The 60,948-nt window shown below is 41.4% G+C and overlaps 2 protein-coding genes across 2 annotated transcripts; both read left to right on the forward strand.

Moving 5' to 3' along the window:
• The first annotated feature begins 33,193 nt into the window (after window positions 1-33,193).
• LOC143279743 (dynein light chain Tctex-type protein 2B-like) lies at window positions 33,194-39,566 on the forward strand. The gene is made up of 2 exons (XM_076584301.1): window positions 33,194-33,258; window positions 39,143-39,566. Exons 1-2 carry the CDS (start codon window positions 33,194-33,196, stop codon window positions 39,564-39,566), a joined length of 489 nt encoding a protein of 162 aa, XP_076440416.1.
• Window positions 39,567-46,403: 6,837 nt separating this feature from the next.
• LOC143280484 (uncharacterized) lies at window positions 46,404-54,375 on the forward strand. The gene is made up of 4 exons (XM_076585146.1): window positions 46,404-46,721; window positions 50,386-50,531; window positions 52,132-52,262; window positions 53,371-54,375. The coding sequence occupies exons 1-4, from the start codon at window positions 46,516-46,518 to the stop codon at window positions 53,536-53,538; spliced, it is 651 nt and encodes a 216-aa protein (XP_076441261.1). The 5' UTR covers window positions 46,404-46,515; the 3' UTR covers window positions 53,539-54,375.
• The last annotated feature ends 6,573 nt before the right edge of the window (window positions 54,376-60,948 follow it).

The following is a 60,948-nucleotide window of genomic DNA, read 5'->3' on the forward strand; positions in this document are numbered from 1 at the left end:
GTGTGGTGGACAGCCTGATGAAGCCAAAGTATAGGGCGAAACCTTGAGGATGGGAAATAAACTCCATCAGTCCGTGGGAACTGTTTGTTGCTGCAAATATATTGGAATCCTTCTACCCGTGTTAACCGCTGAATTGTCGCATCCGCTGAAATGTCGCCGGCGATAATTTGGCGTAGCTCAATTAACCGCTGAACTGTCGCCAAAAGGCGACGATTTACCTTCTCGACGACAAATCAATGGTTACTTAGTGAACGTCATATTGTTCCGTAGTGAACGTCATATTGTCACCGTTTGTTTTGCTGTGTGTTGATGATGTTGAAAACGAAAGGAAGTCAAGAATAAATAAGAAAGAAAGAAACGAAGAAGCAGACAACGAAAGAAAAAAGAAAGCAATGAAATAAGAAACTGGGGAAGTAAGTAGGAACAGAAAGAAAAAAAAATAAATAAAGGGAATTAAGCAAGAAAAAAATGACAGGAAAAGAAGAGTTTAAAAGAGACGAAAGAAGAAATGTATGATTTTTTTTTAAGATGGGAAAAATTGAAGGAAGAAAGATAGTGCATGTTTGTGTGTTTGTGTACAAGAGCTTAGCGGGGTCTATATTCCAAGTCTGTGTTCCCCCAGTTCTATGTTTCCCCCACATTTACTTTTTCTGGCTATTGTTTCCCCAGTTATATATTTCCCCGGGTTTATGTTCTGCCAGGTCTATATTCCTGTTCGTGCTGGCAAAGGAAGTGACCTTGAAGGCCTCAATGAAGGGAACGGATCCAGCCGACCTCAGTAACGGATACCAGATACCTCCTTTAAAAGCCTTCATGGATGACACAACAGTCCTTTCAACAAAACAGGATGACACCCGTGAAATACTGAAGCGGTTGAACGAGCTAGTTGCCTAAGCCAGGATGAATAAGACATCTCATTGTGCTTACCACACTAAAAAATCACAGATAATCAGGAAAAGGGAAATTTCTAGAACTACGACGTTCGATCAATATCACTTGCGGAAGCACAGGTGTGTGTGTGTGTGTGTGTGTGTGTGTGTGTGTGTGTGTGTGAGAGAGAGAGAGAGAGAGTGCGCGCGTGCATGCGTGCGTACGTGCACGTATCAATGAACACATGCGTGCGTGCATATGTGCTTTCACTTACGCATTGAGCAGATGCCCCCAGCTGTTGCTGTGTCCTTCGAAGCTATAAATGCCAAACCTAAAACGTTGTCCTTAAAGGGATAACTGGTTAAGAGATGTCCAAGGCAAAATCGTTGGAGTTGAGGAAGTTCGCTGAAAGCCTAAATTAAAAAGAAACAAAAACATGATATAAATAAAACTACGGATGTAAGTACTCTCTCGCCAGCTTCCCCTACCCGCCCTCAAACTAAATTTGTAACGAACGCAGCTTTGACTTGAAGTTGGTACGTTTTAAATGCTTCTCTTTACTACTGTTTCATACTTTACTCTCCTAGTCTCATCGTTCTTTCATTTCTATATAAATTCTAAGTCTCTAAAAACTCAATTCTTCCATTCCGCTTATCTTAGTCATTAACGTGCTTTTGACTCATTTGTGAAAACAAAGTGAGTCTGTTTGGTAACCCGGTGTTCGGTTGTGTGTGTGTGTGTGTGTGTGTGTGTGTGTGTGTGTGTGTGTGTGTGTGTGTGTGTGTGTGTGTGTGTGTGTGTGTTTGCGTGTCCGTGATAAACTTTAACACATTCATTTTCGCTGGAAATACTTTGTCTGCAAATATCAAATTCGGATTCAACATAGTAAGGAAAAAGTCTTCACAGTCATACCAATAATAGGTTGTAAGTCTTCCGAATGAAGCCGTATTTCTGGATCATTAACGTTTATTTCGCCGAGGCTCCATCCGGATCCAATAGAACCATCATCCCACTTCCCAGCTGCCGGAACGTGGACTATGGTTAAAAGATGGCATGACATGGTTTTTCATGTTTGTAGTTAAATAAAAGAAAAGAAATACAAGCTCTTGACAATACATTATTGGTATGACTGTGAATATTTTTTCCTACTGTGTTTAATCCAAATTTGGTATTGGCATACAAAGTTTTTCCAGAGAAAATGAATTTGTGAAAGTTTACCACGGACACAGACACAGACACAGACACACATGGACACACAGACAACCGAACATTGGGTTATAATGTAGACTCACTTCGTTTATACAAGTAAGCAAAAAATAAAGTATAAAAAAACAAAAAACAAAAACCACGAAAGGCAAAGACAACATCACATAAACTCATAAAGCACGTCATGTACTTTCTATGATGAACAATTCCTGCAAAAATGCAGCACTATCCAGTTCTCTATTCTGATTTTTCCGCAGGCATGCATGCAAGCACACATACCCATGCAAGTGCATACACTCACGCAAGCACACGCACACACACACACACACACACACACACACACACACACACACATCCTCAAACTAACAATTAGCCTTTCGTTGTAGTCCCAGTCCTTGTCTGCATTGTAGTGACCAGGAGGAAATCTGGTAAACTTAGTATGGATTATCAGCTGCAAAAAAAGGAAACAGGTGGTTTTTTGTCAGTTTATGTGACCGAAAGTAAAACAAACAGGATATTGACAAATGTAGGTTGCATGGGAAGGAAAATCTAGCCTCCTTCCGGTAAAATCATTCCATTTCTTTCAATAATGTTATAACTATCGATACTATCTACATCTATAATCTTGTCATGGATTACATGTAATGGGGTGTGCAGGGGTTGACTTTCGATCGTTCGTAGTTTAGGTTAAAATGTGACAGTCTTTATGATTTTAACACAGACATGCAATTGAAAAATATCGACATATTTGTGTGGTTCGTCCGTCGGGATCGACGAGGACCATCTAGTACTCCTGGGGGTGGGTGGGTTGGGCTCTGTGGGTGCACAGATGACTGGTCAGGCCAATCTGCGCCTGGAAGGTTCTGACGCAGTGTGGACAGGGGATGGTGGCGGCTGTCGGGGACTGGCTGGCACTGCTTTTCCTGGCCTGTCTGCGTTGCTCTGCTGCAGCGATTCTGTTGGCCTCACAGGATTTGGCGCCTTTGTGGACAGCTGAACCCCACTTTGGTCTGTCCATTGCATTCAGCTCCTATGTGTCGTGGCTGATGTTGAAGGCCTTCAGGAAAGCTTTGAGAGTGTCTTTGAAGCGCTTCTTTTGGCCTTCATGGCAGCGCTTGCCATGCTGGAGTTCGCCGTACAGCAGTTTCCTGGGGAGCCGGTGGTCTGGCATGCGAACTACGTGGCCTGCCCAGCGCAGCTGGGCCTGCATTAAGATGGTGTAGATGCTGGGCAAGTTTGCACGCGTGAGCACCTCTGTGTCAGGGATCTTCTCTTGCCACTTTATGCCGAGAAGTTTTCTGAGGCTGGTGGTGTGGAAGTGGTTCAGCTTTTTGGCGTGGCGTTTGTAGACCGTCCATGATTCACATCCATAGAGCAGTGTGGTGAGAACTATGGCCTTGTATACTTTGAGCTTCGTCTCCAGGGTGATGCCTCTCGTGTTCCAAACGTTCTTATGGAGTCTGCCGAAGGCAGCGCTGGCTTTGGCGAGTCTGGCATTCACCTCGTCGTCGATGACAACTGTGCGAGAGCGTGTACTGCCCAGGTATGTGAACTTGTCCACCGCATTCAGTCGTTGCCCGTTGATGAAGATGTTTGGTTCAACGTAAGGCTTTCCTGGAGCTGGCTGGTGCATCACTTCAGTCTTCTTTGTGCTGATTGTGAGGCCAAAGTTGTCACAGGCAGCAGAGAACTTGTCGACACTGTGTTGCATGTCAGCTTCGGAGGCAGCATTGAGAGCGCAATCATCAGCAAACAGGAAGTCCTTGACGGTGTCTGTACTCACCTTGGTTTTTGCTTGAAGCCTCCTGAGGTTGAAGAGTGAGCCATCTGTGCGGTACTTGATACCAATGCCTACGTCAGCGTCTCTGAAGGCATCTGTCAGCATGGCTGAAAACATGAGACTGAACAGGGTGGGGGCAAGAACACACCCTTGTTTGACTCCGTTGGAAACAGGGAATGGTTCTGAAGTCTCTCCGTTGTCTTGGACTCGGGCCAGCATCCCATCGTGTAGTTGCCGTATGATGGTGATGAACTTTCTGGGACATCCGTACTTCGCCATGATTCTCCAAAGGCCATCTCTGCTAACAGTATCGAAGGCCTTGGTCAGATCGACATAGGTGGAGTAAAGGTCGGCGTTCTGTTCCTGACACTTTTCCTGGAGCTGCCTGCAGCAAACACCATGTCGATAGTCCCGCGTTCTTTCCGGTAGCCACAATGGCTCTCTGGTAGGAGACCTTGCTCCAGGTGCGCTATGAGACGGTTGAGTAGCACTCTGGCCAGAGTCTTGCCTGCGACGGACAGCAGGGATATTCCACGATGGTTGTCACAGGCCTGACGATTTCCTTTGCGCTTGTACAGGTGTATGATGGAAGCGTCTTTTGAAGTCCTGTGGAACTGCCTCATGCTGCCAGATGAGCTGGAACAGCTGATGAAGCTTCTCAGTCAGCGCCATACCACCTACTTTGTAGACCTCAGCTGGAATGGAGTCTGAGCCAGGGGCTTTGCCATTGGATAGCAGACGGATAGCTTTCTGGGTCTCCTCCACAGTTGGAATGGCATCCAACGACTCACTGACTGGCACCTGGGGGAGTCGGTCGATGGCTTCATCATTGATGGTGGAAGAACGGTTCAGTACGCTGTCAAAGTGTTCAGCCCATCTCTCAAGGATCCCGTCCTTGTCAGTGATTAGGGTAGAACCATCAGCACTGAGGAGTGAAGCAGATCCGGAGGTGGTGGGACCGTAGACTTCTTTCAGGCCGTTATAGAAGTTCTTCATGTCGTTCCTGTCTGCAAAGCCCTGGATCTCATCAGCTTTGTTGCTCAACCAGGAATCCTGCATCCGCCGCAGCTTCAGCTGGATGGTGCTGCATGCGCTCTTCAGTGTGTCTTTCTTGGACTGTGACTTGGGATCTTCAATGTGGGCTCTGTAGACTTGGCGTTTGTCTTCCAGCAGCTGCTTGATCTCAGTGCAGTTCTCATCAAACCAGTCTTTGTGCTTCCTGGCAGAAGGCCCAAGGCACTCCATGGCAGTGTTGTACACCGTCTCATGCAGTGCGCCTCATGCTGCCTCCACATTCTGGTTGTCCAGCACGGTGGACGCAAGGCGTTCCTCCAGGGTGTCAGCAAAGCTCTGCTTGATGTTGCCTAGCTCCAGCTTGTTGACATTCAGGCGTTTGGGTGCTTTCATGCCCTGAGGCCGTCTCTTGGGCTGGATGCGGAGGTTGAGTTTGGAGACGATAAGGCGGTGGTCTGTCCAGCACTCGGCGCCGCACATGGCCCTCGTGACTCGTACGTCCTGCCTGTCCCTCTTCCTGACAATGACAAAGTTGATGAGATGCCAATGCCCAGAGCGAGGATGAATCCATGACGTCCTGTTACGGGTAGGGAGGCAGAAGATGGTGTTTGTGATAAGAAGGTCGTGCTCAGCACATGTCTGGAGAAGTAGTTGACCATTGCTGTTACAGTTACCAACCCCATGCTTCCCAATCACGCCTTCCCAGGAGGTGCTGTCACAACCAACTCTCGCGTTAAAGTCACCAAGAATGATGAGCTTGTCTGCGTTGGAACAGTGGTGATGACAGCGTTCAGGTCCTCATAGAACTTGTCCTTGATCTCATCCGGGTTGGTCATGGTGGGCGCGTAGGCGCTGACAATGGTGGTAAACTTCTTCCCGTTGCATAAAGGGAGTTTCATCGTCATCAGGCGATCGTTCACTCCTTTCGGGGGGCCAGCCAGCTTGCCAACAAGGGTTGTCTTCACTGCAAAGCCAACTCCAGCCTCACGTCTCCCTTCAGGTCCGCGAGCACTCCAAAAGAAGGTGTAGCCTGCGCCTCGCTCACAGAGTTCGCCTTCTTCTGCCAGTCTGGTCTCACTTAATGCAGCGATGTCGATGTTGTACCTGGCTAGTTCATTCGCAATGAGTGCTGTGCGTCTCTGTGGTCTGTCTGAGTCGCCTCTGTCCAGAAGCGTACGCACGTTCCATGTGGCAATGGTCAATGGGGTGCTCCTTGTTTTCTTCTTTCTTTCCTTTATGTGTCGACCGCTTGAGTCGGGTCCCTGTCAGCCGCGGTATGCTGACTAGGGTGGTGTGGAGCAGGCAATGTTTAGGGCACCTTTTCTAGCCCCTTCCTCATGCCATGGAGGTGAACAGTGCTGTCCTGAAGAGGACTGTTCAGTCGCTCAGGGGGCTGCCGACCTCCACCGCTGCTCCAGTCGGTGAAAAACGACCCTATGGCCTGAGCCGCTTGTGTGCAGGTCCGCGGCTACGACTGCCAGTGTACCCACACCTGTCGCTTCGTCGCTCGCCTGTCGCCACAGGGCTTGGGGAAAATGATGGTATGGGATGAAGGATGACTGATGACTTGCGCGATGACTTTGTTTATAGTGAGGAGGAGTTGCGCACCATCGATCTCACTCTCTTGTCCGAGACCGTCTGTATCCAGTGGCAAGACGAGGTCAAGACGACTGGAGATGGAAACGGATGCAGTGGATGACCAGGATGTATTATGTGCCTCATCCTGCCCTCAGCACTCCACAGTGCTCTGCTGCAACCGCCTTCCTCTCCGTTGAACCATGAAGGTTTCTTCCGCAGTCTGCCGGATCCAGTCTTCACATGCTTGGGTAGACAAGCCCTAACTCACCGAGGGTTTGAGACCTGTCGGCTAACCTTACCTAGTTTATCCAGCCTGTCAAAGCCGTTCCCCGGGGGTTGGGCGCTGCCGCATGCTAGCAGCTTCTAGGACCCATAAGTGAGAGCTGGGTGCCGGTGGGGACCAACAGAGGACGAAACACTCCCGGAAGAGCGTGACAACCCCCCCCCCCCCTCCAGAGGTACTACCCCTCCCGTGCACCCCCTAACCCCCATCGACATATTTATGTTAAGTAGGAAACCAGAGCATAACATCTTTCAATGAAAATGTTACCGATTATACTCCCTTTTTGATTCCTGATACAATTACTATGTAACGACTTTGTCTTTTTGTATGAGTGAGGACTGTATTCATGTTTTCGATTCAAGCTGATATACTGAAAATATTTGCATCCTAGTATAACACATCTATCTAAAATATGAGTATCGTGAACTCATTTGGTGCGTGATGATATATTCAAAGACTGAGAACGTCTCTGCTCAGTGAGTATTAATCTTTATGTCTTGTTATATGATAAATATATGGAAATGAGTGTCAAAAATAAATAAAAAGACCGGGTGGTACATTGGTGGGTCAGTGGGGAAGATGTCTTGACAGTGTTGGAAAAAACCATTGCAATATCACATTTTATTGGGAAGGAAGAGGCCTATCACACCATATGCGCAAAAGGGATTCATAAACAAGAAGGATAACGGTTACTTAGCACGCTGCTCTTACCAACAAAATTATCCGTGGCGCTAATGTAAACTGAGTAAAGCATTCAAATCAAAACACAGCAGCCTTGATATTGCTTGAGTCGTTTTTTTTTTGTTTTTTTTAAACAATCTATTGGATGAGTGAGATTCATTAAAAACGTTGTTTTCCCCCCATATTTAGACTGATGTTCCACGTCCTGCAATCTAATACGGGGATTTGCGTATTCGAAGTATTTATTTAGCCACTGGCGATCACATGCTGGTGTCTTCATAACAATATTGATGTGCCTTGATATCTGTTACCTGCGATAAATATGAATAAGTTGGACGTTTGTGTTGTGTCCCGTTGTCATTCGAATTGTTTTAGTTGGGAGCAAGTACATTATACGCAAAAAATGCACAAACAAATAAGGAAACTGTCGCCATATATACTTTTTTCCCCCGACAATACGACCTGTTGGGCTGATATTAATAGTGTAAGGTTTTCACACTGGGTATAGACCACAACCACCATTAAATGCATGGAGGCATATTTTATAATTTCAAGTCTTGGATGAGTGAAATGTGTTTAAAACTATTTACCAAAGTATATATATATCTACACTCGTTTTGATGTCCAGTTCCATGGCGATGGTTCATATTTCAAATTAGAAATGAAAAAATGGACTACTGTTAACGATGTCAATATCTACCGTAAAACTGCTAAAATGTTGCCAAAAAAGAATACAGATTTAACAGTCAAATGATCGTGAAAACACTTTTTGCTTCCTCACAATGTGTGTACCCTTTCTAGCAGTGCTCTGTCATAATAACTAGAATGTGTATAAAGAACCTTCTGTTTCTAATTTCAAGCCAAATCTGGTGTCGATTGAAAAGGCGTTTCTAGAGAAAGGAATTTGGGAAGGTTTACCACGGACATACATACATACATATACAGAGACGACCGAATAAAGAGTATACGTTTTTTTTTTTATACATAACAGAGAGAGAGAGAGAGAGAGAGAGAGAGAGAGAGAGAGAGAGAAATTCAATTCTAAAGAGAGACAGACAGACAGACAGAGACAGACAAACAGACAGAGATATTAGAGAGCTCAACTAAATGACATTTTTTTTTAAAGTTTGTTGAACATGAAACACACTTACCTCTTCAATTTTAAATCCCATATCAAAAAACCCTTTCTCTGAATCCCAGACAGTTCGTTTAAAATAGCGATTGACAGACTGCATTGTTGAGATCTGCACACACACACACACACACACACACACACACACACACACACACACACACACACACACACACGCACGCACGCACGCACGCACGCACGCACGCACGCACGAGCACACACGATTTTAAGATTTTGATGAACCTGCAACCCCTCTTGGGGCATGGATGATTTTTGAAAACAACATAATTGAAAACATAATTAGGCTTATCGGAATGTTTGCTTCAAAGGTAAAATAAGTGTTGACATTCGTTTATCTAAGTGAAAGGGTCCCACGTAATTTTGCACGTTTTATTGAATTTGCTAAGTCATAACAGAACCCGTCTGCCTGCAGAAAACAAGTTACAAAATGACAATACATATTTTGGACACAAATATTTGATGGAGAATACTCTTCAACGAATATCAGAAAATGGGGTACTTCTTGAACTAATGAAATTCATCAAACGACTCAAGACCTGACTTGCGCATTGGACTATGCTGACGTCAGACATCTGCCTATCAGGTGTGGTGTAGTGTATATGGGTTCGTCCGAACGCCTCCTCGAGATTCTAAAACTGAAACTAAGCACCAACAGTAGTCATGTCACATTTCCTGCAGATACAGTAGGAATTCCATTCATCCGCCTAGTTTGAATTGGTATACAGTGATTATCAAATTTGAATTTGAATGATGACGTTATATTTGCACTAGACAATTCATCAATATATTTTTTCTCTTTCAAATTAATTTCTAAAGTAATCTATGCCTAAAAGCGTCTTTGATTACCAAACAGAATCCAACCCCGTTGGTGATCATTACACATCCATTCTAATCTATACAACCCTTTTGTACACAAACAAATACCACATGCATGGGAAGTTTGTGTTTGGTTAAGTTTACTTACCATGTCAAACTGGTGGAAACTAGGCTTATCGGTTTGCACTGTTGTTCCGCGGCAAATGCAGCATTAACCGCCTCCATCAGACCCGTCGCCTACACCGACAATTATCGTAATTCCCGGACTTCAGCACTGAATATCTATGGATAGCAATTTATAACCCATGTGAACTATGGCAAGAAACAGCGGGAAAGGACGGGCGAGCTTTTACGGCGACGAACTCCAGCCCACAATGCAAATAGTTCTGTTTATTTAGACGGTCGTTTGTGAACATTAAAAATCAATTGATGAGGCATTTGCATAAAGCAGTATCGGAATACAATTCAGCGGCCTCCTTCGCGTTCTTTCAATAATAACACATGTTCTGGAAAACTGTCAATGTGATCAGTATCCTTATTCTCGGTTGAGGCTTGAAAAAAAAGAAGTAAATTAAGATGTAGTTTTAATATCATAACTTTAAACAAACGGTTATGAATGTACGATGTATTCTCCACCGGTGCATGACCTGTGGTTACCGGAATTTAAATAACGTGTAATCACATAATTTTACCAAACTTGCCATTCTAAAATTAAAAATTGTAAATGGTCTACACTAAATTTCGCATTGGTCATTCACCACGGTGCCTCTGTGGATTCACAGCCAGACAACAGAACATCTGTTGCAGTCCTGGCACCTCCATGAGGTGTTAAGGAAGAGGTACTGGCCCGACCCTACTCCACTGACCCGGAAGCTCAACGGCTGTGTGGAGGACCTGCAGTGTACTGCTGCCTTCATCGCGGAGATTGTAGTGTCTATCTGACGAACGAGACTGGGGTGTCCATCTGACGAACGAGAAGAAAAATTGTTTTCACAGTTTAACAGTGATCTGCAGCCAGAATGGTATCTGCCGTTAGTGACAAGGAAATGGCACAGGAATTCAATGGTTCATTTCCGAACGAGGACGTCAGGTCTCTCTGCCAGTCACCATTGGAATGACAGAACCTACCCGAGTGCAACAGTGAATTACTTGCCCAATATGTAAAAAAGAAAAAAAATAATAATAAAGTTCACTTTTCATTTCGTCGTGAAGAATATCAAAACAATCGTACAGTTAAATCTTTTCAAATCATTACTGTCAGAAAGAAGTTATCTGGTTGGTCTGTCACAAACAGACACATTGGATTAAATTATATCACTCGCAAAATTTGTTGTGGAAGCAAACGAAGAACAAAAACGAAAACTCCAGGAGCTAGATAAAACTGGACATGGAATATGCAAATGATCGGTGCGCTGGATATTGTTTATTCAGAAATGATTTCTATGTTTGACATGTTTTGTTTAGATTTCTTTTTAAATTGTTTTGTTTCTTTTCCTCAGAATGCTGTCTTTTCATACAAAAACGAATAAGCCGTGTATCCCCTTGTCAAAGACCACGTTCACAACTGATAACATTAAAATCAACATTGTCAGAAAACAAGAAAAAAGAAAACTTACAACTCACTGGCCAAACAACAACAAAAACTCACGACGAACACTGCCGTTGTACCGCGCTTTTCCTTTCCCATGTCCCTGAAGAACATGAAATCTGCCACAGTGATGAGATGGCAAGTGTTTAAGCGCACTGCTCTTTTGTGCCTGGACTTTCCTGTGACATACATGGTTCATATTTCAATAAATGACCAAACATGACAGCACTGGACTCTGCTTTGTGACCAATGCAACATCATTTATGCTGTCATTCACACACACACACACACACACACACACACACACACAAGGGTTAGCCTAAAGGCAAACATGAAAACTTGGCTCTTTTTTCATATCGCATGTGCATTCTTGAATTGAGACTGTTCATGCGTTCATTTCCATGTTTTTTTTTCCCCATCGGAAACTGATACGTGCAAAAGTAACTGGATGAAAAGTCATATCAAATTGTGCTTACAATTTCAAGTAGACTTGCAGACACAACAATATCCACTATTTAAAATGCAAATACATATACTGTTAAAAATAAAAGTAAATAAAAGGTAAAAAAAGAAGTTACGCATAACCAAAACAGCCGTTAATTTGCAGACCCAAACACTCACACAGATCATAGCAACAGAATATAATACCAAGCACACCTTGTAATAAAACAACCATCTCTCTCTGAAGATAACGTATCTAATAGGTTACATGAACATTTTCCCCTGTTTTTCAACTCACTATTTTTGTCGTCAAGAAATAAACAACTGGTGATAACATGCTGGGACTTACAATGCATCATTTTCTATTAACCAATTCTCATAATTATTGCTATGCATTTTACTTTGTTTTTATCATTTTCTTTAAATATGTAATCAGTTCTTTGCGTTACATTTCCATTAGTGCCTTGGTATAACTGGGAGTAGATACGGTATGCTATGAAGATACAGACTGTGAATGAGGAATTCAGTATGCGTTTCAAAGGGAAACTGAACTGACGCATATACTACCCATGTCATGGCACAGAGATGAGAACGCCCACAATGATGGAATAGGAAAAGGCTGATCTAGTCTCTTCAAACTAAAAAAGCGGTCGTAAAGCAAATCTTGAATTAAGCCTTGGATGAACAGTATCCAGAAATAACATTAAAAGCGCGAGTGCTAAAGCGTGTGTGTGAAACTTACCGGAACATTTAACATCACTCACTCACCATTCTTCACTTTGGAGCAACAAGAATCATTTGTTCCTTCAGTGAATGCAGGGTTTACTTGAGATAGTCGAATTCCTTCCTTCATCCTTGTTCTAAAATCACACACACACACACACCACACACACACACACACACACTTTTTCTATGTGGGCCTCATTTCAAGGTACAAATCGACAATAAAATTCCATCATCTTTCATTTCATGTCAAAAGTTCTCTGACTTTGTCACAGGCTAAAATATAACGTAGATGTAGCCAAGCACATAGCTGACTACAGATGACCGTGGCTCAACACAAAGCGCAAACTAAAAGCTGAGCTATCGCAGACGCCATTTTTGTCACAGCATGCCTGCTGCCTTTCAATGACTCGGGTATAAGGAACGACGCAATTCCAAATTCGAATAATTGGTGCCCTGTCTAAACTGCTCCTAAACATTTATTAAATCAAGTCTCTGCATCGTTTGCTGCGATATTATATCTGTTGTGCTTATACACACACACATTAATCAGTTAGAAGCATATTTGATTTTAGTTTAATCATTGGTCAGTGTAATGATTTCAACTGACGCTAAATTTACGTCATTTTGTCCTTCTCGTTTAATGACAACCACTCCACAACTAGTGTTGCTGTACGCCATTGGGTGAGCTGTAAATCTGTGCTACTGATGCACTGTATTTAATTATATATCTCTTTTGTCAGATCAGTAAACTGCAAGTATTAAATTCTGGCAGAATCATCGCAGTTCCATCTTTAAATCTATACCATTTGTGTTTGCCTACGTTCAACTGATTTAATGCAGCTTGTAATTTTCAGCGACAATCTCGCTAAAACTGACCCTTTTCAGATGACTTAAATCAAGATGATAAATTCATCTTAATTAATCAACACTTCATTTTATATTCATTAGAAAGTAGGTGTTGAGCTGTGTTTTTTTGTTTTTTGGGGGGACCTATCCGACATAAATCAGTTCAGGAATCATTTAGAAATCTATCACTGAACACCTCGTAACAAACACAATGCTAATCACATTTAGGTGGATTTGAGCCGATCTGGTTTGCAGCACACGCGGGTGTCAGTGCAGTTAGCTTAACTTGCATAAATAGATGGAGTGGGTGTTCACTGATCACTTTCCACCTGGCCAGTCACTGGCTAGAGCCTGCTCTCTGTCTCTCGCTTGCTGTGTCATGCACAGAGTGTGAGCTGTGTGCGTTGTCCCAGAGGCCAACATCTCACTACGTATTGCTGTAAGTACTGTTTGTCAAATGTGCTGATGATTTGTAAATTGTATTCCTCGACATACTACTTGTGTTCATATGAGTATGTTGATATTACTTTGTTTAGTTATTGCTTTGACATGTAGTCACAGCTTGGCTATGATTGATCTTGATAATCGCCATGTCGTCATATCCTTGTAGCAGTATTCCACTGCATTCTTAACGTCACAGTCAGTGACGTCTCTGGACACCAATAATTTGTTGAGAATGTTCTAGTGAATGAGCGCATGAGCTATCTTTCTCATTTGCTGTCACTGATGAAAGTTAGGTTACTTATCCCACTTGGCAGAGGAGATTTAAATGTTGAGCACAAGCTTAGCTATGTTGATATTTGACTTTGATGCAACAGATTACCTGTGTAATTTAATTCACCACTTAATGGTTAAGCCATGACAGTTCTTCCAATCTTTGTGTTGTGCACTTACTTGCTATTTGGTCTCTCAGTTTGCCAGTATTTTATCAGAGCCACTTATTCTATTGTTTATTATTCATGTATTATTTTACATGCTGATATCAGTTGTACTGCTACAATGTGTTCAGGACTCTAAGATGTGTGTAGTATTCTGTTGTGATGATTACAAGATAGTGTTAGATAAATATCAGTTATTGGTTAAAACCATCTGATATATTTCACAGTCTGTTAATTGTAATTTAGTGATTATGCTCTCTCCTATATGGCTTACTCCAGTATAGTGCTACATAATAACTGATTCATTTGAGTTACTTTGACACAGTATGAGCTTTACTTAAATCTTACTGTCAATGTACTTTCACTAAATCAGCATAGTTTCAATCACTTTAACTGCACTATTCAAATGTATTAGAAATGTCATTTGATGTCAGTGTTTGGTCTTCACACATATGCATTATCTTATCTTATGTTGTTGTTTATCCCAAACCGAGCGGTAGTCTTTCCATGTAATATATATATACATGTGCTTTGCTATTCACTTGCATTCCTGACATGTACCTAATGATTTTTGTTTACTTGTGTCTTATCAGTGCACTGTTTTCTTTTTATCTCCTCATCTTCTTTTCTTTATCTCCTTATAACTATTGTAAATAAAACAATAGAAAAACCCTTATGTAACTGGCCTGCTATATGTCCTTGGGCCAGTGCATGGAACTTTTCTATCCTTTAATACAGTAACTCATTATTAATTCTTTTGTACCATCCCCTTTATAATAATAATAATACCACTCGGGACCACGGCTACATAAATATTGCTATTCACGGAAACAGGATGAAAATCGGATCGTATAAAACGAATAAAATCCCAACAGCAGTTAAAACAAACTTACACAGAACAACAACAAAACGATGAACACATTACATGTTGCTCAACTTTGTTGAACATAGTAACTACTCTAGTTCTCAATAAATGAAAATACATTAACAATATATGTATATGAAAATAACATGCCGTCTGTCTGTCTGTGTACAACAGTTTCTTAGAAATCAATGTACACAGTTTCTCGAAAATCAATCGACTGGTTTCAATGCGGCTGGGACCAATTGGTGTACAATTCTGGATATCATCAAAATAAAAATCATTTTGATTTTTGACCCCATTTCAAATTCACAAAGCCAAGGAAACCGTTTTTACATCCATGCTTGTTTTTCAGAAACCGTTTGGTTTCGTTAATAATGAAACCCCAATCCACTGGTAAGAGCTCTGAATAATCAATCTTTGCTTAACATCCTTGCCTTAATGTCAATGGTACTGGGAGCACGGTTTCGTTTGTCCACATGGAAGGCAGGTTCTTACACTTTTTGGCGGAGGGTATATCAAGCTGTACTAAGAAAAGATTCAACAAGAATGACAAACCCTCTTGGCTCGCGTGTGGCTCCTATTGCTTAAACAAGGAAATACCGATCTTGCAAAAATATCAAAACGATTGACTTCCTAATTTCCTCCAAGGATTCGTGCAGTCCTGGTGTTAATTTAACAACAACTGATAACGATTTTAAATGATGTTAAATTACTTGTTTGCTGCATGTTTGTGTTCTGTGGTGATGTCGTTTAAATTAATTCTACTGATTGGAACAAGTGTGGATGAGTTCACTCTGCGGTTCCTGTCTTCCCCTTTCAACCAGTGACGCACGCAACTGAGTGTAGGAGCCAGCTTGGGTCGAAAAATCTGGCACTCAAGTCAAGCAACTGATGATTAAAAACATAAACCTTTCATCCATAAATTTTCAATTGCGATCATCAGGTATCAGTAAATGACAAAAACCTGTTCCCCGTCTTAGGATCAATAGGGAAGACTTCATCCCAGTTCACGTCTGAACGTCGGTAGGTAATCATGGTGGCGTTCGTTGAGGTTAAACGATGTCGCCACGCAGGCTGCAATGGGGAAAAACAAGTATTTTTTCTCTGATGTTCCCCAGTGTGTGTGTGTGTGTGTGTGTGTGTGTGTGTGTGTGTGTGTGTGTGTGTGTGTGTGTGACAGAGAGAGAGTGTGTATGTTTCTCTGTGTGTGTGTGTGTGTGTGTGTGTGTGTGTGTGTGTGTGTGTGTGTGTGTGTGCCTGCGTGTATGTCTGTGTGCGCGTGTGTGCTTAGGGATGTATATTGGGGCATGCAAATATACCGACAGATAGATTGTTGGACAGATAGATGTATGGATGGTTGAATGGATGAACGGATAGATAGATAAGTAGATAGACAGATAGATAAATAAACAGACAGACCGACAGACAGACAGACCGACAGACAGACATATTTATCATCTGAAGATTCCTGTAGAAATGCTTGTCGATATAGGTTTTGGTTTTAAAATGGAAAGGAAGCAGAAGCCTTAAAAATGCAAAGGAAACAGCTAGATGTAATCATTTCTATTTCAGTATTTGAGCGTAGATCTAGAACTAGTGGAAACAAATCACGGGACTAAACCATCCGTACGTTTTTTTGTGTAAATATGACAGGAAAGGATCAAATTTACAAATGTTTATAGGTATTTTCTTCAGCATTATATGCGCTGCTGATTCTACGACAATAATTATGGAATGCGGGAAATGGGGAACCACAGAGAGAAAGGAGACTGGATGACTATAAGATAAGGGAGTCACTGAGAATCAGGTTTTCAATGGAAAAAAAAAACCCACATGAATGTTGTGTGAGATATGGATGAGAAGAGGACTGAAGTGTGAGTTTAGGTTTCAAGGTATCCACATCGTCGGCAAATAATAAAATGATGCTTAATAGTTAAATATTGATTATTCAAATATATTGAAGTCACGCACAAAACGAGGATTTACAAATCTAAATCAGTTTAGTAATAAGAAAAAATAAAATAAAAAGACAGAATCAGACGGTGATTAATTTTTGATGCTCTCTTTCAAGCGCTTGTCTTTTGTAATATCAAAACTTACATCATTACACACACACACACAAACACGCACGCACACGCACACACACACACACACACACACACTGCGGGAGACAAAGAAAAATAATGAGAAAAAGAAACGAACAAAGGAAACGAGCCGTGTGCATTTTTAGTGTAATACCTGTCTGCAACATAACACCATGTCCAAACAATGACAGATAGACAGACAGAAGCACGAAGGGAGAGAGACAGAGAGAGAGAGAGAAGCAGTGAGTTCAGTTACACTTGTCACCAATTGAGAGAGGGGGAGAGAGAGACAGGGAGAGAGGGAGGGGGACTTTGACTCAGAGACAGAAGCAGTACACTTTTGTGTGTGTGTGTGTGTGTGTGTGTGTGTGTGTGTGTGTGTGTGTGTGTGTGATATATATATAATATATATATATATATTATATATATATATATATATATATATATAGAGAGAGAGAGAGAGAGAGAGAGAGGGGGGGGGGGGAAGAGAGCAATGTCTAAAACAAATGCAGTACGCCCCTTATCCAAACATATCTGGATTATCACGATACACACTAATAAAGTATTTGAAGATTACATAAGTTGAAATATCTGAAGACTGAAAAAAAACCAAAAAAACAACGTCTTCCGTCTTTCTCACCTCAACTACGTACGTCTCATGTGGAAAATATATGCTTGAGAAGAGGATTCCATCCTCATAATGAGCATCAATTTCGACAGTTCTGTCATCTGTCATGAATTACCACATCAGGGGTATTAATACACACACATTACAATATATCTTTAAAGCTTTCATGTAATATCAATTCAAAAGTGCTCGCAGTCACTGAGTGTGTGTCAGATCATCTTCAATCGGTAAAAAGACCAAGTCTAGCATTATGAACAAAATCGCAAGAGCACAATGATCGATCATGCTATCATCTGAAATGAACTTCTGAGCTTGTGATCAAATGCTGTACTATACAGAGGCACCATGCTACTTCTTTCAACATGTTATGTATGCCCATATAAAGCAATAAGCTAACCCAGTTTTTTTTAAAGTTTAAAACATTAAATAATGCACGCATGACACGAAGAAGTATACATGCATTTTTTTTTTTATACCAATGGCACCCCAATCATCATTCCACAACCATCTCCCTGAACCGAACGAAAATAAAAAGAAAGAAATAGAAATGCCTGCCTTTGCAGTAAATCCACTACTGAACAGTGGAACATTAAAACACACACACACACACACACATACAGACACACCCACACCCACACACATACACACACACACGCGCGCACACATACACACAGACCTTCAAGAAAGCCCGTGTAGAAGTTATTTGTATCAATATCAAAAGTTTCTGTTTTCCCGTCCCCATCGACTGTTCTTGCCCTAAAGTTCGGACCGATAGCATTGCTGCCTGGGAACAGTACCATGTTGAATTTCCTGTTGGAAATAAATTTGACAAAAAGTACACTTTAACATTGCTTAACATTACTAATTTCACTAACTTTTCTTACCAGTCAGAAAAAAATAATTTCCAGGCTTGTGGTGTGGGTAAATTTTCAAAGATGAACAACATTATTTACACACAAAAAAATCAATACAAATTATCTTGAAAAAATCATTAAAATTAACAATCACATTATTCAAAACATAACACAAATTCTAAAACTTTTTTAAAGGGGGGTACGGGGGTGGAGGGGGGGGGGGGATCCGGGCGGAGGAGCGAGGGGGAGGGAAGGGGAGGGGGACTGGGGGGGGGGGGAGGGGGGCACATCAGGCTGTCAGTCCATAATATTGCTGCCCTGATCAACATATAGAACAATGCAACTGGAAGATTTTATTCGGATATCTATCTTTGCCATGAGTGTCCGCACTGTATGCCGTCACTGACAGCTCAGCTCCAGCTCAAGCCGCGACTGACGCATACTTTGATCACACCGTGTGCCTGTATCATCTGCGGGCCTCTTGGAAGTGCACTTATTTTGCTGCTGAGTGTATCATATGAAATTCGTTCTAGATTGTGTAACAAAACAAGAAACCATCCCGTGTTCCCGATATTGCATTTGTCATGTTTTTGAATATAACAAATCCTTTTTTTTTTCTTTTCTTTTCTTTTTCTTTTTGCAAAACGATATCAAAACAAAGCATCCCGCGTTACTGATATCACGTTTACCGTGTTGTTGGAGGATACAGTATTATCGCAAACCAAGAGAAGAAAAGAGATTGTTATTTGTATTTGTATTTCTTTTTATCACAACAGATTTCTCTATATGAAATTCGGGCTACTCTCCCCAGGGAGAGTGCGTCGCTACACTACAGAACCACTCATTTTTTTTGTACTTTTTCCTGCGTGCATTTTTTTTTGTTTTTGTTTTTCCTAACGAAGTGAGTTTTTCTACAGAATTTTGCCAGGAACAACCCTTTTGTTGCCGTGCGTTCTTTTACGTGCGCTAAGTGCATGCTGCACACGGCATCTCGGTTTATCGTCTCATCCGAACGACTAGCGTCCAGACCACCACTCAAGGTCTAGTGGAAGGGGAGAAAACATCGGCGGCTGAGCCGTGATTCGAACCAGCGCGCTCAGATTCTCTCGCTTCCGAAGCGAACGCGTTACCTCTAGGCCATCACTCCACATAACTGTTATGATGTCGAGAGCTGGTTTAAGTCCTCTGTCTAACGGATTTATGCATGCATCTGGGATTCAAATGTTTACTGGAAATACCGCCAGAATCTTATTTTGGAGCCGAATTCTGTGTTGGATGAAGTGAAGAAATGGTATCACGGCAGCTGGCCGAAATGCTGATGTAACCGGGCTAAACGATAGATTTTCGGAGAGTATGGCAAAGGTATTTACAAAACAATATGTGCATTGACGCAACATATGTGTATAAAATATTGTATCTATTTACCTGAGGTATATTTTTCAGTTATTAAACTTGTAAACTATATTACAATAATGATGATGATAAGAATAAGAATACGAATCTCATCATCATTAATTTTATATGAGCTATGTACTTGATTCAGAGACAGACTTTTTTCCACCCTGCTCGAAATTCACGAGATATTGGATGTTACATACATACATACACACACACACAGACACACACACACACACACACACACATATATATATATATATATACATACATACATGTGTGTGTGTGTGTGTGTGTGTGTGTGTGTGTGTGTGTGTGTGTGTGTGTGTGTTTCTCAATACTTCTGTATGACAATACAGGTTGATTCCACAACACTAGTCGTTTACAGAAATGAATAAAGATGGTGAAGGTCAGTTCTGATATGATCTTCATGGTCGGTTGGGTTTTTGTAACCCATTTATGAAAAAATGCATCTTGGGAATAAATCATAATTTCTGCACACACACACACACACACACACACACACACACACACACACACACACACACACACACACACACAAACAAACAGACAAGCACACACACAATACACGCGCGCTGATGCGAAATAGAACAATACGCCTGCATACAGCGTTATGTACAACGGTTGCACGACTCGAGGCAAACGACATCCGAGAACATACCGTTTTTCCACATTTCACGCGTGTAGCGGTAATTAACAATCCAAGTTGTAAATTATATCATACAAACGAACTTGTGGCCATACCTTCCTAAAGTCTGAAAGCTGATGTGCTTGGACTTCAATAGAATCCCATCTGCATTCCTCCTTTTCCTTGTGGCCACTTGTAGATTAACCGAATCCAATGTTTCAAAGTAACGTACCAGCTGATGAAGATCAGCTGCAACAAGAACGAATGAAGCGCTAAAGAAGAAATTCAACATTGAGATTCCGTTCATGATTGCACAAACCGAGTCGCGACATGCAACAAAACACGGCTGCAAAGGCATATCACCGATCACAATATTCAAACTCCTTTGCACAGTTACGACAAAATGACAATGACTATAGAATAGGTATATGATCATAAAAATACGTAGCTCATCTGCATCTTCATTTTGTTCTTAAAACGATTCAGACTATTACTCTTGTATAAACTGCAGTGTCTTTTACTATTCTCCATGAGCGTCGTTAGTGAGATTCAAAACGAATCACAAATAAAACATTTAAGAAAACCATTCTCTCTCTCTCTCTCTCTCTCTCTCTCTGTGGAAGGCATTTACCTTTTTGAATTTTCGATTCATGTGTTTGCATGCCCTGTTTTACAAAATCGAATCTGCGCGCGCGCAAGTGTGTGTGTGTGTGTGTGTGGGGGGGGGGAGATGTGGGAAGGGGTGTGGAGGTGTGGGATGGGGTGTGTGTGTGTGCTCAACATTGTAATGGGTCAGAAGGCCTTCTACAATAAAGCATTTCTGAGTTCTGAGTTCTGAGTTCTCTCTCTCTCTATCTCCTCTATTGTCTCCAAAAACCCCAAAGCCTTGATGTCTGCAATATCACACACAGGAATCTGAGAAAAAGGAAATAAGTAAATGCCCATTTCAAGTATGCATATTTGAAAGGCAACGTCTTGTGATAGTGCCTTTGATCTCTGACCTACAGTACTTACCGTCGCCGTGCGAAGTTTTATGACATTCAGCAAAGACACAAGTTGACCTTTGACACCTGACCTTGGATTTCAAAATAATTCGTGTTCCCATGCTGGACATTTTTTTGCACACACACACACACACACACACACACAACACATGCACGCACACACAACCCCTACACATGCACACACACACACACACACACACACACACGCTCTGACACGCGCGCGCACACGCACACGTAGACCTACACACAGAGAAAGAGAGTGGGGGGTGGAGGGCATGGGGGTTGGGAGGGTGGGGGGTGGGGCCTGTGTCTTTTCCCAGTCCTTCAAGGCGTCAACAACGAAAGTAGTTAAACAATACACAGTCATTTATTACCCAGTTGTATACAGCTTTCCTTGTGGATATATACAATTGAATTGAAGAGAGAGAGAGAGAGAGAGAGAGAGAGAGAGAGAACGAAATCTTATCTTAAGAGGGTAAAGGATGAAGAGAAAGAAGGAAAAAGAGTGAGAGTCAAATTCACAACAGCAACATCAAAATTACACACACATGTACATAGACATAGTAGAGAGAGAGGGGGGATGGGGGCGAGAGAGAGAGAGAGAGAGAGAGAGCTAATCGGTGTTTTCATGGCCAATTTGGCTGTAGCAGTCCATTGAAAAATTCCGAATCGACACCCAACGAAGTCGAATTTTGCAGATCTGCCTCTCGACGTTAAGCAGACAATTTGTGGTATGGTCCCCTTACCTTAAAAAAACATATTGACTTGATTGAAAATGTACAGACAAGATTTACCAAACAAGTTATAGGGATAGGTAGTATGTCCTATGAAGAGACAAACCAATTTGAAACTCCCAAGCCTGAAATATCGGAGGTTAAGGGGTGATATGACTGAGACAAATAAGATTCTACATGGATATTAATTATTATGATAAGAGCACTACACAAAACCTCTTCACTCTAAAGGACAGTAATCATACTAGGGGACACCCACTTAAACTAATGAAGACATTCACCAAATGAAACCTTTTTTCATTTTTTTATTTTTTTTTTTACTGGGTTGTTAACTTCTGGAATAATCTGCCCAGTAATATTGTCATTGCAGGAACACTTAACAGTTTTAAGAATTTATCAGATAAACACTGGAAGGATTATGGATTCCAAGTTAATTGCGCACTCTTATATAAAGTATATATATATATATATATATATATATATATATATATATATATATAAGTCCTAATTGATTAGACAAAAGGCTGATAAAGCCTAAAAGCCGTGACACTTGATATGATATGATGTGAATATTCGACATCAGGACAGAACATAAACATTTCACAGGGACTTACCCGAGCAAACAACCACCAACAAAAATAGCAGAAAAAGTTTGCCAGGCCTCATGGTAAAGAAAGTGTTGACTGCATCTAATCACTTGTCAGTAATTTAGATCCAGATCTAGCATTTTTTTGTCTGCGCATCACTGTCTCCACAAAGGTTGGGAAATGCCGCGGTTGACCACTTGAGACAGCGCCACCCAGTGGCTGTTGCACGCAGCTTTATTTCCCCTGACCAGAACTCCAAGAAAAAGAAAAAAAAGAGTTTTGCTTTGCTTTCAATCAAAGAGAGAGGGGAGTGATGGGATGGAGGAGAAGGGTGTGGTGTTAACTGATCACATTAAGTCACGTCACAGATAATATTGCTCACACCAATCCTTTTGGTGATGCTTTTAATCAATCATTAGCATTTTACTGTGTGCTGTGTGCAGACATGCACTTTTCAGAATTGTTCAACATAATTCTGTCACTTAAATTGATGCATCCTTTACACACACACACACACACACACACACATGTAATATTCGAATGTCAGAATCTAAAATGTTTTTTGCCAGACTTCACCAAAAATTCTTTTGAATGTGTTATTAACAATTCCAATATGTTATTTGTTATTACAGAAGGTTTTCTGTGTAGTCCTATAGGACATTTGTTATAGTTGTTATAGTTGTTTGATGTTGGCGTTTATAACGTTTCCATTTTCCCTGGCGTTGTCTCTCCCTATTCACCCTCCACACATACACACACTTTTCCCCCCACTCTCCCTCCCACAACCCCTACCCCCACGGTTTTTTCCCCCCGTCTAATATCACTTCAAGTGGAAAGACGTTAAACTGAAGACAACAACAACACACACACATGTAACGTTGTCGATTTCTAATTAATAATAACAATCATCATTATGATAGAAATGATAATAATCCAAATGATAATAATAATATCATTTATTTTTAGTCTAATATCATCATTTTAGATGAACAGACTATAAATAAATAAACTAACACATGTAACTTTTTACGTGTATGATCCTTTGTTCATTATCTCGCCATGGAGGAAGCCATATGTTCTTGTTTCCATAACCCACCAAATGCTGACATGGACTGCGTGGGTTTTTATTTGGTCTTGAGCGTGCGTATACACGCGAAGGGAGTTCAGTCACTAGCAGGTCTGCACATATGTTGATCTGGGAGATCTGTAAAATATCCACCATTAACCCACCAGGTGCGCTGGGGATCGAACTCGGGAGCTCGGGCGAGAATCCAGCGCTCTAACAGTTCGACCACAGCACCCGTCATGGTCTTTGAATAAACATTCATTGATACAGTACCGTTTATGTAATTTGGTATCAGTTACCCATTTCTTTGCTCCTCTTTTACCACCCCCAGCCCCTCCTTCCCGGACACAGACATACACCGTCTGCTGTCATAACCGTTCTCGTTGTGTTCGGAGGCTGAACAGAAATAACGGTTAATCCTGTCAGTCAGGTATAACGAAATTAGCACCTGCAAAGCGTGCGGTTTTTGTGCAAGGAGGCTGACTGATAACAACAACAGCAAAAACAAAAAAAGAAGAAAAAAAAGAAAAAAAAAAAAGAAGGTTTAATGACCACATCTTCAGGAGAAGAAAAGTTGAATCAGCTTGATCAGGGTCATGCTAAACCGGTGTATCAGCCCCACACTACCCCCTGTTAGATTTTTTTTTCCCTTTTTTCTGTTTATCACAACAGATTTCTCTGTGTGAAATTCGGGCTGCTCTCCCCAGGGAGAGCGCGTCGCTGTACTACAGCGCCACCCGTTTGTGTGTGTGTGTGTGTGTGTGTGTGTGTGTGTGTGTGTGTGTGTGTGTGTGTGTGTGTGTGTGTGTGTTTTCCTGCGTGTAGTTTTATTTGTTTTCCCTATCGAAGTGGATTTTTTCTACAGAATTTTGCCAGGAACAACCCTTTTGTTGCCGTGGGTTCTTTTACGTGCGCTGAGTGCATGCTGCACACGGGACCTCGGTTTATCGTCTCATCCGAATGACTAGCGTCCAGACCACCACTCAAGATCTAGTGGAGGGGGAGAAAATATCGGCGGCTGAGCCGTGATTCGAACCAGCGCGCTCAGATTCTCTCGCTTCCTAGGCGGACGCGTTACCTCTAGGCCATCACTCCACCCATGGTCATCTGGGCACAGCGTCACAAACGTGGCGGAAGTAAGGGGAGGGGTAATAACTGACCCTCCCTTACTCCCACTTTACTTTGTGGGGGAAAAAAAACAAAAACTAAGGGGGCAGGGGGTTGAGGCTGGGTGATGGGTACCTTAAGATCAGCTTGTATTGCCACCCTCCATAGCGACGAAGGGAGCAATGGACTTTCGCCGTCTGGGCTTTCGCTGCCTGGATTCTCATTGCTAATTTCACCCCACATTGCTACATTTTTAAGGGGGTCAGCTTTCCATATGGTAGGTATACAGGCTTGAGGTTTCTGCACTGAAGGCCTAGAGTGAACATAATAATGTGAAAATTTGTAATACTGGATGTTGGAGGTGATCCGTTAGAACTTACTTAAAATATTGAAAAAAAAAAAAAAAAAGAAAAGAAAAAAAAGGCAATGGCTGTGATGCACAAGACGTTAGAAACTAGAAGCTTTATTTCGTACTTTTCGTTACAGAGAGGCGCATGGTGTGGCGACGCGGAAAGGAATATAAGTGTAACAAGCTTAACATACTAATCTCTCAACGCGCCCGTTTCCACTAAGATACCTAACATATTCTCAGCTGACGGCAAGCAACTGGGTGATTTCCCAAATGCCGACAGACAGACAGACAGACAGACACACACACACACACACACACACACACACACACACACACACACACACACACACACACACACACACACACCAATAAAACCATAGCTCATTCAAGCCAACTAAACCGAGAAAAGTAGCTTTGATAAACTGCAATTATTTTTCTGATCATTATCTGCATTCTCCGTCGTACACGATACTTGCAATAATGGAGAAAAACAACAACAAAAACCCCCAAAGCAATCAGATAAAAAAAAAAAGTATAAAAAGGTAGGCCTATATTTCACTGATAAAAAGGGAGTGCGGTGAAAGGCCCAGTTAGACAAGCACCAAATTACACACCCAACCTACCCAATTCCTAGTCAGAGCATGGGAAGAGACAGAGAGAGAGAAGGGGGTGCATGCTGTAAAGGTTTAGCCCACCACTGGCTTTCGTTGAGACAAACTGGGAGACGAGGGGGTGCATTCTGTTAAGGTTAAAACCTCCCCCGGGTTTATTTGAGACAAGTAGCGAGAGGAGGGGCGCATTCTGTTAAGGTGTTTTATATACATATAGATATATAAAGACAGTAGACACACACACAGGCACACACACACACACACACACACACACACACAACGCACGCACACGCACACGCACACACACACACACACACACACACACGCAAACACAGACACACACAGACACATGCGCGCATACGCACGCACGCACACGCACGCACACAAACACACACACACTCACACACACCAACACACACACACACACACACACACACACACACACACACCCCAACACACACACCCTGCGCACTCTCGCGCGAAATCAGAGACCCTAGAAAATGCTGGGGATTCAAAAGGTAAATGACGTGAACCATTCGCAATCTGGAGATTCGATTTGATCCGGAATCAGATGCATCCCTGTAATTGGTATATTTCGAAAGAATCACTGTTCATTTACCTTTATTCAAACTTATTACCAGAGAAAATGGTTTTATTTAAGTTTAACACGGATACACGCACGCACACACACACACACACACACACACACACACACACACACACACACACACACACACACACACACATACATACATACATACATACATACACACACAGACAACCGAATCTAGGTTATTACAGACACTAGTTTTGTTTACGCAAGTCATCTTTTTTTCTTTTTTTTTAAAGTGATTTCTCAAACATCTCTTTAGTTTGACATTCCTGGCACCTGCGCACATAGTTTATGTCGCACGACCGTGCGGTCAGTATCATATATCACGTTTTTCAGCGAACACAATCTTCGCCGATGCCTTCAGCAACACACATTACTAAAAAGCTCTGACGATCAACTGCCGTGGTAAAGTGGTTAGCGCCGAAGACTGACGACTGTGTGGACGTGGGTTCGAAACCCTTCGTTCTGTTTCGTTTCGGCTTTATTTCTCACTGCGTTTATATTCATATTCACAACACCACATCTGATAGGTAGATGCCTGACCAGCAGTATAACCCACCGCGCTTGGTTAGATCTTAAGCGCACGCATGTACATTTGTCTGCCTATCAGAGTGGATTCCTTCTACTGAATTTTGCTAGAGGACAATACATGTTACCATGCGTCCTTTTTTCAGTTTAAGTGCGTGATGCACATGGGGCTTCGATCTATTGTCTCATCTAATCACATCAAATCAAATAATGGTGCTTAGAGCCTCGCCGACCACTGAGGCCATCTCAAGGCTATCGCCACGTTAATACAAGTCAAGGGTAATTAAAAAAAAAATCCAGTAAAAACTAGTCACCGCTTTAAGCTTTCCACTCAAAGTTTAAAAACCTTCCATAGTTTAAAACCTTCAAATCTGATTAAAAATGTTCACTTCTTTCAAGAAGTCTATCAGCGTCCATGGGGGAACATCACGAAACAAAGTCTTTAGAGAAACCGCCGTGCAATGTCTGTGTCTAATGTCATGCAGATCCCAACAGTATTGTCTCATCCGAATGACGTTCAGTTTGATTACCCAGTCGAACTTAGGAGAAAGAGCGAGACCGAGATTCGAACCTGGACCCTCACGGGCACTGTAGTGGCGCGAGATAAGCGTCTTTACCACTCCGCCATCTTCCTTCTTAGAGGAAGTAGATGACTCAGGCGATGATCGCCTTGTTGTAGATGCCCACCAACATCGACATCATTGTACTGAACTGACTTACATTCTTTAGTCAGAAAAGATTTCTCGGTTTGAAGTTCGGGCAGCTCCCCCAAGGCTCAAACCCACATCCTCACAGCCGTCATTCCGTGACACTGACCACCTCACCACAGCGGCTGGTCAACGAAAACATTGTGGGAACTTAAAAAACAACACCGAGATGAACCGAAGCCTGCACAGGAGAAAAAGAAAAATTGCAACTAATACACGCATTGACCATATCCCCTTCATGGCATAAATTCTACCACTACCGTTACCATCTCTCTCCCTCTCTCTCTCTCGACTAGTAACTTTGGCTGTACATCGTTACAGATACAGTAAATTTGATGTTAATGATTTGATTTGCCCATTATGCCAGGAAGACAAAGAAGACGAAGTGCATTTTGTTTTGAGCTGCTCGGCTCTTAAAGGGTTAAGAGAAAGATATATTCCAGCCAGACATTTCCGACAACCTTGTACATTCAAGTTGTGCATATTGATGTCGTCCAAAAGGCAAAATGATGTATGGAATTTGTCCATTTTCCTGCACAAAGCGTTTAAATTTAGAGACAATGCAACCTCATAATATGTTTTGCAAATGTATCTGTGTTTCATGTGATTTTGGTTTTCTCGTATTTATTCAAACAAATGTGACGCAACAAATTTTGTTTGTGTACCCCTTCATAGGGGCTATGGCCTGATGAATAAATCATCCGTATCCGTATCCGTATCCGTACCCGTATCCGTATCCGTATCTCTCTCTCTCTCTCTCTCTCTCTCTCTCTCTCAAAGTCTGCAGTGTTGAACAGTGTTGGCCCAAATAAGTGCGTGTACTGGATGAAGATAAAAGTACACCAGACGTCTTTCTCCTGTCTTGTCTTGTCTCCCTTTCTCCACGTTCTCTTCCCCGTCTCCAATCAACAAAGATAAAGATATCTTCTTTCACCAATTAAAAAAAAAAAAAAAAAACACCCAAAAAACCCACAATCTTAGAAAGTTTCACTTTCTCAAGGAGGCGTCACTGCGTTCGGACAAATCCATACACGCTACACCACATCTGTTGAGCAGATGCCTGACCAGCAGCATAACCCAACGCGCTTAGTCAGGCCTTGAGTGCATGCTTACATATTTGTGTACCTATGAAAGGGGATTTCATTTTACGTAATTTCGCCAGAGGACAACACTCTCGTTGCCATGGGTTCTTTTTCAGTGCGCCAAGTGCGTGCTGCACACGGGACCTCGGTTTATCGTCTCATCCGAAAGACTAGACGCTCAGTTTGATTTTCCAGTCAAACTTAGGAGAAAGGGCGAGAGCGGGAATCGAACCCACACCCTCACGGACTCTCTGTATTGGCAGCTGAGCGTCTTAACCATTCTGCCACCTTCCTCCTTAGAAATCTTAGAATCTTAGAAAAGCGAAACAAACAAACAAAACAACAAAACAAAACAAAATAAAACAACAAACAGAAATAGAACGAACGAACAACAACAACCAAAAAAAAGATACTGAAAAAGAAAAAGAAAAAAAAAAATCAAAAAAAATCAGGGGGTGGAGGGTAGAAAGAAGATTGCGAGGAAAATTAAATCTCTCTCTCTCTCTCTCTCTCTCTCTCTCTCTCTCTCTCTCTCTCTCTCTCTCTCTCTTCCATGTGTATCGTTTCTAGTGTTAATTCTACCAGTCTTTATTTGATCTTTTTAAAGGCACACGCCTCTGTTTTCCTTATTTGAAATAATATATCATTGCTTTTGTTTTTGCTTGATTGGCTTGAAAAAAATTCGTTTATTGTTTGCGTAGCTTCTGTTTCCTTGTTTGAAACTGTAGCCTTGATACACGTGTCCAAGCCTTTCTCCACGCTTATAAAATCAGAGAAAAACACAAACCGTCTCAATTCTGAATGGACAATACTGGCAGGTAACATTTTGAACCGCAGAAAAAAAACTTGGCGCAAACAACAAGTACACGGAAGCTCAAAACAGCAAGCATAGGATGACAAAAGACGGAGATAAATCTCAGATTACATACGACATCTGTCTTAAAACCGTTTTTTTGTGGAGATCGTTTGAAACGAAAGCCCGGGTGGTCCGTGTTGTTTTACAAGTCGTTTCCTTTTCCTTCAAAGTATCACCTGTGGCTTCGCGTGGATAAGTCCGTATTCACCTCACGCTTCAGTTATAGTCTCAGTTGAAATTCGGTAGCGCACTGGCAACATTAAAAAAAATAATAATAATAAAAAAGAACGTACGACAGCACACACACACACACACACACACACACACACACACACACACACACACACGCACGCACGCACGCACGCACGCACGCACGCACGCAAGCTACCCATTTTCTGTTCCGAAAAACCTCACCTCCGCTGGGAATCGAACCCGTGTCCTCCCATCTATCAATTCACGACGCTAACCACTCCGCGGTGGGCTGTGATTTGTTTGCTAAAACTGATTGTGTCCATTTGGGAGGATGTGGGGCAGAGAGGGCAGAGTGTGAGCAGGCACTGTGCGTACTTTTGTCTCTTTTTTTTTTCCGTCAGTAAGAAAATACATTCCATGTCGTGTCTTTCTGAACGTGATGTGAGGTCTTTTATTCGGCTTGAATGCTGCGTTTCAAATAGATACTAGTAATTTTGATATCGTTAAAGCGGTCACTTTACCTCTTTTGACATAATCACTGAAACAGACCATCTCGTGGGAGCAGTTTCAGTTTCAGTAGCTCAAGGAGGCGTCACTGCGTAGGCAGCAGTAAACCCGAAATAATAGAAGATAACTTTCAACAAGATCCACCCCCATCCTCCTCCTCTCCCCACTCTGTCTCGCTTTCCTCTCTATACAGCAAAGGTTTCGATTACCACCCTTTGTCAACATCTGTGACATGGAACAGAACTTAATGTGCATTAATTTTATCAAATATTTGCCTGTGCGTGTGCGGGGCTTAATTCTTCAATTAATTAAATATGTTTCTGATCTCTTTGTTTGCAGGACAATTAATCAAAACGTGAATTTTGTCTTCTTTCTCCAAGCCGCACACTGGACAAGTGCTGTTTGCTTCAGACTCTATCAGTTTATTTTCATGGGTTTATGTATATATATATATATATATATATATATGCAGCCTTGTTACTCAGAGCCAGTATTTCAAACTTTTCACCGCTTAAATTTTATAATGAATACAGGATATCCACCTTTCTGGTTAACAGGTCCAGGTTCTAAACCCCAAACATCAGAAGTTTACGCAGAATCAGATTATAGCTGACAACTGATTGATTTCCAGGGGAGAATCGGACCAATAAAACCCAGGTGTTTCATGGCGTTCAAGACTTTCATTACTCCTCTTTCACTTTTTCTGCATGGTTCTTCGAGGGAAACAGAGAGGCAAATTTTATCCATTAATACCATCCGTAAATATTTTTTATGCATTTGTCACTTGAAATTCAATGAAACTCAATGTAAAGCTTACTATTGTGTTGTAAACATTTCTTTACAAGTCCATACAATGTAAATATGTGATCTACTCTAGTGTAGCTGGACCTGAAACCTCTTTGAAAAGCCAACTACTGCATTGTAAACATTTCTTTACAAGTCCATACAATGTAAATATGTGATCTGCTCTAGAGTAGCTGGACCTGAAACCTCTTCGACAATATTTTCATCTCTTTCAGCCCAAGTTGTTAATCTTTCCATTCTGTCTATATGCTTTGCACACAACAGAAAAAAAAAGAAAAAAAAGCTCTAAACGTTGGTCGGAGCTATTCCGCCATTAATTGTCAAATATATTTGAGTCCCCTTTCGAATAGTGATTTTGACTATAACCGGTTTAAAAGTTGAACATGAAAGCCAGAGACATCATCGCTCTCATAATTATTTCAACGTCTCACAGAAGACTATTTCACAACCAGCGCTTTTATGTCACAGAGAGACAGAGAGAGGCAGACAGACGGACAGACAGACAGTGATAGGCAGACAGAGTGAGCGAGTGAGTGAGCGTGACAGAGAGGGGGTGGGAGAGAGAGAGAGAGAGAGAGTGATTGGGAGAGAGAGAGATATAGCACACACACACACACACACACACACACACACGCTCTCTCTCTCTCACTTACTCGCTCACTCACTCACACACACGCGCGCGCACATGTACGCACTCACGGACATACGCACGCATAGAGAGAGAGAGAGGGAGCGAGGGGCGTGGGGTGGGGTGGGGCTGGGGGAGGTGGGGCACGTATCTTCACTCCCCTTTCACTCCCACGCTCACAATCGAGGCGTGACCAAATTGCCTGTCTGGAAGTCTACACAATTCAGACAAGAACTTCAATTTACCTGCGGCGCTTCAGCTCCACCCTCCCAGCTTCTCGACAGCAGTCGCGGATCGACTGGTCCTCGGCTGTCGTTTCTCATCATCTTTCAAGCCATTCCCTCATCTGGAATAATGAGTAAAACCAAGTGCATGGCCTTTTGAACTTAGCAAAGGCGATGTTCATTTCGGAAACCTTTCTAAATGAAACGATTTTTCTGTCTGTGCGCGCAGTGTGTGTGTGTGTGTGTGTGTGTGTGTGTGTGTGTGTGTGTGTGTGTGTGTGTGTGTGTGTGTGTGTGTGTGTGCGTGCGTGCGTGTTATATATATATATATATATATAGAGAGAGAGAGAGAGAGAGAGAGAGCTGAGCTGACTAATGCCCGAAACCGTGGAAACAGCCACGTCAGCAAAATCAACAGCAGCAATAATAAGGGGAGGGGGAGGGTTGGGGGTGGGGGGGGGAGCTCATCTGGCTGCGTTGGCTGCTTTGAATGGGATGATGGGGGCGGAGGGGGGGGGGGGGGGGGGGTAGAAAGATGCCCTTCGGAAAAACCTGATGCACTTGTCAGGCCTTGAGACGCTGGGCCAGGTTTGTGTTAAACTTGAACATTACCAACACTGTTAAAGCACATACAAGAAACAAGACAGAACGAAGAGTTTTTAGCTGTGTGACACATCGTGGAACACACAGGTCAAGGAGAATATGGCTTGCATTTGACTTTTATTGAACAATTTATCCGCATCTTTCCCGTTCTCTGTAACTCCGATTTTCTCCACAAACTGGAGACTAAATTTGGGAAAAAAAATTATATGACTTTCAAATCACTTGATTGTAACATATGAAGTCAGCAAGATCTTACCGTCTTCAGTATGCTATAATTATATTCGAAACAGATGTGGAACAGACTTACTATACTAGTCGGTGCTGACTCTGGGTGCTGTGCTGAAATTTTCTTCAATACCAAACGCATGCTCTTCATCAGAAGACCATGGAGCGTCAGTGTTCTGCTGAACATTGTACAATTTTGCAGTAAACACAGGTTTGTACTGACAGTGCTTCCATATCTCATTGGTACCGGCGCCTCAGTCAACATAATCTATGAACAAACTTTTCAAGCAATTATTTGCACAACAAGCACAAAACACGCTGCAAACAAAATCTGTACGTATGGAACACGCACACCGTTAGATGTTCTTGGAAAATTTGATACCTCTGTCAAATTCAGAAACATTCAGTCTCGCATTGTTTGCATAATCATGCAAGTCGTGCTGTCACAGATGTGGAATCACGCTGCTCTCAAACTGAACGAGAAGCCCTTGCAGTAGTTTAGGCATGCGAGTATTTTCACCTCTTCTTGTTTGGACATCCATTCAAAGTGATCTCATACCACAAACGACTGAAGGCATCTGCAACAATCCAACCTCAGACTCCAGCACGTGTCGAAAGATGGAATCTTCGCCTGCAAAGATATGACTTTGTTTGCAGTTCGGAAGATCAATAAGGCGACAAATGATGACCCAACACTTCAAGCAGTGAAAACAGCAAGACCAATGACTGGCATCCTCCCACAAACTGCAGAGTTGATCTGTCTTCATTTCATGTCTTTAAGACAGTTCAAGATGAGCTATCCATCGGTGAAGACCATGATATTCTTCTTCGTGGAAATCGCATTTTGTTATCGCCAAAGCTCTTCAGAAGCGCAAAGTGGATACCGTACATGGGGGTCATCTGAGAATAGTGAAGACGAAGAATCATCTCTTTGAGAAAGTCTGGTTCTCACGCATGGACAGAATTGTTGAGAAAAAAGTGAAATCTTGTCTTGAATGCTTGTCCTCAACCCCTACTCACCCCTGTGAACCATTCAAGATACACCACTACCCCGCCAGTCCTGGCCTGGCGTCATCTTGACTTGCCAGGACCATTCCCAACAGGAGAATACCTAATGGTTGTGACAGACGATTACTCAAGATTCCTTGAAGTGGAAATTGTCTGCAGTACAAGCACTATAATTTCAAAGCTTGATGCCATCTTTGCGTGACATGACATACCTAACATTGTCAAAACCAACAATGGAGCCCCATTTGACAGCCATGAGTTCACAGTTCTCCAGATACTCTGGTTTTGGACACCGCAGGGTTATATATCTATAGCCACAAGTAAACAGTGGGGTGGAAAGATGTATGTCCATGCTGAAGAATACTGTCCAAGCTGCCGAGGTTGTAAAAAAGCATGACGACGCGGACTTTTCTAATTCCTTTGCAATTACCGTGCTGTCTTGTACATGTGAAAAGCAAGATATCTTATATTACCCCCTTCCATCGAAACAAATATCGCTTAGGCAGACAATGTCATGAAAATGTAGCTCCTGTCCAATTCTCAAATTTTAATATCTGTTCCTTACATTTCCACACATATTACATAAAGATAACATTTAAGCAAAACATGACAACTGACAACCATCTTCCCTTCACAGGCTCACAATAAATAACCATTGTAGAAATGAGTAAGGTATTTGATAAAATTAATGCACATTAAGTTCTGTTCCATGTCACAGATGTTGACAAAGAGTGGTAATCGAAACCTTTCCTGTACAGAGAAGAAAGCGAGACAGAGTGGGGAGAGGAGGAGGATGGGGGTGGATCTTGTTGAAAGTTATCTTCTATTATTTCGGTTTACTGCTCCCACGAGATGGTCTATTTCAGTGAGTATGTCAAAAGAGGTAAAGTGACCGCTTTAACGATATCAAAATTACTAGTATCTATTTGAAACGCAGCATTCAAGCCGAATAAAAGACCTCACAGTCTCCTGTAAACGAACGAACGGGTGAAGATCCAAGGAATTCACCAAACATGATAGTTCAAGAGAGGATCTTCCACACTGCATGAATATGTAATGTCACATGCTTATTTGGCAATCATGTTGCTAGGTGTTCTGAATGCATGGCATGAATCATATATTCGTGTGTGTTAAAATGCGTACTAAGAGCTGCAGTTTGTTCAGTTTAACTATTTTCTGTTGCTAAGTTCTTATTTGAATGGATTGTATGAATTTGTATAGTGACCAGTCCAAGAACAATTCTCCAAGTACACGAACTCTCAAATGGAAGAAATGAAGAACATTTTAAAAGTGTCATATTTTGTTCCTCTGATAAGTTTATGAACTCTCAAGTGCAAGACGTGAAGAACATTTAACAATATGATGATTTGATATTTCAAGTTTATGAACTCTCAAACTTGTGCAAGAACATTTTAAATTCAACGACACCATATTTTAAATCCCAACGTCAAGTATGATCCTCCAGATACGCTGGCCCGACACTATCAGCAACGCAGACCTGTGGCAGCATACCAACCAGCTGCCAGCCGAAGACGAGATTCGGCGCAGAAGATGGAGATGGATAGGGCACACCCTGAGGAAGCCAGACAGTAACAACACCAGGCAGGCACTGAAATGGAATCCCCAGGGCAAACGGACGAGAGGAAGGCCAAGAAACACCTGGCGACATGACCTCGAGGCAGACACCAAGAAGATGGGGCAATTAGAAAGGGCAGCCCAGGACAGAGGACTCTGGTGGACTGTTGTGAGAGGCCTATGCTCCGGGGGGAGTGATGGGCATAACTGAACTGAACTGATATTTTAAATCCAAGATGAGGATGGATGCAATGTCTACATATTTGGTCACATTTCAGTGTAGGCTATGTGTGTAAACAGACATGAAAATATATTAAGGTAACCCGGGTTATTGAAGGACCCGTATATTGTTTACGTTACCGAACGGACGGCATTAAAGCAGTGTAGCTCAACGTCGAGTCTGTTATTCTGCTGAATGAAATAACAGTGATTCTACCTTGGCGACGATGATGGTATGTTAACAAACAGAAAATGAGTGATAGTTAACGTATTTAGTTAACCATGTTGCATTCACCAAAACCAGATCCTCAAATACACCTCTCCGTCCCTCCTCGCATCAAATTATACGCATTAGTATGCCATGTAACAGTGTTACAAACGAGACTCTGGACAGGCCAAAATCTAAAACATCAACAAAATACGATCTCTGTGTGTGTGAGTGCGCGCGCGCGCGCGCGCGCGCGAGTGTGTGTGTGTGTGAAGGAAATATGGTGTGGCTTTTCGGTAGTAGTTGGGTGCTGCTTATTTTTTGAGTGAACGAATGGATGGCAGCTAATTGTTAATGTCCATCTCTGACATCTTTATTGCTTCAAAAGAAAAACGTCATAGACCAAACAACACATTGCGTCACATCTAATGCTTTATTCGTCATCCCCCATTGTCCGTGCCAACTCTTCCGGTTAGGAGCACCTCTCGGATGATGGATGGTTGTTTGCACTGGCCTGTCCCTGGAGCTGTGTGACTGCTAACTGAACGGGTTGTGCACTGATTTCCAACCTGATGTGTTGAGTGGACGCATGCCCTCAGAGAAAGTGAGAAATAAACCGACACTGATATTAGATCTTTTAGTGCAATAGGTTTTTATTGCCTCGTTAGCCTATTTGCACCAAGATCCAAAAAAGCAATTGCTGACGCCAGAACCAGAGGATCGACATCTTACATTGAACAGAAACATTTCATGTGAAACAGGCCAACGTTTAAAAGATCTGCGGACTTGCCATCTGTTAAACCATCGAGGCACATCCATGGAGCATTAGAAAGGCCAGCCTCATTTTGTGGGCTGCACTATTCTGTTGTGATTTTTTACATTGAGCTTTATAATCTTATATTTTTTCTTATCTAGAAACGCTCTAACATGCTTTTCGATATGTCTTTACATCAAGAATGACTACATCAGAACTTTTATGCATGGCATTTGGGTCATGTTTGTAGCATCCGCTGATATCATAAGCAGTGAAGTGGGTTTTCTTGAAGAATCTTTACAAACTGTAAACAAAACCCTTCAATAACGTTTGCAGCAAATCCAGTGCAGGGGAAATTCATCGTCCTGAAAAAAAAAACCACAAAAAAACTTATCAATAGATATAAGCTACCAAGACCTTGGGAACAGAATAGACGGAATCTTCTGCGGAGAATCTCAAGCACGTTGAACGGAGAGGAACATTTGTGCCAAAGTCTTGTAGACCGTGTTCTCTCAGTTCGGACGAAAACCAACACATTTTCACCCCAGAAAGAAAACCTTCCCTCTGTGGTGCGGACACCAAAGAAGAAGAGAAGTCTGTTATTTGACGATTGCTCTGTTGATGCACCAGTTTTGATCAGCTTAGTGCAGGTCGAAAGATTTAACCCAGACTTGATTTTTTTAACTCTGCAGATTCACTTCCAAAACTTCTATACTCACTGGGCATCTCACCATCTCGATCATGTCCAGAAGAGACACTATTCACAGTACTTGTGACAGTAAGCGTCCATCAGTAGTTCACAGTACTTGTGACAGTAAGCGTCCATCAGTAGTTCACAGTAGGGTTTCGATAGGCAGTAACGCGGACAACTTACGGTAAGCATTTCGCTAAAGTGGTTGGATTCTAAAATATAAGCTAATGAGTACCAGAGTTTGCATGGTTTCTCTTCGTATCATATGTCGTACACTGCATCATCTATTAAATCATGTTATCGCTTGTCATCATCTTCATAATCTGTGATTCTGTGATGTCATATCATACAGTATATGATATGTGACGTCATATCATGCCACATCAATCATATATATCACATCAAATTTAGAATTACAACATCATATATGTCACATTATATAAATTTATTATATTGCGTTATAAACATATACATCAACATATTGAGATATATATATATATATATGTGTGTGTGTGTGTCTATATATATATATATATATATATATATATATATACTTTTGATTTCTTTTATTCATTAATACATCATAAATATATATAGGTATGTATGTATGTATGTACACACACATGCATACACGCACGCGCGCGCGCGCGCACACACACACACACACACATATATATATATATATGTGTGTGTGTGTGCGTGTATGTATGTACACACACACACACACACACACACACACACACATATATATATATATATATAATGTGTGTGTACGTACATACACACACACACACAACACACACATAATATGTGTGTGCAGTGTGTGTGTATACATATATATATATATATATATATATATGTGTGTGTGTGTGTGTGTGTGTGTGTGTGTATCAGTCATCATTTAAGACTGTACCATGCCATATCATAATTATGCTATATTTCAAATCAGATCATAATGTATCATATGCAATATCATTTATCACCACAGTCTATCATAATGATAAGGTACTTATCATAATGATTCGCCAAATTTCACGTGGACCACTGCAAGCCTGATGATCAGTACACTGTGCCAAACAGCTGTCGCTTGGTTTGCGACCCAACCTCCCGTTGTGTTGGAGTGAATGGCTAACGCTAGTAGCAATGAGACATTCTTCAACTCATCCGCTCTCTCCTCACCCCTACACCTACCCCAGGCCACTGCCAAGCGCAAATCAGTGTTTAATGTTGAATTGATTGAAAAGTTTAGCCAAGGCTGTGTTTTGACGCTTTTTCTCAATTCTTTTGTGGTGAACGAAGACATCTGGAATTGGATTCATTGCTATTCACACTATCATAGCATGCCAGGCATCATTCAATGGGGGCCCTTCAGGCTTGTGGTTCGGCGTCCAGTTTTTCTTTGGGATTCACTATCACAAGTCCCTTCTATCTGTCTTTCTGTGTATCTGTCTGTCTACCTACCTATCTATCTATCTATCTATCATACATACATAAATATTGGTAACATCTCTCCCCTCCCTCCGCCCCCCACTCTACTCCCACCCCTAGCGGTTTTGGTTTCATCCTAACGTCAGCAATGTTAACAGATATAGATCTGAGATTCCAACTAATCATGTGTAATGAAAAAGGAACACACACACACACACGCACGCATACATAAACGTGCGCGCATGCACTGACGCGCCCCCCCTCCCCGACACATATGCACGAACAAATAATATAAAGATTATGCACCTAAACATAAACATCCCACCCCTTCACACACACATATACACGCGCGCGCGCGCGAGCGCGAGTGCAAGCAATAAAAAACAAAACAAAAGCAAAAAACACCAAAAGACACCACCTACTATTACTCGCCATTACCACCATGAGACATTTAAAACAGAACATGCAACGTGGACAATGAACTGTCTGTGCAGAAGGCAGAGTGTCGTCGCCGAATTCGATGACCGGGGTCATCGATTAGACCACAGGCCCAGATTGGAAAACACCTACCGCCTGGGCCCTGACCCGGAGGAAACCTTCAAACCTCACTTGGTCAAACCAATCATGGAGAACATCTTGCAAGACCATCTGAAAGGCCAGGTGTACAACCAGCCCGCATGCCGCAAACTGTGCAAGAAAGTGGCCGGGAAGATCAAGTTGGCTATGAAGGCGTATGAGGGGATCTCCAAACGCTACAAGTTCGTGTCTCAAGTGTCCATCGGAGAGAACCGAAAACAGGGGGTGCAGGTGGCTTCTCGCTGTCTGTGGAACGCTGCCACGGATAACTTTGCCTCGGCCGCATTCACCAGCGATGAGCTGTTTGCTGTGGCAGTTTTGTACGCTGTGTACATGGACTAGTGGTGGACTTGAAATGGACACAAGAGAAAGTGGTGTTAAGGTGAAGTTGCTTAAAAGTAGAAAACCATCGCCCGAGAAAGCAGCAGGAGTAAACAGCATGGTACCACTGACAGATAAAATGAAAGAAGAAGTAATCTTACGGAAATAAATAAATCCGTCGAAAAAGAAGAAGAAATTTTGGTATCTGTCTGTCTTGTGTTTTAGAAAGAAGGTTGGACACGAAAAACAAAATAATTTTGTGTGTGTGTGTGTGTGTGTGTGTGTGTGTGTGTGTGTGTGTGTTGTCTGTTGCCATGATTCCCGCCAGCTGCCACTTTCTTTAGTCAGCCCCAACAAATAAAATGAGCGAACGAAGGAGAAAGATCCATGTGAAACGAGGCAGTCTGGTTTTGTTTATCAGCGTTTAATAAAATTTTAAGTGGGACAAAGCAATTTTAAAAAAAAATGTATAGTAATAATCCTAAAGGGTACTCGGTTTCCCTCTCTGCAAAGTGATTACAGTGTTTGACTGCGACCAAAGCAAGTGACGGCCGTTGCTTACTGGGAAGAACGAAGAATAAAACAGGCTGCTATCGCTGAGAGCCCACGCTTTCTCGCGATACCAGGGTTTATCGCCCAATGCTTTCTCTCACTGTACGAGAAAGCGTGGAATCCTCGCAGTCTCGCAAAAACGTACGTGTAGGGGCGCGCCCACACTTTCTGACAATGTACGAGAAAGCGTGGAAAGTCCCCCTTATTGTTTTTTTAATACATTTTTATTTGATTTATTTCTATCCAAAATACTTCCTTTGTCATCGGGTAGGTTTCTTGACACACATATAGGCCTAACGGAGAAATGAGAGAGAGAAGAGAAAGTGACCACGACAACGACGGTCATAACAATGGTAGTGATAACGTTAGTGACGTCGATGGTGACGACACTTGAACTGTCACTATATAACAAGTAACGTTTTATTGCATGCCACATGAGAAAGAACATTCGAATGCGCCAACCTCAAATTCAACATCCGAAATAAAGCAAGCTACAAAATCATGGCGGAGTGTAAATAAACTTGCAGAAATATACACCAAGACGTGACTGAACCTGATCTTTACCGACAAAAGTTGGGAATGATATCGAAAGGAAACTACCCTGCGATAAAATATGGGCGGCTAACTATCCATGTTGCAATGGCAAGAAAAAGCTCCCGTCTGGGGAACAGCGGGTCATGCATTACCACTGAGTAACATCATTGAAGAATTCCACCTCTGCAACTTTTTTTGTCTTCTTCTTTGCTTCGGCATGGTCAGGAAACATCTTCATGTGGGTAGTTTCTTCTTCTTCTTCTTAGTAGTAGTAGTAGTAGTAGCAGCAACAGCAGCAGCAGCCGGCGGTTGTCGGTTATGTACCTTTCACTGTAGCGACTTTCAGATTGAAAAACTCACACGGTCATACTGCCCAGGACATGCAGGTGTTAAGGGAAATGAGCGAGCTGACAGACTTGCTGGTAACGCAACAGCAACGAGCGGCCTACATCTAGGAAAATCGGAAATACTCAGAAAAAGTCAAAGAATATCAAAAAGTACAGGTACAAGGCCATCACACCATCGATCGCCTCAAAGAAATAAAAGCAGAGAGAGGGAGTGGCCGTAAGTCTAACATGAAAGGTAGAGCACGATGCTTTGCAAATCAAACAAATATTGGCATCATTTCCAAACCAACATTGCGCAAATTTCTTCAAAACGGAACAGGGTCTCTGTGGGCTTTCCCAAATACAATAGACTGAGCAACACACTAGACGCCACGTTCTTGGCATCAGAGATCTTTTCCCATCCCTCTTGCGGCCAATCAGTGGCAGCCTCTGTGCATGTGTGTATGTGCGTGTTTATGTGTATGTGTGGGTCTGTGTTTTTGAGTGCGTTTGTGCATGCGCGAGGGTGTAAGTGTACACAAGTGTCAGGAGAGTTCTGCGTATGTGTGTGTGTGTGTGTGCGTGTGTGTGTGAGGGGGAGGTAGGGGTGCGGAGGTGAGGGGGGGGGGGGGGGGGTAGAGGATGAGGTATGTGAGTGTATGCATGCCTACACTGTGGGAGCAGCAGGACATTGGAACGTGCGAGTGTGTGTGTGTATATATATAATATATATATATATATATATATATATATCTTTGTATATATGTGGGGGGGGGGGGGATATGGGCGTATGTGTGTGTGCTTGTACAAGTAAGTGTTCATCTCTGTGTGTTTGTGTGTGTGTGTGTGTGCCATGGAAGCTGCGATACGTAGCCTAGAAATGAGTGTGTGGAGGAGGGGGTAGAGGAGGTGCAGGGTCATGTGTGTGAGTGTGTGTGTGTGTGTTGGGGCTCATGTACGTTTATGTGTATTTGACTGTGCTTTCATATCTGTGAAACTGCATGTTTGGTGCATATCTGTTATGCATGTGTGGGTGTATGTGTGAATGTGTGTCTTCATGTTTTACATTTATTTGCTTATTTATCATCATTGTTGTCTTATTTATTTATTTATTTATTTATTCATTATTATTACTACCTTTCTTATATTATAATTATTATTTATTTATTTATGTACGCTTATCTATTATTTATTCACCTTTTTTTCTTTCTTTTTTTCTTCTTTTTTTTTCTCTCAAGGCCTGATAAGCGCGTTGGGTTACGCTGCTGGTCAGGCATCTGCTTGGCAGATGTGGTGTAGCGTATATGGATTTGTCCGAACGCAGTGACGCCTCCTTGAGCTACTGAAACTGAAACTGAAACTCACTGTAGCGAAGCGCTTTCCCATGGTAGAGCACTGAGGCTGAATTTCACACAGAAAAATCTGTTGTGAGAAAAGAGTAATACAATACAATGCAATATAATACAATGCAATAGAAATCCGTGTAATTATCAGCAACACTTTTTTTTCTTCTTTAAATGACATGTGATTTCTTAGTCGTAAGAGCGATTTTTTGAGAGTTACACGTTATTCTTGAATGATACCTTTAGACGGGCGCAGTAGCCGAGTGGTTTAAGCATTGGACTTTCAATCTGAGGGTCCGGGGTTCGAATCACGGTAACGGCGCCTGGTGGGTAAAGGGTGGAGATTTTTCCGATCTCCCAGGTCAACATATGTGCAGACCTGCTAGTGCCTGAACCCCCCCTTCGTCTATACGCACGCAGAAGATCAAATACGCACGTTAAAGATCCTGTAACCCATGTCAGTGTTCGGTGGGTTATGGACACACGAAAATACCCAGCACGCATGAAACACGACAAAGTCATCGGCAAGTCGATGTTGGTCATGTAACGGAAAGAAGAAGAAGAAAGGTGAGGGTGGGTAGGACTAGAAGGTGCGAACGCGGTGTTGAGGCGCGGTGGGATTTGAACCTTTCAGACGGATATCAAATGAGGGCCATTAAAATCTAGAATGAGTCCATGACCGTGAGTGAAAACAACGCGACTCCCCCCCATGACAAAATCACTCCCCATATCATCATAAAACTCAGAAACTTTGACACAGTTAAAAAATACACCGACTTTTGTTGCTTTTTTTTTTTTTTTTTTTCACTGACCAACATTTTTCGTGGGAGCCAGGTTGCGTCAAGATAGATATCTCTTCATCTGCAACAGAACTACTCAGGGGTTCTTTTGAGACATGTATGCTCAAAAACACTCCCAGCAGTATATTGATGGGTTTTAAAAAAAATGATTTTTTGTTTTTGAGCGTCCCAGACTACAGTGGTTTTCAGTTTGACTCTCTATTCTTTATATATATATATATATATATATATATATATATATATATATATATATATATATATATATATATATGTATGTATATATATATATATATATATATATATAGAGAGAGAGAGAGAGAGAGAGAGAGAAAGAGAGAGAGAGAGAGTATTATTATTATTATTATTATTATTTGTTTTATTATTATTATTATTTTTTTTTTTTAGTTCTCTTTTACTTCATGCGCCAGTTTCCATTGCTACTATTTTGCTTAGTTTACTCTCTGTGTGTGCGTGTGTCTGTGTGTGTGCGTGTGCGTGCGTGTGTGCCACCCTAGCCTGTTTGGAACAGAACTAATAATTGTTACAAGAACGTTTTCCTAATGCTCCCTCTGGCAATTATTCGGGTCACACTGACTCAGCGCCATGATGAGAAACCGCAGCCTTCAGAGTCTGAACAATGTTAATTATATGGATATGTATGTAACACTCTCAGGCCCGGCTGTGATAGTCCAGAAACTAATTAGTCTAATGTGATAAGACGTCAGTCACGATCATATTTTGGCCTAGATATTTCTTGAGAATAAAAAAAACAGGACACCGCCACACCGTGCATATGACACTGTTGGCCCGCCATCTTACGGTTACCAGGAAGAGCAGTGGCAGAACACTCCGACATACAGTGTTGTCGTTTAACGATTCACTTGCTAACACACTACTGAAGCACACACGTACACACAGAAACACGCACACCGGCGCAGACGCACACACATACACACACGCGCGCGCGCCCGTGAGCGTGCGTGGGTCAGCAGATGTGCGGACCTGCTAGTGCTTGAACCCCCTTCGCACGCACAAGATCAAGACGGACATAAAAAAGATCCTGTAATCCATGTCAGCGTTCGGTGGGTTATGGAAACAAGAACATACCCAGAATGCACTGACGGTCCCCCGAAAGCGGAGTATGGCTGTGTACACGGGGTAAATAAATGAAACGGCCATACACTACGTGAAAATGTTATAATTAGGCCTACATGTCTGTGTGAGTGAGTATGTGTGCGTGACTGAAACTCGCTGACTGAATGACACACTGAGGAAAGCCACGGTGATGAGCGACACAAGGCAGCGGTTGGTCAGCTGTGCACAGTCGGGAAGCCTGTTGTGCAAATGACTCGATCCGTGTTAAAGCGCTTAGAGCTCGGTCTCTGACCGAAGCGGATAGGCGCTATATAAGTAGGCTATCCATAATATCATCATAGCACACACACACACACACCAGCAGTGATACCCATCATGCACCCACCCGAAAACAGAGTACAGCTGCGGCATACATGGCGGGGTAAATAGACAAAAATGGTCGGTCATACACGCAAAATGTTACAAATCTGTATGAATGTACGTGTGCGTCAGTGACTGAAACATGATTGAATGCCACAGGAAACGAATGATGAGCGCCCAACTCGCAGCTGTCAGTCCGGGTCGGCTCCACCCAGGTAGGCAGCCTGTTGCGCAAATGACTCCGTGTTTGTAAACTGAAAGCGCTTAACTTGTTAGAGCTTGGTCTTCGACCCTGACCGACGACGGATACAGGCGCTATTTAAATGTCAATTATCATATCACAGACACTCCGCGATAAAAAAAAAAACACAAACAAAAAAACCAACAAAAAAACACACACACGTACAGCTGTTACGCGGCTCAAAACACATACCGAGGACTGATTAGTCTTGATTAACATGGCCAGCTGAAGTAAGACAAGAAGGTATACGTTGGCAGTTTGTGTGTGTGTGTGTGTGTGTGTGTGTGTGTGTGTGTGTGTGTGTGTGTGTGTGTTACTCTAACGACCTATTGGTCAGTTGTGCCCCCGTAAGGTCAACGCCAAGTTGGGAGGTTCAGGGATACAACATGTCAGTCAAGCCCGAATAACCTGGAATGCAGAACGGAAAAACGTGAAAGAAAACGTATGAAGTACGGTACGTGCATTCTTAAACTGCATTTCTGTATCAAATAGAAAGGCGATGTAATCACACCGATGAAAGAAAAAGAAAGAAAAATGCATATATATATATATATATATATATATATTGCAGAATCTAAAAAAAGGATTTTTGTTCTCTTTCACGTGTAGGAGGGGGAAGAGGTGGGAGGGTGGAGGAGTTGAACACTGAGTCAGTGTTCAACTCCTCCACCCTCCCACCTCTTCCGTCAGTGTTCAACTCCTCCACCCTCCCACCTCTTCCGTCAGTGTTCAACTCCTCCACCCTCCCACCTCTTCCCCCTCCTACACGTGAAAGAGACTGAGTATTCACATTCCCGTCATCCAGGGGCCAGTCCAGCCTAGCGCCGGGTCCAAGCGGGGGCTTGTCATCAGTGTGATCCCGAATCAATTGACTGGCGCACTGGTTGGACTTCATGCGCCCTGCTGGGGTTAAACCCGGGGCAGCTGTAATATTAAGTTCCGTGTCAGCCCGCCCCCCCCCCCCCCTCCCCCCCCCTTACGGCTAAAGCCATGGGACAGGCTACAATAAATTAAGAGGTGGGAAATTAGCCAGCCTTTCGTTGCCCGCGCTGCAATTCCAGACTGGGACTACTGATGGTTTTCGTTCAGTCCGAGTCATTCATGCGGCTAGTTGGGAACTGAAACTGAAATAACAAAAGCTTTGAGCACGTTCGGGCGCTCCTCCCCCACACGATGGCAGAACACACACGTGCCGAAACAGCGCCCATGGCACAGACATTTCATCTATTGAGCGCGCAGGCACACGGACACACACACACACACACACACACACACACACTGCACCCCTAACACTGACTCCGAGAGAGAGAGAGATAGAGAGAGGGGGAGAGAGATGGTCAGAACAGGGATAATTTGCAAGTGTCGTTTCACTTTTCCGTCCCTGATCGATCTCTCTTTCTCATCATCATCATCATCATCACTGACCTCTTCTTTTTCTTACTTCACTTTTTTTTTTCTTCTCCCGTTTTTCTTCTGCCAGTTCCTTTTTCATGAACGACAAGAGTTAATGTGGTTGGCTTAGCAGACGACGCTGGTCAACAGGTCACCCAATCAAAAACGAGTTCGTCACATTTGGCTTCCGCTCTGCATTTCTCAAGGCGAAAAAAAAAACGCCACGTCAAGACAACGGTGCTGCTGCGTGTGTCTTATAAACCCCTGTAACTTTGGCAGTCATCGCAGTGACTTTGTAAAACTCCTCTGTCTCCTCAGCGTTCAAGAATGGCTGCTCTGCAAAGTACAGTGGTAATTGCTATTCTTATCCTCTGTTCACTTGGGGTGCAGTCGAAAGCAGACGATACCGAAGAACTTGTCAAAGAGGTTCTCTTCAAGCCAGAGACATGCGAAAGAGAGACGAAAAACCATGACATGCTTTCTATGCATTACACGGGCACACTCACAGCCACCGGTGCGAAGTTCGACTCCAGGTATGTGTTGAGTTTGGTTCGAACATGTCAAAGTAGTTTTGTGATTGGTTGAAAACAGTTTTAAAAGTACAAGTTTTTAGACTTCGAAGGAAGTACAGCTATATTTAGGAAAGGGGCGTGGCTTTTGAAAACTTGACCATATGGATCAAACTGGTCAAAAGCGTGACGTGTACACAGAAAAAAACTGGACCGACTTACTAGTCAGGGACTGTTGAAGTGGACACACTTGAAGGTAGCGTGTGTGTGGGTCCCCATACCGCCTTTTCCACCTTTGAGTAGTTTTATGGGATTAAAAACACAACACTCAGGAAAAGTTACACTATAGACGATTATAATGTCTGGTAAAAGATAAGATTTTTAAAATAAAATTAATTTAAATTGGTAAATCCATAAACTCAGATCCATAGATTCAAACTGATTTTCTTGTAGATAAAAATATTGGAAAACGATAGCATTTAGATAACAGTTAATTAGGCCTAACATTATATTGTTGAATGTTCCCTTTCCAGTAAAGGTCTCTTCTGTCACTGGTTGGATGTTTAATATTTTATCAATTTAACTTTTTGCATGTGCATTGTATGCATATCCTATGAATAAATATAAAAGCATTGCGTTTTGTGTACTACCCAAGTATTCTTCTTATATTCTGCATACATTAGTACAACATCGGGACAAGCAGATTTTATCATCAATGAATTTGCTTTATGAACTGTACACACACACACGCACACGCGCGCGCACACACACACACACACACACACACAGACCCACCCCTCTTGTGCAGCACATTTCTAAATCTGCTTCACAGCAATGTGAAAACCATGCTACCACCATGCTAGCAGGTTAAACTGAAATGAAACTATATAGGACATTAATGGACCGTGATGTGCTTGATATGATTCAAGGTAAAGGCCAGTCACTTATCTTAATGGCAGTGTTTCACTGTTTGGCTTTGAGAGTAGATAGAGAATCGGGATGCTGGCAATTATTTCAAATCATTGTCAAAGACACACACACACACACACACACACGCACACACGAACATGAGCATGAACGCGCGCGCACGCACGCACACACACACACACACATATATATATCTAGTATTACTCTTTTGTCACAACAGATTGTGCGAAATTTGGGCTGCTCTCCTCAGGGAGAGTGCGTCGCTACACTGAGATCACCACCCATTTTTTGTATATTTTCCTGCCTGCAAAGATCAAAGTTGATTTTTCTACATAATTGTGCCAGGGACAACCCATTTGTTGCCGTGGATTCTTTTACGTGCGTTAAGTGCATACTTCGTTTGGAACATCAGTTTGCCTCATTCAAATGACTTGTGTCCAGACCACCACTCAAGGTCTAGTAGAAGAGGAGAAAATTCTGGCAACTGTGGGATACAAACCAGTGCACTCAAATTCTCTCACTTCCTAGGCGGATGCGTTACCACTGGGCCAACATTCCACAAACACATAAACGCACACACACATACACTATGCACACACACAGAGTAATAAGTTATGATAAAAAGATAACTGAAAAAGCTGTTTCATTTAAAGAATATTTTATACTGTAGAAGATCACTGTAGTAGGTTCACACAACTCCACACATAGTGATAGTCAGATAGTGACATAGTCATGTGAAGCACTTTAAAAATTTATTTTTATTACCTTTTTTTTTTTTACTGCCCTATCATCTGCACAGTTTTGCTTCCACTTTTATTCTGAGTTTCCCATACACAGCCACTCAATGGTCTGACACTGTCTAAGTACCAGCAGTCCACAGGAAACTATTACTGCTAGGTTGCCAGGAGGCCACACACCAGAGGAGACATTGCACGTACTGCTGCTGAGTCAGTCAGTGGTGTTCAATAGTGCTAGTTATAAGTTAACATTATAATGCAGAACACCACCTGCTAAGCACCTCCCCCCCATCGCCCGCCCCTCCCCACTCCAACTGATAAGTCATTTTGCTCTGTCAAAAGAGCCAGATTTGAGTGAGTGACCCCATCAGAGTTGAGACTACCACCATGTCCCTCTGATGACAGCCCCACATGAATATGTACCAATACCAAAACCCTTGAAAGGAACTTGCCCCTAGCATGGAAGTGAATGGAGGGGGTTCAGAACTGAGGTCACCATGAGAGCAAGGCATGATGAAAGGCCACAGAATCTGGGATTATTTTCTGTAATATATTGAAGATGAAAGAGGATGAAGATGACAATGCTGTGTGTCCATTTTGGTTGTGGACTATGTGACAAGGCTGTACTCCGTGGTTCCTTTCATCATATCATATAGATATCCTGGTGTCAACCAGGCCCAAGTGATAAGGCACCTGCAGTGCTGGTCTGCAACACTCAAAAACACATACGTGAAGTGGATGATTCGTAATTGATTGTGTTATCCAAGTCTTACCACTTACCACTTTTTTTTGTTATTTTATTTAATTTTATTTATTTATTTATTCATTTATATATTTTTTTAATTTAAAATTTCATTTTATTAAAAAATAAAAACAAATTCTCGAGGCCTGATTAAGCGCATTGCGTTGCGCTGCTGGTCAGGCATCTGCTTGGCAGATGTGGTGTAGCGTATATGGATTTGACCAAACTCAGTGATGCCTTCTTGAGGTACTGATACTGATATTGATTAGCACTTAAGCTCATAGCACACTCAACTCTGTGCAGAAGCTGGTCTCAGGCTAAAATGCAACTCAAACCAGCATCCTTCCAGTCATCGGTCATGACACTTACCACTTTGCCACAACTGGTTATGTTTGTAAAGAACTTCTTTGCTAACATGAATTTAACCAAATGTGTCAACAGTTTTCAGGTTCGTGGTCACTTTGTCATGAGTGGTAACAGAACAGGTAGCCCCCCCCCCCCCCCCCCAAAAAAAAAGAAAAAGGAAAGAAAAGAAAAAAGAAAAAAAAAGAACAAAAGAAAGGGAGGGAGAAAAAGAATCGTTGAGGCCGGGGCAAATCCCAAAGCCAACAAACAGTCTGCACTGGTAGAGCAGGGTCAGTGAAGACTAGGGTTGAGCTGGTTGGATGTACTCATGGGGACTGCTATATATATAGTACAGTAGTTGGACTGACCAAGCTAAGACATGAACATGCCTGTGATTACCCCTCTTTTTTCTTTTTTTTTTCTTTTTTTTTGTTGTCTTGTTTTGTTTTGATGAACCAGGACTCTAGTTCATGTCAGATTGCTGCCCAGTAATGTGTTGAACTTGCCTATTATTACTGGTAAAAAGAAGAAAGAAAGATTTAACACAAGAAAGCCCAAAAGAGGGCAGCAGTGATACTTAAACCAACAGGATACTCTTGCTATTTTTGAATGTTTTAAAATCTAAGCATCGCCTATGAATCTGTAACTTTAATGAATCACACCTGGTTACTGAATCCACATCCTGCATAATGTACAGTGCCAAGCAGTATGAAACCTTCAGTCTTTAGCCTTTAGTTTACACTTGACTATATAGCCTTCATTAAACATTTTAAAGCTTATCAATCCCACTTCTTTATTATGGAGTTAGTCATTACTTCCAGCCAGTATTGAATGGACTGGCTGGGTCCATCTCTTTCTCATTTTTGCTTTTCAGCAGACAGACAGAATGTGTAACTAGCATGGCTTACAGTAGTGTTCTTTCTTCTGTTTGTGACAGCCATGACAGAAACCAGCCCTTCGAGTTCCAGATTGGTGTGGGTCAGGTGATCCAGGGATGGGAGAAGGGACTCCTGGACATGTGTGTGGGGGAGAAACGCAAACTGATCATTCCTGCTCACATGGGCTATGGTGATCAGGGGGCAGGTGGGTGATTTGCGCACAGTGGTTGGTGCTTGAGAAAAAGCGTTCAAGTTTAGTGATACACTGTGTGTGTATGGGGAGGGGCGTGGGGGGGCGGGGGGGGGGGGGGGGGGGGTGCATGTGTGTATGTTAGTATGTTGGTGTGGGGGTATGTCTATATCTCTTCCCACGTATCTCTCCTCCGTGCTGGAAATGTACGAAACCATGTAGAAAGCTAAGATCCAGTTCTGAACTGTTACTTAAAGTCCCAAGAACTAATTTAGAATGTGCAGGGAAAAGGTCTTTTAGGGCTCAAGTACCCCAAATTTGGAATTCTTTGCCATCATCCCTCAGAAACGCTCCTGATCTCCAGACCTTCAAGTCAGATCTGAAAACGCACCTTTTCCGCAAACATTTCTGTACTCAGCATGATGGATAGTCCAAAGTCTGTTTACAACATGGAGTTTTATGTTAGAGATATTTATACTTGCATAATCCTGTTTTAGTGCAGTTGATGTATTTAATGTGTCTGGGTGTGCGCACACGCGTGCATGTGTGTGTGTGTGTGTGTGTCTGTGCGAGTGTGAGTGTGCATGCGCATGTATGTGTGTGTCTAAAAAATGTCTGTTTTTAAGGCATGTATTTCTTTTTAATCCAAGCATTATTTACTGGTATTTTTATTGTTTGGTGATCATGTTTTTTTATTCATTTTGTGAACGCATTGGATTGAGCTGTTGTGATGTTTTATGTTATGTTTATATCTGGCTCGATGATGTAAGGCACTTTGAGCAGCATTAGTACTGGATATTGCGCCATAGAAAAGTTATGTATTATTATTATTATTATATTAATTATATATTATTATTATTATTATGTGTGTGTGTGCTTGGCTGTTATAAGATGATGTATGTATTCCTGAAATGGTGAGGATTAAAATGTGTGTGAAAATACATTTTAATTTCCAGTTATTCTAAAACATTGATTTGATAGTGTTCTGACATTGTGACACTTGAGGGAAACTGCACTTGTACTTTTATAGTTAAGTTTATGGTTCCTATGTAAGAAACATGATTCTGCAATCTCTCCATTGGCTCTTTGTCTGATACAGAATAAAGTTCAAGATTGGCACTCTGTTACAAAATGCATAAAGAAATCTGTCTCTCCCTTTATTCCTATGTGACTGCCCTCACCTTTATACCCCACCTTGCTTGTTACAATCAGCTTCAGATCCACTCTGTTTCTGTATTCCCAATTCAAACAGTCCACAACTGGCCACCACTCTTTCTCTGCCTCTGAACCATGCACATGGAACCAACTCCCTTTTATCACTTTGTCAAATCTCTATACTCAGTTCTTTCAAGCCTTGCTTTAAATCCTATCTCTTTACAAACTCTGTCCTTCCATCCTTCTTTTTGGTCAACAGTTTCTCTAGCTTTCTGTTTATATATGTATTTACTAGTTATCTCTCTTTCATCCCTCTGAATCAGTTGTGTGTGTGTCTGAATGACTTGTTGTGAAAACACTTTGATTTGTCTGTGTACACTTGATTGTGCAGGGGAATGAGTTTGGTTTGGGCTGGATGACATGTATTTGAAAGTTAAATGTGTTGAGTTAATTATTGCAGGAGAACTGATCCCTCCTAAATCCAGCCTGACTTTTGAGGTGGAACTTTTGGACATCAAGGACGGAACACCCCCACAGAACATTTTCAAAGAGATTGATGCTGATGAAGACAAACTTCTTTCCAAAGAAGAGGTGAGTCCCATTGGAACAGTTTCAAAGGGTTTCAGTTTCAGTATCTCATGGAGGCATCAATATATTCAGACAAATCCATATATACACTACACCACATCTGCTAGGCAGATGCCTTATAAGCAGCATAACCCAAAGTGCTAGTCAGGCCTATATAATAATAAAAAATTAATATACATTTTTGAGCCTATCAGAGTGGATTTCGTCTGCAAAATTTTGCCAGAGGACAACCCTTTTGTTGCCATGGGTTCTTTTCAGTGTGCCAGGTGTGTGCTGCAGTCAGGTTCTCAGTTTATCATCTCATCCAAATGACTAGACACTCAGTTTGATTTTCCAGTCAAAGTTGGGAGAAAGGGTGAGACCAGGATTTGAGCCCTGGCCCTAATGAACACTGTATTGGCAGGTAAGCATAAGCTTTTCTGCCACCTTCCTCATGACACACTGGCGCTGATAAAGACAAACTTCTTTCTTGACATGAGGCGAGTCCTCCCAGAACATTTTCAAAGAGACTGATATTGACATGAGCAGAGTCCTCTTGGAACTTGAAATCCTGAAGATTTCCTTTACTTTATCAGCTGAAGCAGTCTTCACATGATTGGATGAGCAAGTCCATAGGATGTTTGAAATAGAGGTTATCCATCCCTAGATTGACTGGCTTCATAGGCTGATGAGTCGCATCAACATGAATCAAGCAACTAAATTTTAGGTGCCAGCTTTTGCTTATCCCCCAGTCAGTTTAAAATGGCTCTGCTGGGCTAAGGTAAGTCACATAGGCAGGTCAGGAGTCAGACTTTGGTTGTCAGAGGCTATCTGAGATGCATGTCAGAGGCTATCTGAGATGCATGTCAGAGACTATCTCAGATGCATGTCAGAGGCTGAGATGCATGCTATTGGGGACATTTTATAGGCTGTGTGAGTTGATCCCCACTACCATCCTCAGCTATAGCAATCTTGGACAGTGTAAGTACAACACTATGTATAAATGCTGAACTGAAGGCTGAAAATAATACTTGTCCGATATGACTTATGTAATTGTTTGTTGTTTCACATTTGTCTCTCTCTTTGCCTCACTTACTTTCAAATTTATTTTCTCTTGATTATTTTTCTTCAGATTTCTGACTTTTTGAAAGAGCAAGCCAGGAAAGCTGGACCAGACAGTGGAATCACAGACGAACAGCACAACACGATTATCACTGAAATCTTTGAGCATGAAGACAAGGATAAGGATGGGTTCATTTCCCATGAGGAATTCAGTGGACCGAAGCATGATGAGTTATAGAGACTGACTTAGACCTTGGGTGAATGATGGTGTTGCAATGTGACATTCAAATACCTTGATATATAACTTTTATTTATCGGAGATCATATACGTTTTGATCACTTTTGTTAAGTTTATTCATTTTAACAGAAAACATGAAGACATTTTTCAGTTGTTTTTTGAAAGTCTGTATAATGCTCTTTTTCCTGCAGGAATTTAATGGATCAGATCACAGTTTTAGTGTTCTTTCAAAAAATCTTTTTCTATAATGCATACCTTTCATATCTAAACCACATTTTTGTCCTCAAAAGTGTCGATATATCTCCAGGATTTTGACTTTTTCAGAAACAAGCTGCAGAAATGTTTTTGTTTATAAATTGACAAAGATGTACATAATTATCATTTTTTATTTACGATTTTTTGTTTTTTTCCACTTTGTGATTCATTAAGATTTATTTTTTTCATGACATAAACTTTTTCTGTGAAAGTGATGTGACGTGTGTTAAAAGAGAATGTGACATGGAGTACATTTTGTTAATTCAGACCTATGTCCAGTATAAGACAACCATTATCAAAGATCTGTCATTTTATCTATAATTTTCAAATGGATACAGTTCAGATACTTAGCTATACATTATTTGGTTAATCATTATTTTCATCAAGTTTTGGAGAGTATTTGTATATATAGATTTTTTTCTTTTACATGACTAGCTGATATTAAGAGCACATTTAAACAGTGGTGGTTTGAAATGTGATACAGAATTTTTTTTTTTTTTTAATCTTAAAAATGATTTTTGTTTTGTCTTTGGAAGTAGAAATGTTTATGTATTGCAGTTGGTGTGCTTTGGTGATGGGTTTTTTTGTTTTTTTTAAAATTATTCATGTTGTGTTGTTGACAGTGAATCCCATTGTTGTACTTACCCCAAGCCTTGCTTTGTTGTCACAGCATTTCACTGAGGTTAGGATGGAACCAGGAATAGTCTGCACACAGGATAACTTCTCCTAGTGCTTGTACCTGTATGTCTGCTGTGTTCTCAATGCAATGCGCAGTGCTGGTATTGAATTCATGCGTGATGAGAATGAAGATAAACGTGAAACTGGAAAGAGACTGACATAAAAGTTATCAAAAGCATTCCACAATGTGTATTTGTATGCCTACGTTCATTTGTATACCGCTGATTGACATGCACATGTGCAAAAATGGTAACATTACTGAGACCCAGACAGACAGACTGTCAAAGTTGTTGGAGTAGTCAAAAAGGAAAGGTGCACTTTAGCTGTTTTACTCATACTTTGATTCTGTTTCTTTGAGGACAATTCCAGCGATGCAGACTTTCATTCTTTCTGATCACAACAGCCCATTGAGTCATTGTCAAACGTGTTCAACATGTGCCTCATAGGTGGACACTTAGGTTCACAGAGGAAAAGCTGATGTTTAATCAGCAGTATTCTGGTCAAGTACAAGGAATTGGTCACAAGCACTGACAACGTACTTTTACAATACTATAGTATGTACACTCACACACATACACACACACAATTTCTGTGCTGTGTAAAAGATATTTTTTTGTTTTTGTTCATGTGAATCATTTTTATTTTGCCATGTGCGTTGTGCTGTTTGAAGGGGTGTTTTTTGTTCACTCCCAGCAATAAAATGAAATGAATACCTGAAAGATCAAAATATGTCTTGAGAAAGTGACTGAAGACAGTCATGTTAACTGCTTATTTGTTTTATATGTTGCTGTTTATTTTTTAAAGTATTCATTGTATGTTATTGTTATTGAAATAAGTGAATGGGTGTTGGGATTGCATTGTTGACGTTGGAAATTATTGTTTTGAATGAAGTGATTTTAATGACGCAACTGAGGTTTTGGTGCGCTTTTTTCTTACATGACATCAAGTGAAGATCTGATGACATCAGTCATAAAGTATGTTTCTGGTCAGAAAGAACTGCATGGAAGAACATGTTAGTAAGTGTCCAAGTCAAAATAAAACTGAGAAAAAGTACTCAAGCATGTGTTTGTTTTATGTTTTATTCTGTGATGGAAGATGCTGGGTAATGATTCACATTGTCCATTTCATCCCATGTAAATATTAAATAATCTTCAAGAACATTTCAAGCTATGAAGACAAAAAAAAGGGAAAGGGTTAAGTCAGGAAAATACCAAGTAAAATTATGTTTCTGAATGGATTGTTGTGAAATTTGGTGTGCATTATGAAAGTGATTAGTGAAGCACATCTAAAGGCTAATTTGAACAAAACTAGTAGTTTTTTTTGGTTTTTTGCAGTACAACAAAAACATCAAGAAAACAAACCTTAAAAAACAACAGAAAATAGGTTTGGAGGCAGGAGATCCTCATTCCACAGACTCTTGAGTTAACTTCTTTTATTTTTGTGCTGCTCCATCATCTGCATTGTTTCAGTGGCATTTCTCCCACACAGCTCATTCCAAGTCCCCCATTTACAGCCACACCTGGGTTTGTCTGTCACAGACCCAGCATTAGCAGTCCACAGGGAACCATTGACGTTAGGTCACCAGAAGGCCACACACCAGAGGAGACCCTGCACTTCTGCTGAGTCACCTTTTGGTGTTCAGTAGTGCCTGTTCTGATTAAGCATATTTTGGATACACCATCTACTAAGCTACCTTCTAACAACTATTGCTTAGTCGCAGAAGCAGACTGAGTGAGGAAACCACCACCATGTCCCTCCAACAACAGTCACTCATATATCTGTGGACACTGAAGACCATGGCAGAGCATAAAAGGCCCCAGAAATTGGGCCTTGTTTTTAATATATATTATTGATGATGAAGGAATAGGTGAATGACAATAGTGATCATGATGATACTGCTATGGAGGTCCATTTTAGGTTTGTGACTATGACATGGCTGTATTCAATGCTTCCTTTCTTAATTATATCCCAGTGTCAACCAGGCCTGAGAAATAAAGACATCTGCTGCGTTGGTCAGGAAGTTTGAGCAATACACCCAAAGATGCATCTGTGAAGATGATGATATTTGAATATGTGGTCCCGGTCTTCCCATTTAAGCCCATTGCACACTCGACTCTGAGTAGGACTCGGCTGCAGGCTGAAAAAACCCACTTCCACTAGGAATTGAAGCGAGTTCACACTTGCATCACGAGGGACATATGGTGCAGGATGAAAAGAGTCAATTTCACTTTTTGTATATATATTTTTTCATTCATCCCTCTCTCTACATGTTCCACTTTCTTGGACACAGATGTACATATGTAAGATGGGTAAACGGGCTGGTGTGGATAAAAATGTGCACAAAAATTTGTTTGAACATAAACCCAAAGCCAGGCACACATCTAAACAGGGATTCACTCCTCTCCCTCAACCCCCCTCTGCAGTTCCTCAAACAAGGCCACTGTCAAGGGGAACATCTTGTGACCTCTGCCCTCTTATGGTGACCTCTTACCCTTTTTCCTTTCACCCTACAAGCCCCAACGACCTCCCTTTCCTTTCAACCACTCCTAGAGAACAACCACAACAAAAGCCCCATACCACAACAAAGCTTCTACTTTGTTACTGGTAGCCAGACTTGCGAAGAGGTTTAGTTTACAGAACTTGCTTTTCACTCAAATTCACCACCAGCTAAATGTTTAACTTGGGTTGATGGATGCAAATGTTATCTTGAGTTTGCCTTTTCATCTTCACTAAAACAAGACTGAGACAGACAGACAGACAGAGTGATGGGAGTGTCTCTGAGATAGCATATGAGGCAATGAAACACACTAATGTTTAATTAAACACACAAATGTCTTCAATTCACGTTTTCAGCTTTATTCACTTATTGCATAATTATATTCAATATTTCATTCAACTTCTATGTCAAAATGTTATGGAGAAGATCCCTCTTCCTTCTTTTAGTCCTCTTTGAATTATATATCTTAAAAAAAGATTTTGAAAACACAACTACTTTCATTATTAAAATCTTAACATATTTTCTTGCCTGTATAAAACAATCTCCAACAAATTCCACTGATTCACTACAACGTGCATATCAAAACATGATGATCAATCTACATAAATGGTTTTTTTTTTTTCCAGTTCAACATACATATTATATAAAGTAGATCTGACTGGCACTGAACATTTTTGCCATATGTTGTGGAAATACCACTGCTGGAAAACATTCATCTTCAGTGTTAATGTTCTTTGAAAAGCAAAACATGTGAAGTGATGTAAAAATGAGAGATGGGAACGCCTTGTTCCATCACCTCCGCTATGGGGTATAACCAATTTCCTGTCTTGCCTTGCTCCATCACCTCCGTTATGGGGTATAACCAATTTCCTGTCTTGCCTTGCTCCATCACCTCCGCTATGGGGTATACCCAATTTCCTGTCTTGCCTTGCTCCATCACCTCCGCTATGGGGTATAACCAATTTCCTGTCTCCCACATCACCTTTCTTTTTCTCCTTTCAGCAATATCCACATTTCTTTCTCTGTACTCTTTCGTTTTGAAGATGGAAAAAGTTGTAAATCGGTTGATAACATTGTGATATATACTCTACATTTCTTCCCCTCTCGAAAGCTGTAAAGAAGGCCAACCAAAGTGTGGAGGGGATAAAATGCAGAGCATATATTTCAATGCTATTAACCAGTTTACAACCTTTTCTGTCTTTGAAATGAAACTGAATGGAAAGAATACAGGGGAATAAATGTGGGTATTGTCCTTTTTTTTTTCTTTTCTTTTTTTTTGTAGGATGATTATTCATCAGTTTACGAAATCCTTTATTTATTGACACACACACACACACACACATGAAAGTCACTTTATAGCTTCTTCAATATATGAGACATTTGAGTTCTTTTTTGTTGTTTGTTCTTTTTCTGAATCCTCCTGTGGGTGCCACCCAGGTGTGAATGAAAAGTGAGAGTACCTAAAACTATGCTGAAGATCACCAGAATTTCTGAAAAGAATTTCTTATAAATGACAAGCACTACTGGCACATTTGCTGAGTGTGATAGCCTTCTGTGATCAGTTACAGGCTTTCTCCTGTTCATACCATTGTCCAAGAGATTAACGATTTTTCCACAAGAATGAAACTGAATGTCTCAAGTTTGTTGAACTGAGTGCTTCTCTGAAGTATGCAATAACCGACATTTCAGGGAAAAAAGAATACGAAATATAATGTATTATCTATATTTCAAAACAACATTAATCTTATTTTTTTTCTTCAAAAAGTATTTTAAAAAATCAAGTATATATTTCACAACAAACTTATTTTTTTTCTGAAAAAAAAAAAAAAAAAAAAATTGCTTCCTTCATGGTTCTGACATGAGAGTATTCAGTGAGATTTATCTTACACATGTGATGCTTCTTGCATTTACGAGTGATGTTCTCAGCAGTTTGGTGAGTCAGGGATTTCATACTTGATGAGCTCACTAAGGCTGAAATGACCGTTTTTTTGCTTTGGTTGTGATCAAACATGTTACAGCCAGCAGAGAAGCTGAAATCCCCGTGGTTTTATTTAGATTTGGTCTTCCCCTGTCTTTTCAGGATGCCAGTTTTCTTCCCAATCAAGCCATTTCCTTTCACCCCACCTTTTTACTTTCACTCCCAGGTTTCAGCTGACTGAAAAGTCTCTGAGATGGAAGTTGACAGCTGGCTCAAGTCACTGGAAAAAAAGACACCCTGGAAGATCAGTTTGTTTTGCTTTCACAGAACACGAATTTTTATTTCTGAGAGGATTGTTGCAAAATTGGACTTGAAGGGTCCAGTACTGTTGTTATCATGTTCCATCCTCGTACCTTCTTTTCTTCAAAGATTCATTGTTTGAAACTCGTCCATCCAGCAGCTTGCAAGGAGTTGCTCTACATGTACACCTAGATACATGACATGGCCACAAATACTGAAGCGGACTGCACTGTGCTTTGGACAAGATCTGGAGAGGACTGACCTGCTCCACTGACGGCTGAATGGTGATGTGATTCCCTCTAGTTGCTCAATGCTGAAACACAGCCACAGTATAAACATGGGCTTCTTTTCCCCAGTCCCCACACTAAGCAGTGACAGCACAGTGGGCCTTTTTGTCTTCTGATAAAGCAGTCTTTGTTCAAGTATGTGTGAGGACATGTTTCTCAGCTGTTGTATTTCTTAAGTTCTTTAGAACTGGAAACACAATCTGGTCTGGTGAACTTGACCTCAATACAAGAATACATGAAAAAAAATACATACAAATACATGTGTGTGTGCATGTGCATGTGCGTGCGTGCGTGCGCGCACACGTGTGTGTGTGCATGTGTGTGTGTGCATGCACGTGTATGTGTGTGTGTGTGTGTGTGCGTGAATGCGTGTGTCCATGCGCATGTGTGTGTGTGTGTCTGTGTGTGTTTGTGTGTGTGTGTGCTCTCACACATGCATGTGTGGAGGATTCAATCACATAATAAACCAGAAAATCATGTTCATATGTATAGCAGACACACCAATGGAACAGTAGGAAAACACTGATGCAAGTTAGTATCTGGACAGTTCACTCTGAAGACAAAGAAGCAAACCATGGTATTTTGATTAATGTGCATAAAGATTATATCCCTGTACATGACAACACGATATTGTCTATCAGGCCAAAACTGATGGAAGACACAACAAAAAAGGCTGATTATATAATTTTAACTGCAAAGTCTGTTCTAGCATGCATGACAATGTTTACAATGTTTTCTGGGTATTTACAGATATTGCCAAAGGACTGCTGCCACTTAAAAAAAAAAGAAAAAAGAAATTCAAACCATTAACTTATAAATGGCAGATTAATGAAAGATACTTCTTATCATATAAAAAAAATATGCATTCAGAAAACTATAATATCAACAATCAAAATTCATCAACAATGTCAACAATAAAGTAGTGAGCTCATCAATGGTGATAATTTTTATGCATGTGTGTCATTAAATACACAACGTAACCGGCACTGCAATCCCAGAGAAAATGTCACCCAGAAATGAACAAAAAAATATAAGTGTACTGTGTAAGTTTTAACAAATGCACAAAGTTGTTTTGACAAATGCACAACATTAATAGTTTTGATAAAAGTAAGCCCACTATTTATCATTTTCCGTCCTCCTACCAGAAAGAATATCCTAGATTTTCATTTTATTATCTTTTTTATGTTGTTTTGTTGCTTTTTTGTTTGAAAATGTTTGAACATTTTCAGGTGCTGACTTACTGTTCATAATTACATTTAAGAGATATTATTTCTTAAGTTTTTAAGAATATTTAATTTAAAAAAATGATTGTAGTTTAGTAAGACTTGTTAAGATGCAACAAATTCAAACTAAGTGAATTAAGTACCCATTTTCTCTCTCTGGTTCAAAGTCCTGACAGGGGGGACATTTTTTGATCGTGTAAAGAGACTTTTAAATAAAGTGAGAGAGACAGAGATGAACACATAAAAAAAAAG

This window comes from Babylonia areolata, chromosome 1 (genome assembly GCF_041734735.1).
Source record: "Babylonia areolata isolate BAREFJ2019XMU chromosome 1, ASM4173473v1, whole genome shotgun sequence".
Lineage (NCBI taxonomy): Eukaryota > Metazoa > Mollusca > Gastropoda > Neogastropoda > Buccinidae > Babylonia > Babylonia areolata.

Excerpts from the sequence above, each read along its gene's own strand:
- LOC143279743 (XM_076584301.1), top strand. The coding sequence starts at position 33,194 with ATGCAAGTCGTGCTGTCACAGATGTGGAATCACGCTGCTCTCAAACTG. Across the intron at positions 33,259-39,142 it reads CTGAACGAGAAGCCCTTGCA|AAGGCAGAGTGTCGTCGCCG; the intron begins GTAGTTTAGGCA and ends CTGTCTGTGCAG.
- LOC143280484 (XM_076585146.1), top strand. The coding sequence starts at position 46,516 with ATGGCTGCTCTGCAAAGTACAGTGGTAATTGCTATTCTTATCCTCTGT. Across the intron at positions 50,532-52,131 it reads CTATGGTGATCAGGGGGCAG|GAGAACTGATCCCTCCTAAA; the intron begins GTGGGTGATTTG and ends TAATTATTGCAG. Across the intron at positions 52,263-53,370 it reads AACTTCTTTCCAAAGAAGAG|ATTTCTGACTTTTTGAAAGA; the intron begins GTGAGTCCCATT and ends ATTTTTCTTCAG.